We start from the raw sequence: 72,089 nt of genomic DNA, 5'->3' as shown, positions 1-72,089 counted from the left end.
AGTTGAGAGAAGTGAGCTCGAGCCCAGTTGAGACAGGTGAGCGCGAGCCCGAGCGAACCCAGTGGAAAATGGCCATCTATGGTCTAACGAGCTGGTGAGGCTCAGACGGAAGGGACTCCGAGTGTTTCCAACCTACTATTTTGTTACCGAAAAAACCGTAATGTTGAAGTATTGACTTTATTTTATAAAAAATCAAAGATAAAGAAAATATACGGTAGAGAACAGGGTAGGCCCGGCCTCAGAGCCTCATAATACGCTTCGCCACTGTATATAGGATCTTTTGATCCAACAATGTTAGGAGATGCAAACCTTATATGCATGCTTTACATAGTTTCGAAGTTTAGTTAGTTTTCGGAATACATTTGCAATACTCCTCTAGTAATGGAAATTACTAGAGAGAAAATAAAATATATTCAATGCCAACTCAAAATTGTGAACTGTTCGAAACATTTCTGATATATAAATACGATGTTATTAGAAGTGTCATTGCCTCCTTTTCTCCAGTGTATACATTTATGACTGCGTGGATTCAAGGGCAATTGTTCCATTATTGTAGCTGTGACTTAACAACACAACAATTGTGCGTAAAGATAATTCCAGTAACTTTTATCAATACTGGAGACAAGACCAAGACTTTCGAAATTAAGGTTAGTCTCGACTCGGTATCGACTCGAATTACAAATGTTTTTCTCGGTTTATAAACGTTCGTCTCGATCTCGATACCATTTCTATTTCTAATAAATCTCGTTCAAAGAATTTCGTGAATGAAAATATAGGCTACTACTACTTCTATCAAAGTATCGCCCTAACTCCTTGCTCACAAGGGCTATTAGGAGATTATGGCCAGCAGTGGCGGATCCAGGATATGATCAAGGGAGGGGCTAAACCATAATTTGCCGCTTTATCCAGTATAAAGCAGGATTGAAGCCCATTTTATCCAGTGTATACCTGAGCGTCAAGGGGGCTATAGCCCCCCTTTGGATCCGCGCCTGATGGTCAGGTTTACTCAGCTACACCTAACTGGTAAATAACCAGATCGTTAGTGGTCAAGGTCTCGAGGCTTTAATGAAACTCCAAATTGGACTACACTGCTCAATGCGTTCAAATCGTGAGAAAATGAAATGAAATGAAATCTTTGAGTTTTACGTCCCACGGTTATGCCGGTGAGGCTAAAGGAAACGGTGATGATGAGTAATGAATGAAATGGTGGAATGAAGAAAGTGGGAGGAAACGGGAGAACCCCGAGAAAACCCACGCACACGGTGTTTGTCCACCACAAAGTTCACTTGGCGGGGGCTGGGATTCAAATCGTGAGAAAATGAAAGTGTGAAGGCAAGGAAAATCAAGGCATTGTCGTATTGCATTCCATATTTTATTTTCTTATTTTCAGAATAGGCTTATATTAAACATATCTTCATTTTAGGAAGAGTTTATGTGCAATGAAATATACTGAATATGAGAGTTGCATAGACATAATTTTAATATTTACTTATTATAACTGTTATGGCTAAGACCATCATGCAGAATTATGCCTAAAGCTATCTAATGATTGTGTTGCACTCAGTGAATGTGTAATATCGATAATATGCTCTAGTCCATATACTCGTTGATTTGGTAGTTGGTCGTCATTCAAAAAGGAAATGGCATTTTACATTAATGACCAACCCATGCTCCCCATCTTACATCAGTATCCTTCTCACATCAAAGGATTTTTTTACGTCTATTTCCTTACTACATTTTTCAGTTATTATTAATATGAAAATGTTATACTTATTATCAAATTATCTCCTACCTTTTATGAGACAATTAGGTTTTTCATCGTACCCGCCACCCCGAGGATCGAGAAACACCTATGTTTATCTTTTTTCCTTTAATTGGGAACGAAATCCTGATTACAGAAGCCAAAATGTTTGACAGACAGTAAAGACACTCCGCCTTATGCAGGGTCGTTTTGGCGTATGATTAGCGTCCTACTAAAGGCCTGGCTACTGCACAAAACATATGTTAGTCGAACTCTTTAGTATGGCACTAATCATGTCTCAGAACGACTCTGCATAAGGCCTATTTGGTTTAAACCAATGGAAATTATGTATATTTTCCGCACAATTGTGTTATGTTTATATTTTTATTATTTTGTATTATTTTTGGGAACATACTCATATATGCAATGCTTTCCACCATCTCGACTTACTAATCAACAACTAAAGACGGAATGTACTTACAATAATTAAGAAAATTATGAAGGTAACCAAGAACGTTCTGTCGCTTTTTCACCCACCACCTTCGAATATCGATATGCCACCTAAGACGTACCTGGAAGATAAAACATAGTCCCCATCAGCATCGACGATCTTCTGCCAACGTTCTGGAAGGCCATGGATTCCATCGCGGTAGAACTCGGTGGGCCGTGAAGCGAAGAAGGTATCAAGTGCATTTTGCAAATCTACTAGGGATTTGAACTGGCGTCCTCTAAGGTGATTGTCTAAGGAATGGAACAGGTGGTAGCCAGACGGTGCAATGTCCGAATAATATGGCAGATGCAATGGTGTTTCCCATCCAAGACGCAGAATGGTGTCCCAGGTCATCCTAGCCACGTGGGGCTTAGTGTTGACCTGTAACAAAACAACTTTGCGATTCAGAAGTGCTGGCTCCAGAGTTTTGAGTTTTTCTTGAACACGGCTCAGCTGCTGACAGTACCCAGTTGCATTCATTCTCTGACCAGTTGGTAACAGTTCCAGATGCATGATGCCGCGAGCATTCCACCAAACACACAGGAGGACCTTCTTCTGGTGCAGTGCTGGTTTCGGCTGTTTTGGAACCGGTTCATGTTATGCTACCTAATGATGACAGCGCCGTGGAGCTTTATATAGGACCACCTTCTCATCACATATCAACACCCTGTCCAAAAATGTTCCTTTCTTAGACGAGACAGCAAAGAAACACAGGTGTCTGCTCGTGTTGCCTTCTGTCCCGGAGTCAAATCATGTGGGACACATCGACCCAACTTGTAGTGCTTCCCAAGTTGGAGGTGCTGCCGAATGGTTTCTCCACTCACACTGAATTATAGTCCCAGTTCCTCACATGTCTGGCAACTGTACACACGTTCCTCAATTGCTGCCTGAAGATCTTCATTTCGTACATGTGTTGGTCTTACGGAACTTGGCGTGTCTTCGAGATTTTCGTCACCACCCTTAAACTTGTTAAACCACCGCTGCACTGTCTGCGTAGTCACGACATCCCCACCAAAGACCTAGCATATCTTCCGCCTCGCTGCAGCGTTGTTTGACCCTAGTTTGAACTCGTACAGCATACACGCCCTTATAACGCTCTGTGGAGGTCCCATGTTCACTCTGTCCTTACGCAAGTTCACGGTGTAACTGAATTGAAGTAACCAGGTAGTATGTTGATATACCCACAACAACAACTGCCCTTCGCCTTACCTGCATTCGCATATAACTCACAGTGTAAGGGCCAATTGAACAGAGACCTCCACAAAAAGCGATAGAACTTTCTTGGTTACCTTTATATTAAATTACAGTTTATGATCAATTTCTTTTCCAGGGATGCACATTCCATGCAAACACTCTAACTTTTAAGCTGGTCTATATTACTATTTTATTTTTATTATAGATTCCATAATTTTCTCCGTGAGAAAGATCATCAGTGTATCAGAAAAGGAAAAGGGGAGGAATTCCACAAACTGTAGGACAGGAGGAGTTATTCCTGTGATGAATGTTTAAAAAACTTTCGTAGAAAATTAATTTGTTAAATCATACGTTGATTCATATGGATGAGAAACCCCATTCTTGGCAGGTGTGTGCAGAAAAGTTCAGAACAAAATTCGAAATGGAAGCACATGTGTCAACTCATACAGGAACAAACTGTAGTAAGAGCTACACTCGAAAATCATATTTAGCAAAGCAGATGTTACTTCATACAGAGAAGGGACCATTTTGTTGTACGAAGTGTGGAAAAGCATTTGTTCAGAAACCATATTTGTCGGATCACATGTCTTTACATTTAGTAAAAGAACAATATACTTGCGACGTGTGCGCCAAGCTGTTTAACAAAAAAGCTAATTTGAAACTGCATATGCGTATACATACAGGTGAAAAGCCACATAATTGCAAGCTATGTTTAAGAAGATTTGCACAAAAATCAGATTTGAGACGTCATATATTATCACATACAGGAGAAAAGCCGCATGCTTGTCTGGTGTGCTCCAAGGCTTTCAGCCGAATATCAGACGTGAGAAGGCACTCACGAATACATACAGGTGAGAAACCTTATATTTGTTTGCAGTGTGGGAAGACGTATACCAAAAATTCGTATTTGGTCAACCACGAATTAACACACAAATAATGAAATAATCTGTGTGGTGTATGATTATTTACCTTGTTACAGGAAACTTTGGAACCCGTGGTGACAGGAACCCACGCCATCTAGTTTGCAAAGATAGAAAATAATTTTTTCAACCGTGGAATCTCTTTTGTTAATAACTATTGTTTTTTCAGATATTTTATGCAGGGCAGCTTTTTTTTTTATCTTCGTTGTTTCGTTCAACGAGCTTAGCTAATTTACTTATTTGATTCATAAACGAAGTGAGGGGTGCTTCTATTCGGGTTTAACATTTTGCATTTGATGAGAATACTTTTTCGATACGGACACAAATTGTACATACTGCAGCAGGTGAAGATGGAGAAAATCAACTCTAGATGAATAGTCGTTACATGATAGTGATCTGATTATTCCGAAGTCCCTTTCTAAATCATCCTGATTGATTTTTTAAAAAGAAACATGTGTACGAAGCCACAATTTCACAAATAATCGGCAGCTCTAGTATTCTAACTGAGATAGAATAAACAGTTTATACACAATGTATTCTTTGTGGCTATAATAACTGCAGTACATGTTGTAAAATATCATGATAGCACGAATCCCTATCTTATGCTGAGCTTTTTTTTTTTTTTTTTTAAAGTAATGTATTAGTAAGACCATTCAATTTTTCGGATAAGATACTTTATGGCCTGAAAAAATAACAAATTGTTTTTCTCATACTTGAACATGTGGAAAGCTATCAGGCGTTCATTTTTTTTTTTAAATAATTGGTATATGATTAGAATTTATTTTAAAACATGTTTTTATTCCTGTGAATCCAGGAGATGTGTTTGTATGATAATCTTGCCTGTAAAAATGAAAGTTAATTTCCGTGTAATTAAAATAAACAGCAACTTTGTCGTGAAAAATGTTTTTGATTCACTTTGAAACATGCTCTGCATCAGAAAATATCCGAGTTTTCCTCATCTTATCTGTTGGACTTCTCTACCACATAGCCTTATTTGATTGCCTTTCATCGGATATGAATCCTATTGCTGAAATCCCTGCCTGCTACAACTGAATTATCATTTGAATCAAAATTTTAGATAAAGCTTGTAGTAGGGTAATAATAGCTGAAAACTTTAAAAAATGAAATGAAATGAAATATTTATTTTTATGTCCCACGGTTATGCTGGCTAGGCTAAAGGAGATGGTGATGATGTGAAATGAATGAAATGGTGGAATGAAGGAAGTGCGAAGAAACGAGAGAACCCGGAGGAAACCCCCACACACAGTGCTTGTCTACCACAAAGTTCACTTGGCAGGAGCTGGGATCGAACCCGAGACCCCACCCACCAGAGGTGAACGCTCTACCACTGAAAGTATCCCAAACATAACTAAGAAACTGAGAATTAGCCAAAACGCTGTAAGGAAGTGGGTGCGAAAGAATGAAGGAGGTGTTGATACACAAAGAATAGGGCAGCCAACTGAAGTTACACCTAGAACAAAGAGGCAAATACGGGAATGGGTTAAAGACAAACCAGGTGTTGGAACAAGAACTGTAGCTAAAAGACTGAACTTTTCAGAAAGATATCAATCTCAGGGAAGGAAGATTAGTCACATAGCAGTCTCTAAATAGCTTCAGACTACCGACTGGGGAAGAAAATGTTATGTGCAGCCTAGAAAACTACTGCTTTCGCAGAAAAAACATATCCGACTGGTACAACTTTTGTAAGAGACTGCATGAAGGCTTTGCTGATGACTCTTGTGAGGGACGGATTAAAGGACGTGCTACTTACCGATGAGAGTCTGGTGGAGCTCTTTCCTGTACCGAACCGGCAAAATCATCGGGTTCAAACATCGTTTCTTGAAGCGATCCCTCCTATACGGAGGTCCAAGTTCGACCTAAAGGTTGTGGTGGCAGGAGGAATTTCAAGCTATGGCAAAACGGAACTTATTGTTGTTGAGAAAGGAAAGACGATTGACTCCCAATACTTCCGAGATAAAATACTTCCAGTTTACCGAGCGTGTCTTACTAATCCCATCATGTTCCCTGTTCAGCAGTACGCGATTTTGATGCAGGATGAAGGCAACGATGAAGGATGATGGGGACAAAAGTCACACTGCAAAGGCAACGATAAATGTGATCGCCAAGTGTGGAAAAGTCCGGACCTTAATGTTATTGAGCACTTACGGTCTCGACTGCAGGACAGCGTGTTTCAGAAACCAAGGCCTCGGAACAGAGAAACTTTGATTCAACGCCTCAAGGAAGAGTGGTCCGTCAGCATACAAGAAGACTGTCACAACCTAATGGAGAGTTTCCGAACTAGGAATTTACAATGCACAGTGGTCCAGGAACCCAACACACCTGGCCAAAAAATATTTTTTCAAACACACGAATGAAACGTGTGCTATATAGTTTTGAGAAGCCAAATATCTAGGGAGTACAAAATGGCTGTCATGGACATCTTTCATTCTCCCAGTAGACATCAAGAACCATGTAAATTGTACCAATGTATGCTGTGATTAGTCGCATTTTGCATTGAGAAAAGAGCGGCATTGTTTTCGAATTTGTATACCTGCACGTACTGAATACGAACATGATATTTTTTTATTGCTAATATTTATATAGACATTCATCTTTTGAATAACAAAGGCATTTTTGGGATATATACGTGTACCATGTGATAGATGGTAGGTAATTGTACCACTGCGTCCGTTATAAATTAATTATAAACTAAAAACTATGATTTGATGTGCAAAATTTGTCACACCTCATTACACACTCATTTCTTGTTCCGAACCTAGAGTAATATTCCCTTGAGACGGGAAGAAAGAAAGAACTTGCCCGTTTTTGCCGCTTTCATAGAAAAGTAAGGTTATATATGAATGAATGTACCATATACCGAAAAATAGTGAAAGCTGCATTAGTAGAATGTTTGAAAACAAATGTAATTGCAACAAAAAGTATTACGACGAACATCGTTATTCTGTCCTTTCAGGTCCAAAATGGAGCTTTGACGAAAAAGGAGAGGCCTATTCCTGTTGTTGCAGTCCATGAGTGGAGGACGGAAAGAGCAAAGGAGCCAACTTGTATACCACGTTCTGGAAGAAGTGAGGCGAAAGACGGATAAAGAAAGACAAACTCAGCACGGCATTATTGTATTTGTTACTCATGCATTGCGACGATTGGACAGGTGCATCGCATGGCGGAGCGTTTCTTGCAGAAATACACAACATGACTGGACGAAAACGTTGTTATTCTCGTGGAGGAGGAGGAGCGTGAGTCAATACCGAAGGGTAGACCAAGTGTTTGTTTTGATGACAGCAGTGAACGATCACGTAGAAGGAAGACAGAGAACCTAAGAAAGTCCCATACTAGCTGTATCCTGACAGAAGTTAAATCTATGAAATTAAGAAAAGAAGGAAAGGTGGAACAAGCGAAACTACTAAAAGAAAGTTTGAATTCTCCGAGTAAGGCAAAGAAAATAAGAGTAGCATGAACATCTAGGCAACATGAGGTTTCGGAATCACGAACTCTAATATACACGCCTGATGCAGCACTTGCACTATTCCTGGAGGGTGGCATAACTAAACATCAATATCAGCTTATTCGGTCTAGCGCAAAAGGATTTACAGCATATCTACCCAGCCTATAACAAACTGTTAGAGTCAAAAAAGCAATGTTATCCACACGGACTACAAGTGTCTGAATCAGTTGCAGAGGGCCTGCTTCAGGAACTCTTGGATCACACGACTCAGCGCTTAGCTATCGTCCAGGAAGAGGTCCTCATTCAGAACTTCACAACAAAATATGTACTTTTAACAAAGTGGGGTTGTGATGGTAGCAGCGGGCATTCCCAATACAAACAAGTTTCAACCGATAAAACTTTATCCGATACTGATATGTTCCTTACCTCCAAGGTTTCACTTCAGATGCTGGCGATCATGCAAGATCAATCAAGAGTCATTATCTGGAACAATCCACGTGCATCATCTACCCGATTTTCTCGACCAGTACGGATACAGCTGAAACGAAACAGGACGCTACACATGAGGAGATTTTGAGTTTAACGTCCCTTTCAGCAGCGAGGCTATATGAAACGGGACCTACTAATTAACTTGTAATCCGAACCACATGAGCCCCCGCCAGGAATCGAACCACATGAGCCTCTACGATAACTGCTTAGCCACGAATGAGCTCTACAGGCGAGGTTGAATAAATACAACAACAACAAATGCGGCTCAAGCCAACAAGAATTACAATAGCCGGTCAGGCTACAGAAGTTCACCATCAACTTGAACTGACTATGGTAGATGAGAAGATTTGTAATGGACCCACTAACACATCGAGTCAAGAGTGTTATGTATGTGGTGCTACTCCAAAAGACATGAATGACTTAAACAAGAAGACAGAGGAAAATCTTGATACCTTCAAATTTGGACTCTCCACGCTCCACGCTTGGATTCGATTTATGGGATGGCTTCTGCATGTATAATATCGTCTCGATATACAATCATGGCAGGTCAGGGGAGAAGAGAATAAATCTATGGTAGAACAAAGGAAGAAACAAGTTCAATGCCAACTAAAAGAAGCACTCGGCCTCATCGTGGATCAGCCACAGCCCGAAGGTTCGGGGACAACAAATGACGGAAACACGTCGAGAAGATTCTTTGACCATAATGATCAGGTTGCAACCATAACCGACCTGTATGTAGATCTCAAGAGATGTGTGTGCATCTTACAAGCCATGTCAAGCGGTTACAGCATCAACACACAGAAATTTCAAATATACGCATTAGAGACAGCGCAGCTTTACATACGGCAATACCTCTGGTACTTCATGCCTCGTCTGTGCACAAGGCGTTTGTTCATGGTGCGGTCATCTCCTGCGCCCATCTGCCTGTTGGACAGATGTCAGAAGAAGCGAAGGAAGCTCGCAAGAAGCATCTGAAGCAATTTCGGGAGCATCACGCCAGGAAGAGCTCAAGGGAGCTTACCATGCGAGACGTGATGCAACACCTTCTCGTTACCTCTGATCCTATCATTTCGACTTGTGGCATAAAATGATACCCAGACAATAACGAAAGCCACTATCATGTGAAGTACTACGCCTGCTGGACGCTCCACAGTCATTCATGGTCCATGTCACAGATGTCAGTGAATATGACTCAGACTGAGGTTATACTCCATTTTTCTTACATACATATTACACGTCACTTCTATCCATACAGTCATAATATTCTTTCAGACACTTCCTATCATCTTTCCTGTATTTCTAACGATTTCAAACCACACATACAGTCTATGTGGCTTGTCAGAGTTTTGGCCAGGTTCTCGGAGTTTTTTGGACCTCTGTGCAATGCTTGGAACGTCAGGGAAACAGTACTCATTACTGATAAATTGGACATTTTTCTTTTCAAATAAATCAGATGTGCAACGTTTCTTCACATAAAATTGATGCATTTCATAAAATTTCTAGGTGGGTCAGAAATTAAGTTTACACCCTGTATATATATATATATATATATATATATATATGGTGTTTCAAAACAACACCGACAACATTTGGGAGGTGATTCCTGACACCAAGAATAAGGTAAAACTTATAGACCAACCTGGGTGCACAAATGTTTCCTTTCATAGTTATACGCTGCCGAAAATAAACTTTAAAGGTTCATAGCTCCAAAACTAAGGGACCTACCGTAATTGGATCAAGACTTCACTTATGAACTAGTATGTGCCCTATCCAAATATCCAAGTTGATGGAGTCGTCGTAGTTACTTTACACATTTCAGAGAGAGAGGAAAAAAAACATATCTACTTACCATTATATTAAAATAATAATAGACGTTAAGGGTGCCCTACTTTTCGATCAAAGATAAATATCGGCAAATAATATCTTCATGGAGTTCACCCTGCATTTTTGTTGAAACCCTGTGGTTAACCTTGTTCCAAGCTGCTGAAAGAGTCATAACTGAATGGCCAGCAATAATAATCTCAAACGACACCAAAAGTTCGGACTAAACGGTTGGAGTAAATTGATAATGCAGTGTGTAAAAGATTATTCCTTGATAATTTTTGAATGTATTACACGTGATAGCTACTAATTTATATAATTTATGAAGCAGCTTGCACCCTTGTCAAGAGTTTGTTTTTTAAACGTCAAGAGAGTTTTCCAGAGGCTGATCAATTACATCGGAACAAATTGAAATTGTTGCTTACATAGAATATTTCATCGCATCACAATCGATCATGCTCGATTTTAATGGCCATTGGCGTGCACCATTTCACATCGCAGGTTTCACTCTACCAGACTTTGTTACAGCTGTGCTGTGGGTGTATTTTCCTACTCCTGGTTGCAAGCTTCCCAAAGGCCACTTATTGTGCGAACCCAAGTGAAGAAACTTTCGTTCATTGACGCACAATATTAAATCTGTATTTTTCTTGAGAATCTCTGCAGATGTTGGCCCCAACTCTTCTACACTCATTCAGGTAGATTCATGCTTTGCCCATTGTTATAACTAACAAACAACGGTCAGCAGATATGTGGCGCTCGTACAGCCTACTAATCTTGTTCTTATGCTCTGTGATGTACCGTGGTGTTAATGCAGGCACGCTGGCCTTGCGGACAGATTGCAGCCTTCATTTGCGATGGATTCCACGACTCTCTATTGTTTGGGTGACATATCGTCCAGGCATAACACGCTGTGGTATTGGATTTTCACAGGCCGCTATATCCTGGATCTTCTTATAAGCACAGGTCTTCAGAGTCACTGACACTCTCTTTGGATGGGATTTCGTCGTGGTAGGTTTTATATATCTCCCTCCCCCATGTTGCGGGGTACGGCATCGGAAGTGTCATTGTTCATCTCAATGACCCCGAAAACTATGGATTCAACATTGATATTGGTCATTTTCGATCATTTTTATATATCTCGTGCTCCCCAAGTTGCGGGGCTGAATTTGGATGTAAACGGGATCGGAACTGTCATTGTTCATCTGAGCGACCCCGAAAACTATGGATTCGACAATAATCCGATCATTTTTATGTATCTCCCTCCCTCAAAGTTGCGAGGCTGAACTAAAAGTTTAAACTGCATCGAAAGTGTCACTGTTCCTCTCAGCAACCCCGAAAACTAAAGACTCGACACTAACATCGGTCATTTTCGATCATTTTTAAATATCTCTCCCTCCCCTACGTTGCGCCGTCAAAGTGATATGATAAACACCACAGGCCCTAACCTCATCTATATTCAAAGTTCGATCGAGATCGGTCGGGCGGTTCAAGAGTGATGACCGGGGCGGTGATATTTATTTTTGTATATCTCCCCTCTCGAAGTTCTCTAAGAATGATATAAAAACAACCTCATCTATGTTGAAAATTTTGAGATCGGTCGGGTGGTTCAAGAATTATTAAATTTTATATCTCCCCCTCCTCTAAGTTCTACCAACAAACTGAATATATAAAAACACTTCCAGGCCCAAATCACATCTATGTTGAAAATTTGATCGAGATCGTTCGGGTGGTTCACACACATAGTCACTTCCAATTTTATAATATAGACTAGCCTTTGCCTAGCTGGGGGCTCCATATATATAGTTTGGCTACGGGCATATAATTTGAAATACTCACGAACTACCTCCAGGATTATCTCAAACTTCGGCAGATATGATTCAATTAGAGAAATGGTTGTTAAGTTGGAGAGCAACAAAACTATTTATTCAAATAATTTTATACATTTCGAACTTCAGAAATTTTATATGGGATGTTAGGTTTAGTTGGCGACTGTACAATCCCTTCACAACTAAATCAGTGTCTTTCTCTTGCAACGTTGTGTCCTAATCTGAAGGCTAAAAATAGTAAGTGGTTCGTAAAAAAGTACTGCCAACACTGTTCGAAGGCAAATAAACAGATGATCGTGCGAGAGAAGCGACCGGGAATCAGTAGTTCGAACTAGTGTCAATGCGTGGAATGCCAAATATAATCGGTAAAGCAAGTAGTTTTGGTGCTGTGGGTGACAAAAGGACATTGTTGTGTGAGATTTTCTAAAACTGTTTTAGGAAACTTGAAAGCGATTCTTGGATACAAAACCAAGTGGTTTGTGGTAAAAATGCATATCATGAAGAGCAGGGTTGGCTAAAACCATGGTTTTTATTGAAAAAAAAAAAAAACAGGATTTTTGGTTTAAACCCGAATTTTTGGTTTAAACCAGTTTTTTTTTTTTTTTTTTTTTTTTTTAAATAATTTATTCTATGTATTTATATTAGATATGGACAGAAATTAGTTTGTTTCGCCTTGGTGTTATTATGCAACAACAAGGTTATGCTGGAAGGAGTCACATAAGCTTAAAGCGTAATCCAAATCGCTTCTCGGCTTCATCCAAGAAAAATTGTCAATTTCAACACGAAACCGGAACTAATTGGTCACAAATGCGATTGCCGACTCACTCACGAAGGACTCCTGATAAAAACACATTGTACTGATCTTTACATAGGCCTAGTTGTTAATTTAATTGCCAAGAGTCATTTCAGGAGGAGAAAAAGACAAACAGTCACACAAGTAGACATTATACAATTATATATAAATCGGGAAAGTCCTGTTATTACTTTAAATGTATTTGTATGTAAAATTTTAAGGTCAACGTATCATAATCACTACGCTAAAATTGAGGTATTAAATTACAAATTTGGTATGTAGATATTCAATAAAATTAAAACAAACTCAAATCCAAGCTGATGTTGGAAGCTGCGTAGGCAGTTGATAAATTTTGCTAATTTCTATCAATATATTTAAGCAACGTTATAAAACAACAGGCATTCAGGCAAGCAGAAATATATAATTTGGTTTCGTTTCGTATGTTTAGGCTTAACATCCTTATGAAATACCAAGGTTATCACGGAGAAGACTTTCGCTTAAAGGGACACCTCGAATCGCTACTTGGTTTACACTTGAAAGATGGGTTTTGGTTCGACCGAGAATTGAACACGGGACCCCTTGATTAAAAGGTGAAAAGTACATAAACGTAATGCAGATGGTTTCATATGTGGTGACGTCACCATGAAGTTCACACGATTTAAAGCATTTTTCGTTCTTTTTTTGTTTGGTTTAAACCAGTTTTTTTTTTTTTTTTTTTTTTTTTTTTTTTTTTAAACAGCTGGTTTAAACCAGCCAACCCTGATGAAGAGTTCCAGAAAGCGTGAGGCAACCATGAGCTGTCGTATCGGATGGTTGCACGATGGATCAAGGAGTTTCGTTCAGACAGGGAGCAGTCAGCAGATTCAATTCGTAGCAATCGTCTGACTTTTATGAAAAAGCAGGTGGAGTTATTATGAGGTCTCCTTAGAACTGATCGTAAGGAAGGTATCCGTAGAAGTGGGGCTTTATCATCAAATTGTCGCACATCCTGAAGCAAAAACTGCAATGTTCATGGTCACATGACATTGACAGGTCTTGAAGCATCCAGCATTCTCACCAGATGTGAGCCCATGCGATTTTGACCAGTTTTCACGATTGAAAGAAGAACCCTTCCTAGACACTAGGACTTCAGATGTTCCACTCGTCCAGACAGCATAGTTCATCGTAAGCTCATCAACGATATACGACGGCTATCAACAATTTGGGAAACAGTCCAGGAAAAAACATTATATCAAAGGCCTGTAATGCGATACCAATACGCCCTGTTTACTCGCGTAATAGTAGCCCTCACATAATAGTTGCACCGTAAGTTTGAAATAAAAACATTCCCCAAAAATATTTCTCCGCATAAAAGTCGCAGTCTACGGGATTTTTGTCTTTGTGAACGAGACTTTCTTCGAAATTGCTTATCTTGCTCGAGTCCGAACAAAAGAACTTTTGGTGTCTACTGACACGTAACATCAAGACCCATCTGTCAACAGAGATCAGACGATCTACTTCCACCTCCATTCTGCGCGCTTCCCTCCAAGTATGACTCACCCCAGTATGCCACCTATTTACAAACACCTTGTATGCTCTGGCATTTCATCGTATTGCCTCAACGGTTTCAAACATCTTTTTGTGGTTCCAAATATCACTTCCTGGCTGGCAGACAACCTCTGGCGCCAAAAAGATATAAACCACCTTCGTTGCTACGCAACTTTCACTTTCAGTTCATGACGTTCATCATTACAGTAGTTGGAAGAGAGCGTGGTCTGGCCATTATGTGTTTGAGTGCGACTTACGGGAGCGGAGGCTGTATTTTATTTTTTCGCAGTTGGATTTTGGCATTAAAAAATTGGTACAAAAAGTGCGACTATTACGCGAGTAAACATGGTACGTTCAATAACGTAACTATACTTTAATTACAGGCCACGATTATTGTTGCAACATGTAAATAAGAACACTAATTACGTGTAATTGCAGAATTTTTATTCTTAAATTTAACGATTAACAAGCATTCATTGCTAACCACTAGAAGGTTTGAACTATTTTTAAAAATAATACATAACGTTTTTTTGGGTTATTTTACAATCTTTGAAACTGGAACTGATAATAGGACTTTATTTATAAAATGTTACTCAGTAGTATGTGAAATATAAATTCATTTTTTTTTTTTTTTCACATAGTCGTAAATCTTAAAATGATGAAGTCTTAAGTCTTGGAACAAATTGATTTCTATAATAATCATTACTTCTTCAAAAAAAGAAAAGCAATCTTGTCACAATAATGGTAAAGTAATAAATTAGGTCAAATTTTTCAGATACGTTGAAAAAGATATGTTCAATCAAATTAAAGAATATAGTATGAACAGACCACGCCTGTCAACTACAAACCTTACATATTTCTCTTTAAAGCGCCTTTAAAAGACGCTTGTAGTTCATTACATTACAACGTGTCCAATGCATCTTCTACGGACTTTCTCATTAATCCCAGGTTATACGCTTATCTTGTTTCTCACACAAGGCCTCCATAATAACTCATTGGTTTTTACCCCTATTCAGAAGTAAATTTGTATCTCACATAACACCTCTTTCTCTCACACACGCACACAGTGTTTTTATGACAAATATTCACACAGGTGAGTAAAAATAATGTTGGCCAGTAGATGATAAAACATTCACTCTCGCACTCACTTTTTTTTTTTTTTTTTTTTTCAACAGACGAAAAATACAGAATTTGAAACATTTTGGTCTATTTCTTGTACAATCAACTACTAAAGTGCATTCGTTGCTCCCTTACCGCAGGTTCTTATAGCCACAATTTCCAACTGACAAAAGAACTTGTACGAGGGAAGAATACACTTTTGCTACCGACTATACGATATACAATCTTATTCTGCATATACAAAATCAGTCCAGGTTTTAACCAACTGTCGAACTAAATAATTTGTCAAACATTTTTTTTTTTAATTTTCTTTCCAAGTACTAGCTGCTGTAATAATTTACCATGGCAAACCTGTTCGTTCAACATGTAGGGTCCACAGAATAACATTTCTGAGATAATTGTCACGTAACACTGAAGAAGGTACATTATAAGCCCTTTCGCTAAACTCTTCATCAGTTACTCGCATTCAATTTGATTTGATTTGATTTTGAGTTTAAAATTCCGTTCAACAACGAGGCTATATGCAACGTGGACCTACTGATTAACGTGGAATCCGAACCACCTGACTTCCCGCCGGGATTCGAAGCCAGGTTTCCCATGCCAAAGGCGCTTACACTAACCGCTTAGCAACAAAGGAGCTCTATTCGGATTCAATTCCCGGTGCGGGCTTATTTGGTTCTGATCCCAAGTAAAGCTGGACGTCCATGTCACATACAGCCTCGCTGCTGAAAAAGAACGTCCAAATAAAATCAACCCCTTCAACAATTAGGAAGAAACGAAAAATTAAGAAAGAAATAAAAAAGTGTAAAGATTTACCTTGGCCTGCATACTGAATAGTAATTGGTATTGTTCATATTTGATCTGTAAATCTGAACAATGTAGAATATAAATCTTATAACGAAACTTTAAAATAATTTTTAATCCTACAATTTAGAGCATTAATAATATAATCTCTTTCAGAAAAGAAAAATATTAAAATCGTAAGATTTTGTTAAAATACAGTACATAATACGTAAATAATAAAATAAACAAATCTGAGTGAAAATGATGCATAAGCCGAGTAAAAATACACAAATGTTTGCAAGACATTCAAAATTAAAAACAGATCATTCATGAAAGAAGAAGAATCAATCAAACAACAATGCATTCAGTGACGTACAAAATATCAACTAAGTGACAACAGATTCAATGCAGGATTATTTCTTTAAGTTGTACACACAAAAGCGGCCACATATGTTAATCTATTACTCTGTATTTTACACATTAACCTATATATTATAATACACGATACAGATTAATAGATAATAAATATGGCGTTTTTCTACAACTTGAAACGTATAAAACCTGTGCTAAATCTCACGTTATCACTTGGTAGATACGCTGCACATTAAATCTAGTAAATTTAAATGCACTACCACCACGGGAAATAAAATAAAATCTTTAAAACGGTAAAAGGATAACAGGTTTTTACACGGGAGGAATTTCGTCTGCTAGAAAACAAGTTCTGAAAACTCCGTCAAGATCATAAAACTCTAGAATAAACGAATGTTAAACTCACCTCTGTGTCTCTTGCAATATTCTTCATATCACTACATAACGTCGATTATCCGCGTAACCTTCGTCAGCATTTATTCTTCTCAAAAACTTGATTCATTACTAACCGTTGTAGGTACTGTTACTTTGTGAAAATTTTTGGAAAATAGGATCATCTGAACCATGTCATAACATTTCCCCGTTACTGTCACATTTTTGCTGCTGCTATTATTACCGTAGAATTTTTATGAAAGTAGCTTTTCGAAAAGAATAGCTGGTAATTTTTAAGAGATACAGTGGTAAGTTGGAACATTTGTTTACATCTATAGCGTCCATTAGTAAATGATCAAAACTAGTCTCTAAAAGACACATCAAAAGCACGAAGAAAAAAGTGTTTACAAAATTGTCAATTAGAAACAGAAATAATTCATTAAAAATTTGTTGTAATTTAATTTTTTCATAATACATCACTTTCAGATATCGTAGTGCACAGACAAGCTATTATACAAATAGATAAATTAACAATAATAAAACAAATACTCTCAATTTGGGATGAATTTTGCGGGGAGTCGGGGAAAAATTTACCCTCCGCGGGTAAGTTTTGAACATTATAAATTACATAATTTAGAACTTACAGGAAGAGGTTCTCCAACGTTTTCAATTATAAACATGCTTCTTTTAAAATTTCAATTACAAGTTGATATGCTAAAACAGCCTACATAGTGTTTGCGAGCAAATCATTAGGGGAAAATAGCTGGGCACTTCTTTTTAAAATAACACGGCTATACCTCTTAGGCTTGGCTTTTGTGGTGCTTGGAGTACAACTTATAATGCCCAACAAAATACTTAAAAGAAAAGTCTCCAGAAACTATAAACTTGCTACGTGTTTGTATGTGAAACGTCTCAATGTAATCACTTAACAAATATATTGAAAAATCTGAAGATCACAATCTTTGTCATTAAATAAATAAACAAAACTGATAAACACTATTAAAAATATATTGATAAAACATTTCATTAAATAATACTACTGCGTTGCTTGTGTAAAGTAACTGAAAATCTTGATTACCCAAAGTCATTCTACAATATAACAGTAACTGAAACAATACAAGATAACAGCGAACAGAGAAATATTCCAATCGTTAAGATTTCGTCAAGATATAATGTATACATGATAACAAAATAAACCAGCGTTTAAACGAGATGAGAACGCATACAAATTTCGAGAATTGTCACTTAAAACATAATACATAAAAATTTTAAAAGGGCAGTGTAAAGATTTCTACCCTTAGTCATTCAACAATCACAATACTTAAATATAAAATGTCTGGTTGTATTCCGCAAAGAAAGAAAAGAAAAAAAAAAAACGTTAAAAATAATCAAGAATTAAGGTTGGTTTAAAGGGACAAGTTTTGCCGATAGATGGCACTGCAGTCTTCGTATTTCTCCCATGTATTTTTTATCTTTCACGAAAATTCACGATTTCTCTTACAAATTTCAACCTACAGACTTCAAATTTTTAGAAAACGAACTTCATAATCTATCGAAGGCAATAATCCGTGCCGATTTTTTATTTAGAATTTTCTTCATTGTTGAAATGACTTGATTGTTGAAATGGATATCCAAATCTTTAACAATGGAACTGTTTCAACAATGAAAAAAATTCTAAATAAAAAATCGGCACGGATTATTGCCTTCGATAGATTATGAAGTTCGTTTTCTAAAAATTTGAAGTCTGTAGGTTGAAATTTGTAAAAGAAATTGAAAATTTTCGTGAAAGGTAAAAAATACATTGGAAGGATACGAGGACTGTAGTGACACCTATCGACAAAACTTGTCCCTTTACACTAACCTTAAGTTACTCTTGTAAAATAAATACATTTGGTTGTAATCCATCGACTGTATAAATAATTTACCAGAAGAAAAATTCATTCGCAATAGATGTTTTTTAAAAAAATGATTTACAATGATCGAAATAAAAGATTAATTGTTACAATTGCAATCACTCACTCTTACCAGTACACACGAAGTTACCTTGGTCAAATATTATCCTTCGTGAGACACCCGCAAGAATTACACACCAAAACACATTTCCATACACAACTATCAGCGAAATGGTATAACTAATGCTCAAACAGACTAGAAGAAAATAAAGAAAGTGTGGTTCTTTGTGTTAGTACCACCTCACCTGGAGAACCATTCCATTACTGTCATTTGTTATGGTTCCTGGACACATTTTACAAAATATTCTACTGTAACCGAAAGTCCACATCAGTTTTTTTTTTTTTTTTCTGATAAATGATATCAAAAGAGCCAATTTAATGCGGTCTATCATGTGAAGGGGATAAATGAAGAAAACACTCAATCAACAGATATTCTTCTCATTCAGGCCCCTGTGGATATGTAGATGGGTGTCAATGATTCTACTTGTGGATGACAACTGTCTCTAGTCCAACTCTATATAGTGTCTCATGCACAGCCAACCACATGATGTCTGAAAATACCAACCAAACGACGTTCACTCGATGAATTAAAGTAAAAAGACCTTGTTAGGCCAATGCTAACTACTCAACTCTTCTACATCAGAAGGTACATTAACATGAGCATAGTTGACGATTTCTGCATCAAGATGAACATTAACCCAGAAATTAGATTCGCAGAAATTTGTTGAATTGATTCCATATAAGAAGTTGACCGTGTACATGTTTTGACGTGCAAGTGTTTAGTTTTGCTAACCATATTTTTTTTCTTTCTTTTAATTAAATAATTCTTTGGATGAAATTAATCTCTGGGTTTCCGCAAGCGGATTTTTTTTTCTCATTCTCTCTGCACAATATCCAATCACGGAACTGCAGAGATTTCTATACGAGTGTGTATTTTCACATTTTAAAGTAATGTATACATGGAACACTTTGATCGAGAGGTGCGTGCAATTATGTTAAATTGTTCACTATTAGATATTATTCGAATGAAACACTTATTTGAACAAGCTAATACTAATAGCAACCAATCACCTGAACTAACCGAACTCTTTTCGCTACTGCACCATACATTAAGTCCTGGGAATTTGAAACGCATGGTTAACTTTGGTACCCCTCAAGTTTCAATTAGATTCTTTCTTTTAGATGAGCCTTTTTCAACGAGAATCGAGTTCACGGGAGTGCTTCTGCCAGAGATGCCAACACTTCTTTCATTGTAACTGACTATAATATATAATTAAACAGAATATATATAATTAGCCCTTAAAATACATTCAGATAGCCACTATTCCATTAAACACAGCAAGTATTTTAATGTTTTCGCTTATTGCAAACAACTCCGAAAAAAAAGTCAGGATTTCTTGCAGCACTTGATTTTCGAAACGCTCGAGTCAATACCTAACATTAGCTGGATAGGAATTATTGTGGATTGCTTCATCAAATTTCGAGACAATTGCAACACGAACTTATTTGTACATATTTTTGTTTTACAATATACATGAACTATTTGTTATAAAAGGACTTATTGACTTGTCAAGATTTCCGGAATGTTATAAGCAACATTTTTCAAACAACCTGATGTAACCCCCAGTAACTTCCTGGGATATTCCAATCTTATATATGTCAAGCCTGGAGCAGAAACAAGTGTGGATTGTTGAAAACACGGTTGATAGCCTAGTTTCTATTGTAGTTAAAATAATTATTCCTGCTGCGAATGTGCTGTTTCTCGATTCTCAGCTGTCCTATCTGTAATTTCTTCCCATTTGGGTTTAGAAAGCAAAAGCTAGTTAAAAAAAAGTTTTCTTCATTTAGAAAAGGTAATTTTTAACTGATAGGATAAGTACATGTATTTTTGATTTGAACGTGCAAGATATGCTTTTACGGAAGCAGGAAAATGCTTTTACTTACTGGTAGTGTGCTGCTTTGAAGTCCACAGCTACAATTAATGTATATGTTGTACATGAACAGCATCTCATACATAGTGCAAAACGATGCAATCAGACATTGAAATATAAAGTCCGTTTCATCGGAGAAAACAAAATACGTTTGTGTTACACTGAATATTATTCATAGGATATCTATAAGCCTTCTAAATTCGTTAAATGATTTTGTTTGAAGACAAAAGTTTCTTTTCGATAAACTGTTACGATTAAAAGTTGTGATTCGCCTGTCGAAAGAAGCAGATGATCTTGTAACAATTTATACGTTACCGGAAATTACTCTTTACAACTGGGTCACCCAATCTGAATATTTAAACAGTGTGTTCAAAAAATTACAGTTGTTTAAACCGTATGCTAGTTATCCAGTCAAGTTACTAGGCTGTTCAATTTGTTTTGATGCAATTTCGAGCGAACTTGGAATACAAAAATTTTACGTACAACTCATAATGTTCACATTTCGCTACTCAATCACTAACATAAACGAAATCTAATGACATTTCTTGGTTCTTACTTCAAAACACACCACTCAAAAAAGCCTGATCAAAAGAAAGAAATTAAAAAAAAAAAAACAAAAAAAAAAAAAAAAAAAAAAAAAACATTACTTTTGAACTACCTAGTATAGAAGTCTACACGACGACATGTGAACCGATTTCTCGTGATCATTAGCATCAAGCAGTTATTGTTTCGAATTACACGATACGTTTGTATTCAAGTTGAATGTTTGGGAAGTCTACCAAGTGTACAATGAATGAATGGTGTACGTTAACACTCATCCTAAGTCTACATCCTAGGTTTCCGACAAGGACTATCTAAGAAAGTTGGTCCAAACACATTGGTAGGGAGAAAAAACAAAATAACTGTTGCTCACTTCCTATACATGATCTTACTAATTTAGGTTTTTATTTATGGTCAATTAACGTGGAGGTATCCATTTCATCTCTTCAACACCTATCTCCACGAACCCGTTGGTGGTTGAAAATATTTCATTTGTTCATCATCTCTGCTTTGAGCTATGAAAAGCCAGTAAAAAACACAAGCCTTTCGTTATCCCTATAGATAAGGTGACAAATATCGTTCCAAATACTCAAATCACAAACTTAGCGACGCATATGCTAACTCGACACTCATACAAAAACAAATAAAATACTAATTAACTGATTGATTACATTTTTTTACGACACAAAGGAAGAACAACTCATCGTAAGACAAGTGAATATGCGGCGTAGTAGCATCTTTATAACTCAGAAAAGTATTAAACAACATTGGAATAGAACAATTCATCTCCGCCTGCTAAAGAAACCTACAAACTCCCTTGTCTATTGGCATCTCTGGACTCCAGCAAAACTATGGATGAGAAATTCATTGTGTGATCACATTCAATATTTCGATAATGACATGAATAATCAATCTACAAATCAAAGAAGTCGTATTCTGATAAGTCAGAGTCATCTGAATCTGAGAAAAAGGCCACCAAATCCTCAAAATCGTCGTAACCGTATCTCCACTGGCTATCACGGTCTTCCAAGAAATCCCATAAAATAATGTGCTGAAAAGATAAAACGAAATAATTATTACATAAAATACCGAAGTTCACATTTAATTATAAAACATTTACAAAATATTAAAGTTCCTTTATTATTGTTATTTTAATGTGCTGTAATTTAAAAAAAAAAAAAAAAAAAAAAACTATCATTTTCCATACTAAGGCACTTATCAAACCCCATTCTCTCGAGTAATAAAAAATTAGAGAAAATGTTGCTTCTATTTTTAATTTTTCGAGGTTTAACCAAAGGAAATTACGTAGCACGAAGATGCAACCTTTTAACAGCTTGTAATAATAAAAATTTTGTGAACAATCTTTTAATGAGAAAAATGTATATATATATTTATTTATACAGGGTGTTAATGAACTATACCGACAAACTGTAAGAGGTGATTCCTCACATCAAAATAAGAGAAAAAGTTCATATGGACCTATGGCGAAAAGTGCATAGTTTCAGTTAGGGCTGTCCAAAATTGCGAAAAAGCTAAATTTCAATAGGCTCTACTTGGAATTCCAGAAACTGTGGATGGTGGTTCTTATCAGCGTAAAGGAAGTCACGCATACACAATCCAAAAGTGTATATTTCATTAACTGTTAATAGGTGTAAAGGGTATTCCCTACAGGGTGTAATTCTCAAATATGTTTTCAATAGAGTTTTCAGATATATCCTCATTTCAAGAAGGGTCCAAAGTAGGCAGGAAGTAAGCCTTGACAAAAATGGACATCCAATGCTTCGGAGGGAAGGCGGAAGTGTTAGGAACCGGCAGCTCCAAGTTTCTTCGTGTTGGCAATAACGTATGATGATATGTATTTCGTCACGGTATATTTCACGTTTTTTCACTTATAAGCGTGAAAGAAAACATCGTAGCATGAGTTTTCCCGAGTACGAGAGAACGTGCTGCTGACGATCCTTAACACTTCCGACATCGTGCTAAAGGATTCTGTGTTCAGTGCTATCAAGGCTTATCGTTTACCTACTTTGGAGCAATCATAAACTCAGAGCATATCTCAAAATTCGGTTGATGGCATGTCTGGGAATTTCACCCTGCACGGAATACTCTGTACACCCATTGAACATTAATGAAATATGCATTTTTGGATTGCGCTGATAAGGACAACCATCCACAGTCTCTTGAATTCAAAATAGGGCCTATTGAAATTTGGCTTTTTTTTGCGATTTTTGACAACCCTAGCTCTGAAACTATGAACTTTTCGCCATAGGCCCATATGAACTTTTTCTTTTATTTTGATATGAAGTTTGTCGGTATAGTTCATTAACACCCTATATATGCAAGTAAAACAATAAAAGCAGTACAAAAATAAATGTACAGTATTTTTTCCTAGTCTTGATTGCTTCTGATTTTTTCCCCAAACGCTGTCTCTTATTTTGAAATTAGTCCTGACAAGGTAGCGATATCGGTATCAAACTATTTCTACCACTGACGAACTTATTTACTCCAATGTAAGTTTTGTACGATACACAATCAAAAAAGAAAATGAAATGAAATGTTTAAGTTTTACGTCCCACGATTATACCGGTTAGGCTAAAGGAGACGGTGATGATGAGAGATGAGTGAAATCGTGGAATGAAGAAAGTGGGAGGAAACGGGAGAACTCCGAGAAAACCCACGAGCACGGTGTTTGTCCACCACAAAGTCCACACGGCGCGAGCTGGGATCGAACCAGGGACCCAAAGTACCGGAGGTGAACGCTCTACCACTGAGAGACAATCAAGTTGGGTACGTTTGCTCCCCACCTTGAATATTCTTACCAAAATATTTTGACAGGTTTGATTTACAATGCAAAAGAAAATGCAATATAATAATAATATGAAAATCTTCTTTTTCTTTTTTATGCATAATCTCTTACGATACATATATATATCGCTTGAATCTTGAAAGGTTAACCCTTGTATACTACCTTGGGGTACTTTTGGGACCCCAAAGATATTTAATGCTGTATATCTCTTAAATAAACGTGAAGTTCGTTCTTGTATTTTCTTCCCAGTGTATATTTAATATATTGAGCACAAAATATCGTTTGGTGTTCCTTTGCTGTTATATAAAAAGTGATTGTCTACCACTGGGGTCATGAAAGGACCCCAAGGTAATGCCTATGTAAGCATTCTTCTTACCAAACGAGCAAAATAATAGTTTACATAATGCTCAATAGACGGCAGAAATTACTAATACGCTGTTTCCGAGAATTATTTCATTATTATTGACATAATAAAGTAAGTTGGGTGTGTAGTAAGAAAAAAAAGTTTTGCATTACACTGCATTGTTTGTAACCTTGTCTCTTGCTTTCTAATGTTACTGTTTGAAGCAATAAATGGCTTGAAACCTGCTTACTTTTTTTTAACAACTTGTGAATAACAAAGTGGCTAGTTTCAGAGGGCTAAAGTCAGTTACTTCCAGCATCAACCCCAAGAACATGACATGACTAGACTATTCTGTGTTGTAGTTGTGCCTGTTATCTACTGACGACGACGTTAAGTATTTATTTTGTATTTTGTATGACGATGTCGAAGGTGACAATCTGAGTTGGAGTGCAATGGCATAAAGTATTGTTATGACATGTATCTGTATAAAATTTCTGTGCGGAACACCAATAATTACTTATTTTTACTTGGGGTCTTAAAGGGACCTCCGGGGGCGCGGTGGCTTAGTGGTAGAGCGTTCACCTCCGGTACTTTGGGTCCCTGGTTCGATCCTAGCTCGCGCCGTGTGGACTTTGTGGTGGACAAACACCGTGCTCGTGGGTTTTCTCTGGATTATCCCGTTTCCTCCCACTTTCTTCATTCCACCATTTCACTCATCTCTCATCATCACCGTCTCCTTTAGCCTAACCGGCATAACCGTGGGACGTAAAACTTAAAGATTTCATTTCATTTAAAGGGACCTCCACAATATCTCCTAAGGGTTAAGTAGTGGCAAGGCATTATGATCTATAAATAGTCAATGTGTTACGAGAAAATTATCCCTTATTAAATAATATTCTGCAATTCGACTGTGGCACTGCTGTGGTTTATAGCTCAATCTATAACATACTGCCTGTACATGTCAACATTTTTGCAGTACTATTAATTTTTTTTTTTCATTTTTCCCCCCATCTCTCATATCTGCAACTTTTGAAAAATATGAACATCTATGCTGTACATCAACAGACCATATTCTGTCTCAATTACTAGTGCTTATCAAAGGAATACAGTATTGTTGTTTGTCAAAGGAATGCAGAAGTTTAACAAAGTCAAAATATCTTCTACCGAAGGAAAATTAACTGACATCCAGGTGAATATCTGGGTAATGATATCGCTATCCTTTTCCTGTTTTTCAATAGTTCTTATACTGTTCTCATGTGATAAATTTTATATTACCAGCAACCTTGCATCCATTCATTTAGTAACAAATGTTCCCTGAAAAAAAAATCCAGTTTCTGTCCCTTTAGAGTGCATAAGTGGCCTTTTACCTTCATGGCAAAAGTGAGCTCCACCAGTTGCTCACAGGATTTCTAACTGGTGGCCATGTTTTCTTCATGTCAGACACGACACTCTTAACTGCATCTCTGATACTTCACTTGAGACCTTCACTGTCAGATACGTTACTCGTGTACACTTTATCATGTGCGAAATCTCTCGAAAAGAAGTTTACTGGTGTTATGTCGGAGAAGCGAAGGGGAAGAGTACAGGTCTATCAGCTGAAATAAGATGTTTAACCAATCACGAATACTGTAGGTCCAATGACAAAGTGCACCGTGAGGATGGAAAATTTTATTCGCTTATAAATGCTTCAATTGTGGAAGGAAAACAAGTTCAGTTGTCAAGAAAAACGCTTGTACTAAAAGAAACCTCTTGAAAATGGAACGGTTCATCACGCATCTTCGCACACCGCATGTTCTCGTTTGGGCTATTTCTTTTCAGGTCATAAACCACATGCGAACTCTAAGACCCATATCAACACTTGCGTTTATAATTACTTCTAGTTCCCCCTAAGCCTTCGTCTCGTCTGCAAATTGCATCCACGCTAGCGACATCTTTTGACGTCAGATAGTAGACAACACAGCTATCGATAACTATGATCCAGACTGAGGTGTCTTGCGTTTTTAATAAGGAATAAGAGTATTCAAATATTTTCGCCTAATGTTTATGCAATCTTAAGTGTTTTGCAGTTCGCATATCAAAATTACTCTCAGACTGAGATGTTTTGTATTATGATTAGAACTTCTGCAGAAGTGAAAACAGGACTCGCTTGACAAATAATTGTGGTCCCCATTAAATTCTACTCACAAGTAAAGGGCCCAAGTTGCATATTATTACATTATCATTATTATTAGACCCCATTATTATCAAATTTCATTGTTGGATATCAAATTTCACTGTTAGTTTTCTTGGCTCGTAGATATGTTTAACTTACATATGTTTTTGGGATAATCCGAACTTTCAACTAGGGATGGCCAGAACCGGTTCCTGGTGGAACCGGTTTTCGGGTCTGAACGGATCTGGTTCTAGAAGATCCGGTTCCGGAATCGGTTTTTCGGATCCAGGTCTGGAACCGGTTCCGCTGGAACCGAAACTTTGCGACCATCCTTACGCTAAACCCGAGTTGCTGGCAAGCTGTGAACAGTATGCTAGATAAAATGGTGGAAGCAACAGGCAGGCGCCCAGGCGGCGGCAGCTGGTCTCATTTGGCTAAATAAACTGGGTAACTGGCAAACTCATTGGCTAAACAGGCAAACTGGCCAACTCATTTAGCTAAACACCCACTGGTGGACCAAAATTTTTTCTGTGGACACAAGCGGGTCTGGATGGGGAAGGCACAAGCGCATGGTCCTCTTTGCATTATTTTTGAAGGTGAACTTTGTGCTTCCTTTACGGGTCTTTGGGGGCTTTCAGATCCAGGTCTGGAACCGGTTTCTAAGATCCGGTTCTGGAACCGGGTTTTCAGATCCGGTTCTGGAACCGGGTTTTCAGATCCAGATCTGGAACCGGTTCTTAAGATCCGGTTCTGGAACTGGGTTTTCGGATCCAGGTCTGGAACCGGTTCTGGAACCAAGTTTTCGGATCCAGGTCTGGAACCGGTTCTGAAAACCGGATCTCTGAGAACGGTTCTGCCGGAACCGGAACTTTGTGGCCATCCCTACTTTCAACATACGAGTATCAGTCTCCTAGATTTTTGCAAATAACTATAAAGATGATCCTAAATCTTCCAAATACGTACAGATAACAACCACTGAAGTTCATAATTGACTTTTTGAGAACATGCTGGCCCTAACTGATATATCACATGACTACCTTTTCACTTCAAAAATATCACATGCTTCAAAATCGTGGATTTCAAGATGGTGGCGGAGGTTCGTGATCTACTCTACCCATTCTTCTTTTGCTAATATGTGAAACTACCACCGTCTGCATTGTCTATCTTTCACTATTTTTATGATTCAACAGTTCATTTGATGTATTTCAATAACATGACATACCCCTTTTCCAACAAATTTGACCCCTTCTCCTTCCGTTTCTCATGGCGCTAAGCTGCTATAACTTTGCACATATACATGTTTTTACATCCTCTATCAGGTGCACTATGTCTCATCCTGCAACTCGATTCATCCATTTGGACCCTTTACTTGTCAGTGTATATACGGCAAAATTTGTTCGGTTTGTTATCCCGCCTTCCACACTGCAGCAGCTGAAGTTTCTAAGGATAGAATAGAAGCTTATTCTCTATCTCTATTAGCTCTTAGCACTCTGGATACTCTTTAAATCGACTTTCGTAAACTTCGTTCAAATGACTCACGAATTCGCTGAATGTCTTCCACTTATTTTTCTGTTAAGAATACTACCGGTTCTCTATAAACTTTCTATGCATTAATGCGTTGGTATCTTATTGTGAAGTGTATTTCAGACTGGATAACAGATATTGTCTTGATATACCACCACATTACGTATTATGCTTTCTTCTGCTCCTCTATTTAACTTAAGAGCTCCCTCGTAGCTACGTGGTTAGCGTATGTGCCTTTGGCGTAGGACACCCGGGAGCGTATGTGGTCCGGACCCCACGTTAAGCTAGGTCCACGTCTCACATAGTTTCGTTGCTGAAGGGGACGCTAAAATCAAATCAAATCAAATCATTTTTTTTTTAACTAAATAAACATCGCATCACCGCTGTGGAAACTAGACATTTAAAGGCAATAAAGGAAATTTCTTGAACTAACAATTGGAACGCAAACGTCATGTAATAAGTTGCTATTAATAACAGGGTGTCTACTAAAATTCCAAAATGAAATTCTGTGTCTTTTTCGTGACCTTTTCTTTACCAAATCGTAAAATTTCCTAACATTTTCAATAGCAAATTCGGGTGCGAATTAGGACGAATTTTCATCCATGCGATAGAAACGTACTTTGCTTGCGATTTGGTAGCGTCTAAAACCGACCATAGACATTTTAGATGGTGAATTTTGACTTTTTATAGAACAAAATTTTCCAATCTGTACTTACATTTGCACAGCTAAAACAAGACCCAAACGCTAAATTTCGTGACTTTCATGATCGATAGACACCCTGAATAACCATTTTCGAGTCATTGACTGAAATCAACCAGAGAATTTGAAACACTTCGAATTAGTAAATACGATAAAGAATTTGCTAAAAGTAGACTTAGAAACATAAAATTTCCATTGAAAACACTTCACGGGACATAAGATAATGCATTAGAATATCCGCGAAATCTTTTGCTGTACTTCTCTTACTATCTATTATTTTATGTACTAAATTCCTTTATGTATTGACATATCTTACTTAGGCACAATTGAGTGTGTTACTTTTTAGTGTTACTAAGGTCAATAGTGCAACTAAACTCAAAATTACAATGCCTATCTTACACAATAAAAAGTATGGTATAAGGCACTGAGGTCCCTAAAACATTTCTTTTACATGGCTGTTTTATTCGAGTTAGTGAGTTTATAAAAATTAAATTAAATTAATTTTCCGCTCATTTTACTCAAGCAAACTTCGAAACAATTAATATTATGCCCTCATGTAACGAACAAATGTCGGAGTAAACTCTAATGAGAATTCTTGATCATAATTCTGCTTAGAACATCGCTTACAAAACCATACAATTGGAAACAAGTGACCGTTCAATTAGCAATGCCATGATAGCTATAGTCCAGAAGGTATAACGTAGTTGGCATTCCGCCCTTGGACGTGCTGGTCAGTGGGGGTGTGGTAAGAAGATAGCCAATCACCACCAACCGTCTACTGCGCTCAGCGAGCCACGAGTAACCAAGCTGCCAACTCCGCGTAAACGTCACTATAACTTTTCGCGGGAAGCGAACGACGTTACTCCTTTCGTAGTATAGAGTCACATAAGTGGCGCCAGTAAAGACCAGTGAAAACTGTGGGAGGCCTTATAATCCTTTTACTTCAGCTTCCTAACTAACCCTGTATGCTTTTAAACCACGAAGAAAAGAAACTACCATCCTACCCCTACTTAATGAAAGAACCTGTATTAGGTAATGGCTTGGAACCTGTTTTACAGTACTAGAAGATTATCAGAATAATTGTACCAAAATATGTATTATAAAAGTTTGTACAGTTTCGAGTAACTGAAAAAGAAAAAAAAAATCAGAAGTACCTGCAACACTTCCCCATCGGCATTTCTACGTCTCGGACGTTCAGGCGGACCAACGTCTGCTTTGGTACCGTCAGGATATGCATGGAGGTAAAAACACTTATTTCCAAACGGGCACTTTCCTCTACCTTGCTTGAAGTATTTGCAGTCTTTTGTACTGAAAAGTTACAGAGTTTGAAATTAGTGGAACTAATAACAACCATTTAAATCAAATAAATAAATTTAGAAATTGGCTTCACATATGACATCGAAGTCTTCCACTTTATCTTTACCATAAAAAACCGTATTTTGCTGTACTATTTGGAGAAGTGCACAATAACCATGCAGCACAGCGTGTACAATAGCTCCAATAGAAAACAAAACCCAGTCTGGCTGTTTAGTGTAAAAATAGGCACAAATGTGGCAGTATTTAAAGGTTAGTGAACACGGAAATATTTTGTATTACGGACTGAATCTCAAGTAATCTCAAGTCCTTCTCGTTTCTCTGTGGTGTGTAACACGTTAAAAAGAAAGTACGAAAATAATAAATAAACCCGAAATTGGATTGGAATGTGCGGTTTCGCTGTCGCTATGTGAGTCCTGAATAACTTTCATGTGGTATAGAAAATATGGTTGCAACGAGAATTAAAATGAGTAACTCGACTGTCGGTTTGTTAACGTCAGTATTTTGTAATTTGTCATGCACTATAAACTCAGCTGTAAATTATGATTACATAGTGAATTTAATTGAACTCATAAAATTTGACAATTACAAATCCATTTTACAAAAGTCAAATAACTTCTTCATGCATTGCGAAAGTATAGTAAATATTATGTAATAATACTTAATCATTAAAACTTTTATACATAAACTTGGCACAAAATATTTTTTTTTTTTACATATATTAGAAAATTAAATAAAATTAATATAACATTCACAATTTATGGTGTGATGAAAATTAGCTTTTCGGATTTGTAGAATTTTCGTCAATTTCCTGTTGAAAATATTATATTATTTATGTTGTTATTACAAAAATAAATTTATTATTTTTACCTGTATTTAGAGATTTATAAATTACTGATAACTTTAACATAACTTTTTTACATTTATCACAAAATATGGAAACAGTGCCAACTATATCATTTTCAAAGAACACCTTGTATTAACAAAAGTTATTAATCTAATATTAATTTAATTCAATTAATAAGAATAATAAAATAACTATTTACACTGCTTCGAAAATTTCCTAATGTGGGCATGACAGTTGTCGTTGATGGGCAATTCCATATCTGCTGGGAGAATTCTTTACTTCGAAGTTTGACAAGTTGTGTTGCTGGTGGTGCCATTGCAATCACAAAACATTTGAATATATAACTTCTCCATAGCTTGATACCTTCTGAGTTTATTTGCAACACTAATTTTTAAGTGACCTACTAGCCTACATTAATTATGAAGGAATAGTTGTTCAAAATAGAACTTTTTTTTTTTTTTTAATCAAGAAAACAATGGAAGAATGTACGAAATAATAATGTAAGAAATTCTCATACTGTCGGTCATACCAATACTTATGGGGCACCACTTTGAGATGAAAATCACAAAATAATTTGAGCCTAAAAAAAATAGGAGTATTGCTGGTCTGGCGAGACAATACTGAAAATGGTAGAATATTTCGAAGCGGACTATCGTAGTTAACTTCACTGATAGTGCAACGTGAAATTACTCTAAGTGAACAAAAAATACAGGATTAGGAAAGATAACAGAAACATCAAGAGAAGTAAATAAAGCTAACAGTGGTTTCTTATGTTTCATTAACAGCTAGTAAAGTACCATTCTAATCTTACCTCAGGGCATTTTTATAATCCGTTATTAATTTATCTTTGTCTTCTTTAGTGTCCACCCAATACATGCTTGGACAAACGAAATCCGATGTTACTCGACACTCAGGACAAGATCTGCAAATGGAGTAACAAAGTATTAATAAAAACAATAAGCACATTCCTGAAGTTAATTTCCTAATTTATAACTCTAGAAAGAAAACGGAAATGAAATTCCATGTTTTATATTTTTCAAATATGGCTTCCGTTCTTAAACATTCGTCAGAAAAAAATAACTAATTCAACTAGTAAGAACTACTTTTCCTTGTTATACACCATGATGAGACAGGTTTGTTTCCAATAGTGACACTACCTTTCACTGCACTGTGGGAATTGAACTTCAAATTACACGTGCATTTAAAACAAGCATGGAACTACTCAGGAGGCTTGTAAATATTCATAAACATTCAGAAATAGTAAAGCGTCTGCCAATACTAAATTTTAGCTACAGCCAGTACGGTAGGAATGAAAGCAAGCTTAACATTGGTCATGGAGAATTCTTTTGACCATTTATTGCTTTTATTCCTATCTGTAGAGGTTTTATTTTTTGTCATTTGTCTTTTCCTGTGTACCAGAAACAACTTTGTTTTGTAACTTTTATTAAACATAAACAAATAGCTGAAACAAAGAAATCTCGACGTGCGAATGGAAAACAAATTACTTATCAAAAATAACGATAACATAATAACAAAATCATCACATAAAGTGGAGGCCGTGGTGGGCTCACAAGGAGACTTACGGAAGTGTCACTCACCGATTTGATTGAAACTTTACATACTTGTAGAACATCGAAAAATAATCGACCCGTATTTTTTTTGTTTCGGCAATGGTGAAGATTTAAGGGTAGAAACCACCATTTGAACGTTAGAGGCGGTCTCCAAGCATAGACAGAAAACAATCATTTAATATAGAAGAAAACATACTGTCATTGGGTTTTTAGGACAGCTGATTCAGAATTTGACGTCAAAATTACAAAATTCAAAATGGCGGATCCAATATAGTGATTACAATTACAAAATCTCTTCTGGTTTGAAATTCTCTGCAATTAGCCAAGATCAATTATAGTTGGCAGGGGGTATTACGAGAAGGTTGCTGACCGATTTGAAATCCTTTTCTATTGATTTGAAACCCTTTATTTTAACGGAATGCTTGATTAAAGTGAGTCTCTGCACCTCTCCCTATTCGGGGTTCTTATGTATAGTGAGTCCCCGTCAGAACTTCATACATCTTCAATTGTTATAATTATGAATTTATTGAGAAAACGCTTCACAGTAATAATATTTCGTAAAAAAGTGTGTGATGCATAAACATTGTTTACACTAAGCTCACCTTATTACAGCAATAACTGTGACAAATCGCAAAATGCACAGAACAATCTTCTTCCAAATAACTGTTTTTGTATCACGCATATCTAGTCTAATAATATTTGCAAATCTGGGAGAAGAAAACTGATTATAAATGAGTGATTTGGATCTAAATTATATTATTACGGAGATGTAAATTTATGTTATAATTGTAGAGGTCAATATCAGTAAAATGTCTCAAGAAGTTTCTCCACAGTCTAAAGACGAACACATCAAGAGTCTGAATCCTACCAGCTGTTAGTGCAGGATTGTTTCTATTTTGAGGTACTCTTTTGTTCGTAAAATAGGTTGAAAAGTTGACGCATTGTGAACACACCACGAATCTAACAACAAAATGGACTTTGCATTAGACATTCGGAGAAAAACCTCTTGAAACCATGATCTCATAAGATCTGATGTTAATTTTCCCGAATTTGATGCTTTGACAAGGATATTTTCAGATTAAAAGAGGTTGTTTTGGACTATAGGGTCAAATGTTCCATTCTTTTCCTGCAAAATAATTAACAACTGTGATAACAGAACACAATTTTTAGAAATTAAAGGCTGTATGGTGTAGCAGTGTCATAGGTTTATTGACTGTGCCACAATTTCTATTGTTTGTGTCTCTGTAAATGCTATGGTGAGAGGTGCAGAGACTCACTTTAATCAAGCATCCCATTAAAATGAGTAAAGAAAGGGGTTTCAAATTGGTCTGCAACCTTCTCGTAGTAGTTTCTGTCAACTATAATTGTTCTTGGCTAACTGCAGAGAATTTCAAAGCAGAAGACAATTTGTAATTGTAATCACTATATGGGATCTGCCATTTTGAATTTTGTAATTTTGACATCAGATTCTGAATCAGCTATATATATAAACCCTGGCAGAATGTTTTCTTCTAAATTAAATTGTTGTTTTCGGTCTATGTTTAGAGACCACCCCTAACGTTCAAAGGGTGGTTTCTACCCTTAAATCTTCGCCATTGCCGAAAAAAAAAAAAAAAAAAAATACATGTCGATTATTTTTCGATGCTCTACAAGTGTGCAAAGTTTCATTCCAATCGGTGAGTGACACTTCCGTAAGTCTCCTTGTCAGTGGTGAAGTGCTCACCTTTGATGTGTGGGATCCCAACTCTCGCGAAAAAGCTTTTGTGCTGAATAAACATCGTGCGTGTGTGTTTTAGTTGGGGTTCTCCCGTTTGAAAAATGAAATGAAATCTTTGAGTTTTACGTCCCAGGGTTATGCCGGTTAGGCTAAAGGAGACGGTGATGATGAGTAATGAATGATTTGGTGGAATGAAGAAAGTGGGAGGAAACGGGAGAACCCCGAGAAAACCCACGCACACGGTGTTTGTCCACCACAAAGTTCACTTGGCGGGGACTGGGAGCGAACCCGGGACCCCAAGCACCAGAGGTGAACGCTCTACCACTGAGCCACCGCGGCCCCTTCTCCCGTTTGCTCCTCCTCCATTTCACAACTTCATTCATTATCAACAACAGTTTCCCCTAATCTCGGAAAAGAAAGAAAAAGAACTGAAAACAGCTACTTCTCTTATCTTTTTCCTTTCTCCCTAATTCCTCCCCTCCTTATCTCACAAAATGTTTAACAAAAATGTTCACAATATTCCTATATTTTAGGATGTTCCCGTCAATACCTTAGTAGTGGAATACGGATGCTTGTGAGATTAGCGAAGTCACGCAATACCCGGTCTTCTTAGAAGAAATATGGTGACTGTTCGTACTCACCAGATGGTGTTGGCACTGTGGCGTTCACCCAGCGTCGTGAGGACAATTGAGGAGCTACTTGAAAGAAAGAAGTAGCGAACTATGGTCTATAAAGTCAGCATTAACGACGAGGGCAACCGATATGCTCAACACACATCTCTCTAAAAGCATGCATGCCACAAGATGAATGGTAATCTCTCCCCCCAAGGATTGCTGCTTCAGAAGGCGTATGTTCTCACTACTTTCTGATAAATACATCGAAGATTTACTAACCATATACCAAGGAAGAAAATGTAGAAAGTACTCACAAACACACAGACACACACAAAACTAAGATTTTAGGTTCATACGCCATTTTCTATTGTTTTCTTAAATGTAGCACGTTTTGATGTATTGATAACAGGAAAATGTTTCTTAGCTTTGTAATATTTCGTCCTTAAATGAATTTAACAGTTCAACATAAGTTCTTGAATCTAGATTCATGATAAACCAATAATACATTTAAATATGCATTTCCTCCCTCTTTCACCGCTCAAACCTTCCACTTACCTTATTATTTTACTATCAAACTGGCGTGCTTGTCTCCATTTCCGTATGCAGGTTAAACAGAAACAGTGATTACAATTGGGCAATATTCCGAATCTCTGTTCTCTGGGAGACTTCTCCATCACCATTTCAAAGCAAATACCACACGTCTTGTCCTTAGACCGTGCTATCGCAAACGATAACTCCATATCCCGTTCATGCTGCCTTATACATTCCTTTAAAATAATAGAAAAACGACTGTCAATTTTGTCACTCATTTATTAGCTACACACATGAAACTGTTACAAAATGATGCTTCAAGGAAGTGCACTTCTACAATTATTTTAGTCAACATAACATGACACAATGTAATATACGTATCATTTTTCGAACTTTTTTTTTAGGGTAACAAATTTAATAAACTATGAAAAATTTTGAAATGTTTGAAACAAAACATTTTCACATTTATTTAAACAAATAGTTCAGAATAGAACTTTAGTGTAACATTAGCCTTATTCATGTCTCATGAAGCAAACCCTGTGAGATGGACATGAGGACTTGTGAAAATAAAATCACATGAAGTCGAGCATATATTGAGATGAAAAATATGTGTTCATTGAAATTGAAAAGATACAGTGATAACAGTAACAGAAAGACGATGTTAAGCTCGGCATCAGCTCTCCTTGCATCCATACATCTTCACTATCTTCAAACTCGTCGAATACTGAAGCTTTTCACATACTGGATGAGACAAACTCTTGGCAATCTTCATTTATGAGTGACAAAATAGATAAAATGTGTTGTTCTTTCAAGGTGTTGATGGGAACACATTCTATATAAAAGTGAAAAATTCTATATGTTAAGGATTCTGATTCTACTCTTTAAAAGTGCCAATGTATGGTCCCAATAAACTGTATCACCACGGTCACTTGATTTTTAACCATTCTACTTTTTGGCTGTCAGGATCATTCCTTCAAACCATTTAGGTAAAACAAGGTAGAATCAGAAATGTATTCTACCTAAACATTTTTCAAAAGGCACAAAAGTCATTTTTACTCGCAGGGAACACCTGAAACTTGTTTTTTGTGCCTAGCACTATTCAAAACACAAAACTATCATACTCTTCATATTTACAATTATGATTGAAAAACCATGACTTGTACTATGCCAATTGTCGCATCCCTTACAGTAAGATCAAGCACAAAAATCTTCTGATCCATCGGCTTTCTATAGAAGGTGCTAGTTTAAACGTGTAATTAAGCTGACGGTCATGAGCAAATTTATTTATTTAACAACTATAGAGCCTGTGAGACAAATTTCTATTGAAAGCATTAACAATCCACAGTAGTAACAATAATGGAAGAAAGTAAGTCAGAGCCAATATTAAAGGTATCATTTCGGCATATACCTGGTAAAACTGAGAGAAAACCGTAAAAGATCGTAAATACCAAGGATTTAAGCCCAAAATCTGCTAAACAGTAGCGTGGCCTGTTAGTAATCTGAACGTCATCTTTTCTGAAAACGAAGGATCTAAATATAATTAGACACCGTCCTCCGACTCCCTCCCGTCGCATAAAATAATGGATTTTATCACCTTTATCGTCTTGTAAGAAACATTTACTTGGTCAAATGGTACAAGAAATCAAGTGATGCATCTCATGAAAATGAAATGGTATCTTTTAAGTTTTACGTCCCACGTTTATGCCGGCTGATGAGGATTGAATGAAATGGTGGAATGAAGAAAGTGGGAGGAAACGGGAGAACCACGAAGAAACCCACACACACGGTGTTTGTCCACCACAAAGCTCACTTGGCGCGAGCTGGAATCGGACCAAGGACCCCATGCACTGGTGCAGCTCATTTTGCTATAATTATCTACTGTATTGTCACTGACATGCAAATTGCGTCTTTCTCTCTTAAATAGGGTGCCTAAACAAATGTTTCGGCACATTATAAACCTCAAACTTTCAAGAATTTAGAAATTTGAAAAGAGAATATTGGGGGAATAAACTCTCACCAGAGCACTTTCAAAAGACCGAAATACCCATTCGAAAGCAAAGAATCATTAGCGCGCGATGCCCCCGTTCAATTCCTAGTGTGAGCACAGAAATCTAGGTGTTAACTTAAGATCGTGAAAAGAATGGTGCTCTACTTCAGTTAAGATGTAGTGAACTCGGCAGGGTTGGACCCACCTGAAAAAACCCACCTTAAAACCTACCTGGGTTTTTGAGCTTTTTGTTAGTATATTGTTGGTACAACTAAGGTAATTACATTGAAAGTTATTTTTATCATATTTTGGACTTTCCTGGGCGAATTAGATGCTTTCACGTTAAGGTATACAACAATATAATACTTTTATAAACTTCTGAAAGCACTGAATGAATTAAAAAAAAATATTTTAAAAAGACTTAGCTTGAAGTAATTATAGAACAAATTAATGTATAGATTACGCTTATAGCCTGTTTGAAGTAAGATATACAATTTTATATTTTAGAAAATACTTTCCGTGAAAAGTGTGCTCGCTGACTCGGCGACGCCGAGGGACGTTATCCCTCATCGGGTTTAAGGCCATAGGTACCGGTACTACCAATAAATATGTAGTGCATTAGTAAAACTATTAGTATTTAGTACCTTTGATGGTAACACAAGTATTCTTCAGTAAAATTTAGTTTTCCAAAAACAACAGTTTAGTTCGGTTATTTGTAGGTACTCTTCAAATAAGCATTCTGCAGAATCAACACCAGCAATAGCGTAAACATTCTTGTCAAATTTAAAAAGCTTAATGCTCGGAGTTCCGAAGATTATGTAACTCTTACTATTTCAAATGCTGAATCCAAACTTCCTTACTAGTGGAAGTTTCGATATACACTAAGAAAAAGCTGCATTTTCGAAGAAAGAAAAAAAAAAACGTCGCAAAAGAAATGTTCGGGAAATTCCCGCAATTCAACGCACAAAGCGTCGCAACTGAATAATTCAACAATAACACTATTTATTTTACGCTGGAAGATATTGAATTTCATTTAAGACATTTACTTTATAAAATATGAATTTTGTTTGTGTTGTTTGTTTTAAATTAATTTTCTGGAAAGAGCCGTCTTGCAACAAGTGCTCGGGAAATTCCCGTAATTGAACGCACAAAGTATCGGAAGTGAACTCCAACCAGTAGCGGCAGTTGGACGTTAAAAGTGGGGGTAAGACATGATCTGAATATTTGATATCAATGTTAGTTTTCCTGGTTGCTTGTAACTGGCGAAAGGTTTTATAACTATTAGGATACTGTCTTTTTCAATTAAAATACCGTATATCTTGTTTCATATTTTATTAAGTAAATTGACAAGAGCAACGCAAGTAGATACTAGCCCTTTGTACTCGTAAATAACGAAGGTGTAAGAAGAGATTTGATTTCTTGCTCATGAATATCTGTCTGGAAAATTGTGTGATCAGATTAAGGGCCTATTTCATAACAAATTTGCAAAACAAATACACAGAAAGGATAATATTAATCAAATAATCATAGTAATGAATAATGAGGCTTGTTTTGCAAACGTTACATTGAAACTGGAAATTAATGAACAACTTATATTTTTAATTCCACGCATGCTATTATATGTGTTATTACTCTTAGAATGACAGTGAATACTACAAGTATATGCTACGACATTTAAAGAAATGCTTTTGCAGCTTCCTGAAACATGTTCGCTGCCATTAAGTACAGTTTTCGCTTTCTTGGAATATATCAAAACTCAGCAATACTTAATCACTCCACATTTCAGTTATACAAAATAATCCTAAAACCTAGAATTATGCTGAATTTACTAAATTTTATCTGTATATACAAAACTGTATATGTACATCCCTAAATTTGTATATTACACTGCAAAATTCATCTTCCTTCTGAGTTCCTTCGTGGCTAAGCGGTTAGCGTACACGCCTTTGACGTGGGAGACCCGGGCTCGATTCCCGGGGGGAGCTCACGTGGTGCGGACTCCACGTTGATCATTAAGTCCACGTCTCATATAACTTCGCTGCTGAACAGGATGTTAAACTGAAAAAAATCAAATCAAAATACTCATTATTATTAGAAAGAAGAAAATACATTTTAGGAACTGTCGATTTTTGTGCAATTAAAGAATAACTTGCGAAGGACTTCTTTTCTTGCGAAATGTTATCTCAATTAGTTCCAGAGCGGCTGACTAACCTATAGAGCCCTTGTAAGAAGAAATGAAAGTACGCTCGAATTGTGGCGCTCCGATAGGTTAACTTTTGGGCCATTTTTAGTGGTAATTCAAACGCAATTCCTGTAGCTTTCTTAATTCCACAAGAAGACAACCAATACGTACTCATGGAACGACAAATATTTTATGGCACCATTTTTATTCTATGAACCAATAATACATACAAAACTTTATATTTCCAAATGAAACTATATGCATTAATGGGCAATTTCAAAGAAAGGGGGGGGGGGCAACTGCCCCTCCCCCCTAATCGCCGCCCATGACTCCAACAATAAAACTATTTATTTTACACTGGAAAATATTTACGTCGTATAAGGCATTTTCAAACATTTGTTTTATAAAACATGAATTATATCTGATTTAAATTAATATATTTGATGTTCATATTTTGCGAACGTCACTGAGACTCTTGGGATGATTCAATCTACATTTGTTCGTTCGTCTGCCTGTACCACACATACTACAGGGTATCACTTTCGGTCTTTTAAGTTTAAATTTTCAGGGTACAAGCACGAGATACACTAAATTTCCTGTATAGATTTTGGCGGCATACCAACGTAAAATTTCAAAATGGCGGATATTCTTTTTTCAAAATAGCGGATATCCACGCTACAAAGTGCAATGTTTGGTCTTTTAAGTTGACATGTTCAGAGTAGAAGCACGAGACACTCTAAATTAGCTGTATATACTTTGGCAGCGATCCAACGTAAAATTTCAAAATGGTGGCCGTTTTTTCAAAACTGCAGTGAATAGAAAATTGTTGTGACAATTGTGACAATGATAATCTTGAAATATAAATCACATTTTAACACTTTTACCCCAAAAACATTGAAATATTAAAAAAAAAAAAAAACAATTAAACCCGAAAAAAACCGAAAATTCCACATGGGCCCAGGTGGGTTGGGCTTTTTCAAAAAAACCCGGGTTTTTTCAAACCTTGGAACTCGGTCTAGAAAGCCATAAATAAACAACAATGGAAACCGATGTGCTGACCACAGAAAACCAAGCTGAAAGCCAACTGATAGTTCATAGCAATTTTGTGAGTTGTAACACCAGGAAATTTTGTTGTAGGAATGACAATGTTCCTCTAATTTTTCAATCTGTATGGACATAAAAGAAACTTCCATGTTTGCTCACCTTGTATTTGAGAAGAAAATATGAAAACATGAAACCACGATCAACGAAAATCTTTAATATCCAGGTAAATTTTAAACATTCCCCATTTGAAATACTGAAGGAAAGAAAATTTATCACAAACAGTTAACTTCCCAGCTTTACTATGCCAGACTGTTGAACCGAAGAAAGTTTGTTCAACATAGAAATTTAGTTTGTTTTCATTTACTGGTAGATTTTTGAAACTTCAGGAATAATCTTACCTGATATGCTTCCGAAGCAACGCAAACTTTCAATACTAAAATTCTGATATGTGGAATTTTAACAAACAGGCAAGATAAGAGTTAGTGCAAACAATAAATTATGAATAAAATGTACCTAGAACATCACCAGTCAAGAATTCTAATAACGTCACAAGAGGGTTAAACAAGTATAGCTGAAACGCATATTGTCAGGTCACTCGATTTAAAGAATTCAAACTTATGAACGTTGCCTTGGTTTTATCATAAAATTATTATATATTAGGCCTGTTTTCTTTATTTTGACAATCTTGTTATATATATATATATATATATATATATATTGAGAATCGTGCATATACACAAGAGTTGCGCACTTACCGTTATATGTTTTTTACGCTGTTCTTCATCAGAAGGGTGTAAGCACGCGCGTTGGCACAAGTCGCATAGATCGCCGTGAAGGTACGAGCACTGATTTCCGTATTGGCATTCTCCGACTTCCGCGTACGGGCATAACGATTTCTGTTTATTTGCCTCTTGCGCCGCCTTCTTCGCTTCAGGATTAACGACTTCAGCGTAAGATTTGTGGCCTGAAAAAAACATATTTAATATGATCATTTACAACAGAGAAAAATCACATCTACCAAAGTAAAACGCTATTACAGAAAAATAGTATATCAAAACACGAAAATAAATGGGACGTAACCTGACAGTGCCATATTACTAATGAAAGCAATTGACATTTTCGGTGAAATTTTTCTTTTAATGTATCTAATTGCAACTCTTGACCATATAGTTTCATTCTTATTTTCTTGTTTTCTACGCCATGAGGATGGTTGAAAAAAACTTTATTAACTAATACTTGAACTAGTCATTTTATGTAAAAAAACATTTGATTTTTTGAAGGAAAACTGAAATTAGAATGACCATCGTCAAGAATCGAATCCACGACCTTCCGTTTCTTGTTAGAACTACTTCATACAGATCCTTTTCATGTAACTTCCGGACGAGTGCACCGCTTTGAGCAACTTTAGGAGTAACGTTCTCTCATTAATATAACAAGAAATCACCAATCATGTGTAAAACGTAAAGAAATCACATCCTAATTTAGAAATGAAAATGAAATGAAATCTTTGAGTTTAACGTCCCACGGTTATGCCGGTTAGGCTAAAGGAGACGGTGATGATGAGTAATGAGTGAAATGGTGGAATGAAGAAAGTGGAAGGAAATGGGAGAACCCTGAGAAAACCCACGCACACGGTGTTTGTCCACCACAAAGTTCACTTGGCGGGGGCTGGGATCGAACCCGGGACCCCAAGCACCAGAGGTGAACGCTCTACCACTGAGCCACCGCGGCCCTCATCCTAATTTAGAGTAAAAATATCTTGGCATTAGAGTTCACGAAGGGTTTTAATGGGACAGACAAAGGAAACTGTTACTGAAGTTGGCTTAAACTCAAAGGTGAAGGGGGATACAGTGGTTCAATGGTAGAATGCTCAGCTCTGGTGCGAGAGGTATCTGATTCGATCACAGACCATGTGGATTTGTGATGAACATCGTGTCCGTGGGTCTACTCGAGATTCTCCCGTTCCCTCCCACATTCTCATTCCATTAATTGTATTATGGTCATTCATTTCCACTAACTATGCCTTTTCATTAGCCTAATGGGACGTTAAAATTTCATTCAATTTTCGACAATGAATTTAAAATAAAATTATATTACGGTTAATAAGGATGAAATGACTCAAAAGAAACTAACATAATTATTTAATAAGAACAATAGTTGGCAATAAATCATATAGCCAACAGCTTTTTTCTAAAGAACTGAAAAGCCGTTATTAAGTAGCCTAATGTAGTAAAATAAACTTACCAGAGTCTGAATTATGTACTGAACTGTTTTCTCTCCCTGACGGAACAAATTCTGGAGCATTGACCCAATCTTCTGTGGCGTTGGAAGTGGGAATAGTTTCCTCACCAACCCCACTGTCTGCACTTACTCCTTGCTTTTTAAGCAGTGGAACTTTGTAACTGAAAAAGAAAAGAATAAAAATGCGGATAATTTACGAAATTTATAATTCACTTCTGCAGCAACATACGAAACTTCATTTCAACAGATGCTGAATTCACAACTTCCTATAAAACTAAATCTTCCTTCTACAACTGTCTCATAAAATGTATAACCTTGCAGCAATTTCTCGTAATAACTTCAGATTATAAGAATCAATTTTAATGTGAGGTTTGTGAGGTTTTCTGTAATTAAATACGATGACGGACAAGAAAATTGCATTGTAACTGACATGGCATTCAGAAAATATAAACTACAAAATTTGGAAAAAAGGTGGTACTTCCTTAAGTCATCTATACAAGAAAGTGATAACTAAAACAACACACAGTGTCATAATACATAAAGCTACAGAAATTGACTGATTCACTGACATCAAATCACGGATACTTCCGGTAGACACAGAAAGTTGACATTTGGTATGCTTATAGTCTTAGGACAGACAGAAACCAACAGGAAACTTTGCCAAAATGTATATTTTTTACATTCTCAGGAGGTTAAATAATAATAATAATAATAATAATAATAATAATAAAAAGACGACATTTTCTATGTTATTTAAATGGGCGTTTTTGTGTACATTATATATTACGCTTCAAGTAATAAGAATTGCAATAAAAAATTGACGTTCGGAATGCTTGTGGGTTTCTGACAGCGTTATCACTAAAAATAAAAATTTCTAACTTTGGTGAGGTTCTGTAGGGAATTGAATATGACACCTTCGATACCTCATAATTATCACACCATTCCAATAAGACTACAATGATCAAATTTAGCATGTTTGTGGCCTCTCGGAAACTAACCCACAGGGAAAAATTACCAAAAGTGGATATTTTTAATTTGAAGGGGGTCTAAGAGGAACAAGAAAAAATTTTCCTTGTTAAAACCCTTTCCATCCTACAAGCGAATATATCCGCTCTGGAAAGTAAATACATTCTACCCAGTGACGGATATATCCGCACTTACATGTAGCATTTCTTTTCCCCTTGTTTTGAAAGGTGAAGGACTAACTTTTCCCCTCATTCTCGTGTATATCTCTTCTACTTGGTTGGAAATACTGTTCACATGTGTTATCCACAATTTGTTTACAGTTTTACAAGAGCACATGCTATGTGATGCTATGTGTCCTTATATACTAAAGCTTGGCAATGAACAAAGAAGAAATGGAGTCAGCGTGTACTGAGAGAGTGATGACAAGTTATATTTATGACTTCCTTATATTAAATATGATTTAGTCACGTCGCTGAAATCGCTTATTTGACTTTTTTCATGTCACATTAGGTCAGGCGCTCTCTAGGGTTGTCCAAAATAACTAAACTGGCTGTGAGACGAGAGGTATTTTGTTCTCAGTTTTGTTTTTGTGCAGGTGCTTGTTGCTACTTTTTCCTCGCGTTACGAGATTTTTATTTTTCATTTTTCTTTTTTAGTGTAGAGAAAAATATTTTTATTGCCTGTTTTACGTGCGTGTGTGCTAAAAATGAGCAGCAGGAAAAGGAGGAAATTGTTTATCGCTGACGAACAAGTCCAAGACTTAGTATTTATGGACGAAAGTAGTTATGAAGAAATATTAACAGAAGAGAAGGATAGAGGAGATACTGATGAAATAAGAATACTAAATGTTGAGGAAGGTGAAAGTGACAATGCTAGTGATTCAGGGGGTAAGGGAATAAGTGGTTTACAACCTGTGAGGCGTGCAACCTGGGGCCCGCGTGTTCCAGGACATAAACCAGAAGTGCATTCCTTTACAGTTCTTGAAACTGGATTAGACAAAAAATACCGCTGTTAACATCACAACAAATTCCTCAGCACACACTGTTCTTTGACAAACATTTAATAAAGTTATTAGTAACGGAAACAAATCGATATTACGCACAATACAAAGCAAAACGAAGTGTTCAACCCTCCCTTATTGAGGGTGACCTTACAATTTCTGAAATGTACGTTTTTCTGGCATACTATTGAATGGGGCATGATGTTCGGGACACACTGCACGACTACTGGTCAACAAAAGAAGAATATCACACTCCTTTCTTTGGGAAAATAATAACAAGGGACAGGTTTTGGCACATACTAACGTTTTTACATTTCGCAGACAACGAGAAATCTAACAGGGAGGACAAAATTTAGAAAATACGAGATGTTTTTAAGACTAAATTCTAAACTCATCTTTCAAAATAGACTATAAACCAAGAGAAAATCTGGCCACTGACGAAGTAATTGTGTCTTATAAACGGCGAGTTGTATTTGGACAATACATTCCTAAAAACACAAGCGTTTCAGTGTCAAGTTATACAAGATAGTGCGGGCTACACTTTTCATATTTCTATATACACGGGTAAACAGAAAGAATTTGAAACTCCTAACGTTCCGGCAAAAGAAGCATTAGCTAGGTAGATGGTGCATTGTGTGTGAGAAACAAGTAACATAAATTCTTTATGGATAATTACTTTTCATCACCAAATTTGTACAGTGCGCTTCATGACATGAAAATAAATTGCTGCGGAACAGGTAGGCCAAACAGGCGTAACGTGCCACCCAATTTTACTGAAAAGGAACTGAAATTGAAGAAAGGGGACATCAAATGACGGGTCAAAGGTAATTTATGTGCAATTTCTTGGAAGGATGAAAGAGAAGTTTTCCTTCTGAGAAATATGCACGTTGCACCAGTAGAAGGGAATTTTGTAGATGAGCATGGAAATGCAATAAAAACTGAAACAATTTTACTCTACAACACAAACATGCGCCATGCTGATACTGCTAATCAATAGCTAACAGTTACTCCATTGATAGGAAAACCCTAAAATGGACGAAGAATTTTTTTTTTTTTTTTTTTTTTTTTTTGAATTTGGCAGTGTTGAATTCGTTTATACTAGGTGAAGATATTGGCTTTCAAAAATCCCATAAAGACTTTCGGGAAAGTCTCATTGAAGGACTTCTTACAAGGGCATTTGAAGGGGAAACATAGTGTCAAAAAAGCCTGAACGAGCAAGTTCATCTGAAGCACAGATAACATTACTTTGTGCTAGACATTCGAAAGACTAGCCCAAAAAATCAAGAAGTGCACGTTGCCGTGTACGTGCTCCCAAAAAAAGAAGGAAGGAATCATCTTTGCCATGTATCGTTGTGTGCTGATCCTTGCTTTGAAATATATCACAGCAAAACAAACTTTTAGATATTATGGAGTTCGCAACAAGAGATCTCCTTTGAAGAAGTTCAGAAATCTATATTATTTGGTGAGTACATTGAATATTTTTTTCTCTGAAATTAAAACATGTCATTGTATAATACGTATTTAATAAGATGCTTGATACGCATAATTCTCGTGTTATAAGTTAAGTTTTGTTCCATCCAAATTCATTTCCAATTAGCTGAGTTACAGGTATTTAAACAAGACTATGCGTTCTGCGACTGTCAACTCGTTTAGAAAAAATGAAAATGAAATCTTTGAGTTTTACGTCCCATGGTTATGCCGGTTAGACTAAAGGAGACGGTGATGAGTAATGAATGAAATGGTGGAATGAAGAAAGTGGGAGGAAACGGGAGAACCCCGAGGAAACCCACGCACACGGTGCTTGTCCACCACAAGTTTCACTTGGCGGGGGCTGGGATCGAACCCGGGACCCCAAGCACCAGAGGTGAACGCTCTACCACTGAGCCATTGCGGCCCCTTCAACTCGTTTAGAAATCCTCGCAGAAATGTGTTTACCGCCGAATTTAAATGCCGGACAGAAAGGGTTCAAATGGGTCATTTTTCCATGAAAAACCTGAAAGTTCAGGTACTCTGAATTGAAATAGAAACTCAAAACTAGGCATGCTCGTAGACCTTTCAAACTGACAAACGCGAAAATCGCCAAAAATAGATATTTTCTGTTTTTAGGCGGGTATCTAAGTAAATGACGAGAGTAAGAGGCCGCAGACCAAGCAAACGCGAGGGCCTGGAGGTGAAGCCCTCATCCGGACAAAGGCTAGTTTTCTAAATAAATCTGAAATGTATGGTTGTATGTTTGACTGCTAAACAAATCCACACCCTTACTTCCTTGAAACGAATTTTTGAACATAGCACTTGGGTCGAGAAAAGTTTCTATCGTGTTACTTCTATTAAAGTGCGTTATCCTAGAGACTGGAGGGTGTATAAAATGTATGCCAACAATAGAGTACCTCACAAATCCCTCATGTTGCGGATCCCTATTTGTACCAAGTCCTTGTTAAAAATAAGTTCACACGTGTCCCCAGTATTTTCGAAGATTCAGTTTCTAAGGGTATAGAGGAGACAATTTCTATACTTAGTTTTCCATTTTCTGTTCCTCAAATGGAAGAACTGAGAAAATAGTTGGACCGTTTAAAATGAACTTTTGAACCTAGTTACTACTTAGGTTAACCTTCGTTTTTACCTTTACACTTCAATTGAAATGTGTATCCTAAGCAGGGGGAGATGGGTTATAATTTTATCATTTCACTATTGTCAATTACCCACTTCGCTGGGTTAAAATAAAAGGAAAAAAAAATAGTAATATATAATATGTAGTATTAGTTTGACGAATGATGTATGTGTTCTTCCCTCACCATGACAAGACCTTTAAATTTTGAATGAAGTCTTTTACAGATGTGAATTGCAACTCTTTGTAGTTTGTAATAATGTGTCCATTTAGCGTCGAATATCAGAGAAACTGTGTGTCGATTCAACGATTCAGCCATTGTCCTGTTATAAACGATAATTTGCATGTTGGGCGGTAAAGTCCATATATGCAACTCCATCCACTTGTAATTCGAAAGATTACAAAGCTTATCACAGAATGCTCAGAAATTGTAGTTGGTTCTGTTTAAATAAAATTAATTTTGAACGATTAACCCTGCTATGTTGCAATAACTATGGAATTAGAAGTAATACTGACCTAACTTTTGCAATTTCACTATATTTGGAAAGAGACAGATTTTTATTTATTTATTTATAGTAGTATCATAATAGTAAGCACAGAACTATTACTAGCAAATATACAAAGTTTTAGAATTATGTTAGCAACACAAATGCAAAACAAGTGAGAAATTTTGAGCAATAACTTCTCAGCTGTCTATTTCAATTCATCAAAGCTTTCTGGTAACTTGGCGTAAGAGGAAGTCTTTAAAAAACAGATTGTTAGATGTATTCAATTACTTATCCTAAAAATTCTCCTCAATAGGAAACTTCAATAGAAACAGACTCTTCAATAAGGAAACATTCATAAGTGTTGAAAGCTTCCAATAAGCTGAAACTAACACCAAATATGTGCACAAAAAATTTAAGAAAATACTACAATACACATACTATAAAATTTGTTTATACTTAACCATTCTCACTGATCGTTCCTACCTTCAATTTTCATTTCTCAAAACACGGAATAACGCAATAATCACTATTTAAGTGTTGACATCTAATAGACGAAGTAACATTTATACAAATAAATTGTTTTTGCCTAGTGTAGTTCTATAGTTTAATAATAATAATAATAATAATCACTTGTTAGGTTCACTACATTATAAATAAAATTATTTTGTTCCCAACGAGTAACATTTTACAATGAAAGATGGGGTTAAAGTGACTGAAATAAAGACAGCACCTGTCAGTCCGAGGACCGTGCAAGTAATGTTGCCACACTATTTGCTTGATGATGTAACAACGATAAGTCTTGTACCAAGTTTTTAATCAACAAAAATTACTTAACGTATAGTAAAGACATATTTCGAATTTTCAACATACTACAAACTTAACTTTTGTCATTATTCAAACAAGAATTTTAGGAATCATAATTAATTAATTACATAAATAAATAAATAAATAAAAGAAAAAGATCAAAAGATTGCGATCTTGGCAAATAGTTTTTGGATCAGGGGTCACAAATTTTTTTGAACGGTCCCTAAATCGAGTTTTCGTATTTTTTACGGAATAAGCACATCATACTGAGTTAAGTGATAGTTTGGGTTTGGCTACACTATATGTACTTCTCCAGATATAAGGCTTACAAGAAAATTTTTCATTTAAATATATTGGATTTTTGATCCAAAAATAAGTACGAAAATGAATTATTATGCAAGTATTGATATTATGAAGAAGTAAGAACTGCATTCTAGATTCTCACAACGTTAAAAAGTTATTTGAAGATATGTAGGGGTAAACGGTTAGACCATTAAGAATACAAAAAGACATTTATTACAGAAAGTGGGGTTCTTTACCTCATTTCTCTACCATCTGATGACCTTGATGATGACGATGACCCTACTATGGAATTCCTTGAGACGTGTGATGGAGCTGAACTCTGAACGAGTCTATTCCCTGCCGGATTCTGCTGAGACCCTGGGTCATCCACACCAGCAGGATTATTACTATTTGTATCTAAGTGCAAAAACCTGAAACAAACATCATCGATACTTCATTATCATTTTCATCAAAATTGACAAAAACACACATGAATATCACAATTTTTTTTACAAACTTCTCTTATTATGTCCAACAATAAAATATCATGTAACAGATCATGATGATAAAATTTTTGTCACAAACTATTATGGTGGGCCTCATTAACGTAACTTATTTTGATATCACCTCAGACAAAGTCCAGGTATGAGCTTGGTATGTTGGAAGAAATGATTGTAACACAATAGTTTGAACTGTATACAAATGTTAATGCCATTTTATAGATATTCAGGCACTGGCTTCAAATCTGGCCCTGTTCTCATCAACGCTGACAATTTTCGAGTTATCCACATGGATTACTTCAAGCACTATAATTGTGCAATGTCAACAAGACCAAGCAGTGTCTATAATATGTACCCGATGCAGATTCAATCCTAAACTACAAATAATAGGTCCATAACTTCCTGCTGCTATAGAGTATTAAGGTCAGAAATGAAATACTTCTTCGGACTCTGAATTCATTTCTCTGTCTGTCTCAAGGACTTTCGTCTACAGAATTCAGTATTGAAACCGGAAGTGGTAGAGAACTGAAGTCGGAGATGGGACCTATTCTTGGGGTACTGAGGAGGTACGGTGGCTCAGTGTTAGAGCGCTTAGCACTGGTGTATAGGGTCTAAAATGCCGGGATTGTATCTAACATACAGGTCGTAGGCCGCTTCCTTCCTTCCCCAATTCTTTCTCTTTTCCCTTTCCTTGGATAGTGTGACTGCCGAAGGACGTCATTCCTCATATACGTGACGAGCTAACATGGCCATAGAAGCCGAAAGCCCAGAAATCCTAATCCAAACCGCTAGTCACCGCCAACAACGCTTCAGCGCAAAAAGTGCCGAGAACATGCAAAGTGGACACCAATGATTGGAAACGCGTAGCATTGTCCGGTAAATAATCTTTCCGAAAGGGAGTGTTTATATATGGCGGAAGACTTACGAAGCTTATGCTCCGATCACTCTCTTCCCTACCATCAAACATGGAGGCGGCTCAGTGATGTTGTAAAGCGTATTTCCTGGTATTCCAAGGGTCCTGTGATTGTTCTTACAGAACGCATTACTACCAGTGAATATGTGGGTATTTCAGGTGACCACCTGCATCTTATAGTCTAGATATTTCCACCCAATGATGGTATTTTCCAATTCATACTTCTCCAGCTGTTGAGGTATGGTTCCACGAACACCGGGATTAACTACTACACAACCCCCTGAAGCGCCCAACCCCACAACTCAACATTATTGAACATCTGTGATCAGTTCTGGAGCCCAGACACCGCAGTAGTATCCTCCTGCATCCTCGTTGACAAACGTAAATGCTGTAATGCATGAGAAACAGCAGCATATTTCTATAGAAACAATTCACGACTTACAATCCTTTATTCCACAACCAATTACAGCTGTTCTGCAAGCTAACGTGGTCCCGCGCCATATTAATCAGGTAAGTTTCATTTTCCTTTGTCGTTTGCATTATTTTGATAACCATATTTGTGTACACTCATATAGATATTAGGAGCTTGACTTAATTATCGCTTTCGCCAATAGAGGTCAGTAGTTGTGCTATTTCAATATAGCGGAAAGTATAAGTGTATATGTATATGAAATAAATGTACAAGAAGGTACTAACAATAGGATTTAATAACAATGAGTGACAGACTGGGGTGAAAACAACATAAATATTTATTCCCTTGAAAATGTCTGGTTTAGTACAATAAAATAATAATTAAAAAAAGCATTTGAGGGAAGTCGTACTTTCCTGCTTTTCATCTCAAGCATCTGCTGCGTAAAGTCATTGTTTACAACTGAAGGCGTATGAACAGCAGACTCTATTTCAAACAACTTGCAGAGATCGGTTTAGATGCTTCAAAGACAGTGATTTTGACGTGAGTGACAAAAAGCGCAGAAAAAGTTTGAAGATGGAGAATTAGAGGTACTACTAGATGATGATTAATTTCACACGCTTGAAGAGTTATCTGAAACACTAGATGTTTAGGTGTCAAACGTTTAACAATTTGTACATTGCTGCTTTAAAGATGAAAACGGAAGTTGTTTTTGCATCAAATTGTGACTGGGATGAAAGTGGATTTGTTACGACAATCCTAAAGACAGGAAATCATGAGTGCGTCCACGCAAACCACCACCAACAACGCCACAACAAGATATTAATAGAAAGTAGGTCATGCTATGCGTTTGGTGGGATTAGATCAGTGTTGTCTATTGTGAGCTGCTGCAACCGGATCAAATGGTTAATGCTGAACGTTATCCAACACAATTCATCTCGATCGGACACTCAAAGAAAAAAACGCCCGCAATATGCCAAAACATGACAGCCCTGACAATGTCAAACCATATATTGCAAACTTAGTGATGGAAACCATGGAGGCACTTCGACGGGATGTCTTACCCAGATCTTTTGAAGATGTCAAAAAGTGACTCGTTGGGTGGATCGCCTAGAAAGAACCTGTTTTTTTTCTCTACCCTGGAATGCACGTGTTACCAGAAAAGTGGGAAATGGTTGTAGCTTCCGAAGGACAATACTTTCAATAAAATAAAATATACCGTTCGTTTGAAGTAAGCGTATGTTTTTGTTGCAAAATACAGCGAGAATTAATTCAAACAGCTGATGTGTATACATACTATCTTGTTGCGACCCTGTAACAATGGTCGTAGTTTTTGAACGCTTTCATTCACCCGCGAGTGCTTTAAACTTTAAAATGTATCTTTTGGTGAGATAAGTAAAAAAGTAATTGGCAACTTGATACTATCATGTAGATTCTTCGAAGTTGTTAATGAACAGATAGACGTTGAAGTAAGTGTTCAACAACTTATTCCCAAGTTTTTATTGAGTGCCTAAATAAATAAACGCATCCATGCGATAGCTCAAAACACATGAACAAGAACTAAAATCCACGAAATATCACTGAAGTTCCTATGTAAAGAATAAAAAGGACACAGCAGATGAGTATATTCGCGATGGAGAACAAGATTATACGAAAATGTAACGAACACTTTGTTTGCTGTCCTACTACTGATACATTGAGAAACGCGATATTTAACTTCTCCCACTTTACTCCTGCTTCAGTTACTTGTATTTTATTATACCGTCAAAGAGAACAAAACTTCTCGAAATATTGGAAATATTTCTCCCTGTGCGAATAGCAACGGAGCAACTAAGGTATAACAACACTTGTCTCACGAATAAATTGTTTCATTCAGGGAACTGATTAATGTGGCCACCATTTATCACAGTGTATAAATTAAAACGTAAAAATGAAAAAATGAAATCTTTGAGTTCTACGTCTCACGGTTAAGCCGGTTAGGCTAAAGGAGACGGTGATTATGAGAAATGAAGGAAATGGTGGAATGAAGAAAGTGGGAGGAAACGGGAGAACCCCGAGAAAACCCACGAGCACGGTGTTTGTCCACCACAAAGTTCACTTGGCGAAAGCTGGGATCGAACCCGGAACCCCAAGCACCAGAGGTGAACGCTCTACTACTGAGCCACCGCGGCCCCCAAAATTAAAACGTAGTTTAAGGAATTCGAGGATCAAAGAATTATGGAACATTTTTAACAGAAAATTCTTTTCCAGTACTTAATGTAGGTGCTAACGTGCACCTTTATTATGTCACACTTTGCTTCACTTTATCGTGTCACAGAACAAAATGCACCATGGAAGATACGGAGAAACAATGCTATGTAGTCACTAAGAAATCAATTGACTACAAGCATTATTATTTTGACGTAACGTAACCTATTCACTAATCAAGCCCTTGAATTAGTATGTACGTAAATACAAGGTACAGCAGAAAGAATTCCCCTAATGGAAAGCTTATCAACTGAAAACCAAACAAGATACGGCAATTCCTTTTTTAAAAATTATTTCTGAAAAGTATATAAAATGCCGTCTTAAATCAACATGTTTTGAACTTACCTGCATCGTTTCCCAAATATGCACATTCCTCGCTGAAAATAACGACATACGGAAGTAGACAAAACCTGTTCTTGTTCATGTGAATACCTGCAATTTTCTCCTTCACGGCACATTCCATTTGCAAAATACCTACAAAAAATACCCAAATAAACAAGTATTCTTACGTTATTGTCTTTCAATTATAAAGATGGAGCACTTTAACATACTTATGTACATTAGTATATACAAACAGAGGATGTTTTCCATCTATAGTGACAATTTTAATATGCCTCTCTCTCAGGAAATTCCCTGACCCTACCATCGATGATGATTTATTTGGTGGCCACGCAATTCTGTCTATCGCACAGCATCGACGAGTCCACTGGGAGGGGGTAAGGCTGGCAAGCATGTAGTCATGTCCAGTCCCAACCATTCCTCTTCACAGATTTTTCGCTGCGTCAAGGCCAATGGTCTGGGGTTTCCGCTGTGCCAAGGCCATCTTGAGTAGATCAAAGGCGCAATAATGCATCTGGAGATTTTAATACATGTGAATGAAAGGATGCCTTGTCTTGACGTAGTTATACATGACATCTCTCTTTCGCACACACACGAGGAATGCCATGACGATAAATGGGTACCAGAATGTTAGTCTGATAATGATTGGAATTCACATTGGCATACTGGCGACATGGTGCATATTTTACTTTCCACTTTTACAGAAACCATTGCCGAAACATTCTCTAAACTCACGATCTCATTTTCGGAAGTCTTTTAATACCACATTCTTGCAGAAAATTGCACGTGGCTTGCTACAGTCATTGAGATACAGACATGCCCCCCCCCTCCAGTGTAGCAATATATTTCCTCTTATCCGTTAGGTGGTGATGTTCGTAGACGTCAACAATTAGAACAACGTTCTACAATGTGTTTCGGCAAGGTTTCGTAAAAGCTCCTTTCGACGCTTTCTGAACAACAGATTACGACGTATTATGGTGTGAATTATCTTGGGGAGCGTTCCAATATGGTTTCTAATATCTCTCGGTGTACCTGGGAATTCTTTCGTGTGGCGACAGCCTGTACTTCTCGGATGTAGTAGCTGTTGTACGGTTCCCAGCAAGATGAGGGTTTGCTTCTTGACACGGTTAATACATGTTTGATATTGGAAACTGCAGTCACGAAGCCTTCCTAGTAGATTTATTTTCGGTGGCAATCTTCAACACGAACGTTCACCACCCGGATCATGGATAAACTAAATTCCACTATGTCTACACGACCGGTGATGTCACTCATTTCGCACGTGGCGTTACTATCGTTTATGAAAATCATCATTATACATTGGAAACAACCTCTGTATATGCAACACTGGTTCAACGTTCCTTTGTGACACCGCGGCTAAGGAGACGGATCATACAGTTGAACCAGGATGACTTCATCGCTGGCAGAGTTTGAAACTAAATGCACAAGATATTAGCTACAGATTATATATTCTAAATACACTGTTCTGAATAAATATTGACACAACGTCGTGTTAGCTTATAAATTCCACATTTGAAACATCAAGTCACTGTAGATAGTCTGAGGATTCGAACCACGGTTTGGGTACAAAACCTCGCCTCGACAAAACCCTGCCGTCCAAAATCTCGCCGGGCCATTATCTCACATGGCTAAAACATCGCCGAAGAAAATCTCGCCTTGCCGAAACTTCGCCGTCCAAAACCTCGCAGTCTTAAATTTCGCGACACAGAATCTCGCCTGGCCTTAATTACGCGGAACGTAATCTCGCCAAGTGACGACACCATTAAAGTGTATATGTGACTTTGATCGTAAACAAAGATATAGAACTAAATATACAGGGTGGTTCAGTAATGTTGGACAGCCCTGAATAAATCGGAAACCAGAAGAGATATTAGCAAGAGTGTGGTGGATTCAGATACTTGTGGAAGGGGGACGTCTTTTGAGGTATCACACAATGTTACCAGGTCAACAGTGTTGTCAGCTCAGTACAAAGTTGTATTTTTTTAAATGGAACATATAGAAGTTTATGCCATCAAAAGAATTAGTACAGAATGTGAATACCAACAAGTGAAACCGCAGCTGTCAGTGTTGCCAAATAAGGAAGTTATAAAGCTTCAAAGATCAAGAAATTAAAGTGTCCGTAGAGCAAAACTAGCAAAAAGGCAAGAAAAATAATACTACGGAATGAAAAGAAGTAACAAAAAGAGTAAACTAAAGAACGCACAGCATCCAGTGAGTAACAGGGTTGCCACAGCAAAGGGGGAAAAAATTGAAAATTTTGCAGTTGCTATAGGAGGAAAAGTGCCCATATGACATAATGCTGGAAACACCATAGAAAGTCTATGTAAGAGTCAGGAATCCTAATAGCGTTTGTTCGAAAGCGATATCTCTAACCGTTTTCGAGATACACCAAAGGTGTGCGGGGTTTGCAACACTGCATAATTGATTTGACGATTAGACCCGTGTAGTTCTTACATTTTGTTGGGCGTATCATTTTCATTACTCGTTGCTGTAGTTTGGAGGGCGAGGGAATTATTATGCAGTGTTGCAAACCCCGCACACCTTTGGTGTATCTCGAAAACGGTTAGAGATATCGCTTTCGAACAAACGCTATTAGGATTCCTGACTCTTACATAGACTTTCTATGGTGTTTCCAGCATTATGTCATATGGGCACTTTTCCTCCTATAGCAACTGCAAAATTTTCAATTTTTTCCCCCTTTGCTGTGGCAACCCTGTTACTCACTGGATGCTGTGCGTTCTTTAGTTTACTCTTTTTGTTACTTCTTTTCATTCCGTAGTATTATTTTTCTTGCCTTTTTGCTAGTTTTGCTCTACGGACACTTTAATTTCTTGATCTTTGAAGCTTTATAACTTCCTTATTTGGCAACACTGACAGCTGCGGTTTCACTTGTTGGTATTCACATTCTGTACTAATTCTTTTGATGGCATAAACTTCTATATGTTCCATTTAAAAAAATACAACTTTGTACTGAGCTGACAACACTGTTGACCTGGTAACATTGTGTGGTACCTCAAAAGACGTCCCCCTTCCACAAGTATCTGGATCCACCACACTCTTGCTAATATCTCTTCTGGTTTCCGATTTATTCAGAGCTGTCCAACATTACTGAACCACCCTGTATATAATTACAGAAACAACCATTTCCACTAACAACCTTTAATTTGCCCTATATCCGTAGTTAAGAGTTCCCGACTAAAGTCAAAGATAAACGCTTTTCTTGTATTGAAGTACTGAACACGTATATGAAAATGAAATGAAATCTTTGAGTTTTACGTCCCACGGTTATGCCGGTTAGGATAAAGGAGACTGTGATTATGAGAAATGAATGAAATAGTGGAATGAAGAAAGTGGGAGGAAACGGGAGAACCCCGAGAAAACCCACGAGCACGATGTTTGTCCACCACAAAAGTCCACACGGCGCGAGCTGGGAACACGTATATGAAGTTTAACGGTTGTTTTATTCGGTGTAGTAACCTATGACCAACTTTTTACTAATTACATTTAATTAGCTTTATCGCTATAATTAAGCGTTTCCGACCAAAGTCGCAGATAAACGTTTTTACTTCTATTGAGGTCCTAAACACGTATGTGAAGTTTCTAGGTTGTTTTATTGAGTTTAGTCACCAAAGACTTCAAGGATTGGAGATTGTAGGTTTATTTGACACGTGTATGTCCGTTCATTCTAAACTCGTCAATATTTTTACGCTTTTAATCTCTAAACTTGTTATTTATGTCTCATTATTATTATTATTTGCAATATGGAATTGCATATTAAGAAAGTCATTGGATAAATTTTATAGAGAGGTTTCATCTCCCAAGGATTTTGCGGAGCGAGATTTTGGACGGCGAAATTTTGTCTGTATCCTCCGAAACCACTACTTGCATTTTCATCCGAGGGAAATACCTCCACCGGAAATCAAAATAGGACCATGCACAGAGAAGCACACACGAAATAACCATGGAACCACGAGGAAGTAACAGAAAACAGTTACACACTTCATCAAATAGGAAAAGGAAGAAAATATAAGCTATATGGAAGATCAGCAACTGAGAAGCGAACAGAACAATGTAATGTGATTCTGTCGTAGATTAAAGTTGGAGAAGCTCCAATCTAACAACGTATTTCATCACTAACTGCTCTTTGCTCTTCTCAGCTGCTGACTTTTCCGAACGTTTCTCTACCACCTCCATACCTTCCCTGTGTAATCAAGGACTTTGTCAAACATTTCTCAGTTTATTATTGTTATTATGATCAATATCCGTGTGATAACGTTTTGACTTATTCCTGTTTCTTTACACATTAAGTACAAGTACTTCTCGCAGCTACTTACGAAGGCTGAAACCTATATTTTCTTGCAAAGATACCTAATCAAATCAAAAATACCTATTGCACTTTACATAGGAGCGCTTTTGGGTGTATCTCGGAATATGTGTAATGTTTTTCAAGTAGTACTATTCGAAAAATGATTGCTATCGACGAATCTAGCAGTAGTGTTAAATTTTGTACCTTCACACAGCTGCCCTATTCTTAACTGTTACTTGAGTATAATCAAAAATATGTTTAAAAAAAACATTCCTGTGAAACAGCTTTAGTTACTTCTGAATGTGTTTCACGAAAAATACACTGTCAATCGGCTAATGCTAATGACAATTGCTTTATGCTATTTAATGTATTACACAAGTTTTGCTGTTATATAAGTCATCAGCAACAGAAGGTAACTTTTTCTCTGCGCTCAACCTGTTATTAATAACTTCGGAACAAACGTACCAAGTACACCACAATTTTTTTAAACGAAGGATTACGTTGTCTCATTTTCAAGAGGAATTTAGTTCAAATTGGTCATGTTCTCAAACTGATAAAAGATTATGGAGGATCGAGTTGATTTTTAGTTTTGCGTCCCGTTCAGCAGCGAGGCTACATGAGACGTGGACCTACTGATTAACGTGGAATCCGAACCACATGAGCTCCCACCAGGAGTCGAACCCGGGCCTCCCACGCCAAAGGCGCGTACGCTAACCGCTTAGCCACGAAGGAGCTCTTATGAAGGATTGATTTGTATTTAAGTCCCTCGCCAACAGTGAAAGTACCTAAGACAAAACCTATGGTTTGAAGGGGGATCTGAACCACCGTGATGTGAGACTAAAATTTAAACAAAGTCGAGGTGGGTTTGTGGTAGAGAGCTCAGTTATAGTGCATGGAGTCCCTGGTTCCAAGCCAGCTCGTGCTAAGTCAGATATATGGTGGACCGCGTGTATGCGTTTATTCAGGGTTCTCTCATTTTGTCCCACTTTTATCAGTCATTATATCCCTTAGTGTCGGAGTATAATCATGGGACGTTAAATAACTAAATAAATAAATAGAAAAAGTGAATGTTTTCAAAAGTTCAAATACCTCTAAGAACCTACTAAGTTTACTCATTGAGCTGTGCCTCAGACAGCAAGATTCATGTTTTTCTTTCTTTTCTTTTCTTTTCTTTTTGTGCATACAGATGACTTCGAACAAGTTTGAATATAGAAAGGGGCGTCTCTAAAGTTGAACTTTAAAAAATTGAAATGAAATTTTTCAGTTTAACGTCCCACAATTATGCCCTTTAGGCTAAGGGAGACAGATGATTGAAGCAAGTTAATAATGATGGAAGAATTTGCGGAATGAGAAAGTGGAAGTACCCCGAGAAAATACACGGACACGATGTTGTCCACCACAAACTTACTTGACTGGGAATCGAACCAGAAACCCAAAGCATCTGAAGGAAGACCTTTACCATTGAGCCACTGTGGCCCCCCAAGATGAAATGTAAATGAATATCATCCATAAATTTATTTGTGAATCTTACAATTGTCTTCACGCGCAAAAAAAAAAAAAGAAAAAAAAGAAAAAGAAAAAGAGGGGAAAAACCTTCATTCAGTAGTTTCCGGTATATGATTTCCCGCGTCCTACCAAACCGCATAGTTAATTTGTAGTTCAAAGCGTAGAGATAAAATTAACTGATAAACCATTTTATACACTTGAATGAGCTTTTGGTGTGAAACTGTATAAATCAAAGACAATGGACTTCTGGACCGTAGCTCATGGTCAGTTTACCTTTAGCCTTTGCAGTTGAATGTTGGGATGGTTCCTTTACACAAACACCTTGACCTTGTTTTCTCCAAAAGAATCCACACCTTTTGTGGTTAAAATAACGTTATAGATTCTATATAGAACTAGGTTAATAACAAAAATATTGTTCTATTGTATTTAGCTCGCAGAACACATTATGGAAAGAAAATGAACCTATTATTAACTTTCCGCTCCAAAAGAAAACATTACAAGGTGCGAAGATGAGTTTTCAATACGTAAGACAAACACATGTTTCCAAAATGGTGATCAAGGAGCCAGAGTTAGAAGAGAGGAAAGACTTTCTTAACTTTTCAATTACTAACCAAGGAAGATGAGTTCACCGAAACTAACCACAAATAAGCTTTCACTTTGCAGCGGAGAGTTGAATGATTAATTTATACATAATAAACAACAACTTAAGGAACGAAACTGTAAAAATATTCATTTGGAATAATCTTGGTGTAAGTCTGCCATTTAATAATTGACAAACGGGGCGACGGAAATTCAGTGGTACAGCGATCACCTCAGATGCGTAGAGCTCCTCGTTCGATATCATCTCCCGTCAAGTAAGCTTTCTGTTTGACAAATACTACGTGCGTGGATTTTGTCGGGTTCTGTTCTCCTACTTTCTTCATTCCACCATTTCGTTTATCAACACCGTATCCCTTAGCCTCGGAGTTGAGTTGATTTTAGTTTAGCGTCCCTTTCAGCAGCGAGGCTATATGAGACGTGGACCTACTGATTAACGTGGAATTCGAACCACATGAGCTCCCGCCGGGAATCGAACCCGGGTCTTTCACGCCAAAAGCGCGTACGCTAACCGCTTAGCACGAAGGAGCTCTTAGCCTCGGAGTATAACATGGGATGTTAAAATAATTAATATAATATTAATTACAATAAGAACTTCCATCTTCCTTAGCGGCGTTTTCTTTAAACATCGAGTACCGGTACTCACTTCAACTCGGATCTCACAAAATTCTTATGTAAAATACAGATTTAAAAAACTTTAGAGACAAAAAAGGTACACAAATACCTCACTAAGTAACTACAGTTGCATTCTTAAATAACTGAATTTTCGCAGAACCACTCAAACTTATTTTCAGCTCAATGTTTTCCAGATCGGTGCAGATGTACTATACGGTTACAATCATGAAAATATAAACAGTATTAATCTTCTACTTGTGAATAATATGATGCATTCAATCGAGTTCCTACTGCTTTCGCTTGTCATGAGAACCCACAAATTATTACTTCATTATCACATTTTCGTCCTTCGTTTAACTTTCCCTGGAATGCCAAGGACATTCTATATCGTACGACTTGAACCTAGCTTATGCAATCGACACGAAACTTTGCATGGTAGAGGAACTTTGAACTGCATATAAATGTGAAACATTATACTATACAGACCTTTGGTTTCCTAGTTATGAACGGTGAAAGTTTGAATGACATTTTCGAAGAAAGAAAGAAAGAAAAAAAAAAAAAGCCAACACAATTCACCCTATTGCGATCAAACTCAGCATGGTTATATCTTTTCATACCTGTAAAAGCATGGAAAACTTTATGTTATGCAAGTTTTCAGTTCAAGAAATATTGACGGTCAAATTTTGAATCAGATTTTCGAATGCAAAAAACGATCCACCGCATGCACCGAACTTAACTCATCACATCGAAATCAAATTTGGCATGCTGGTAGGCCTTCACCTGTTACATAAAGAGTGTGAAATAATATATTGTGCAGGATTCCAGATTACCACGTTATGAGCGCTCAAAATATAAGTTGTATTTTCGGAAACAAAAACTACACACGCTTAACTCATCCCTACGGGATCAAGCTTGCATGGTGGTATACCCAAGAAATCAATTCATTTGGTATAATAACAACGTTAAGAAATACTGTTTGAATAGTGATTAAGGTGAGTCTTGGGCAAGAAAATAAACTTTAAAAAATAAAGATCCAATAAAGGGCAATTTTTTATGACTATGTGTATGTCAGTTGTTGCTGCGATATAATCAATTTACATACTTTTCTTTGTCGCACCACACTCTCAGGAATTCTTCCGTATATTTCTGTAATTCTGTAAAAACAGTGAATATATGAATTAAGTAGTTTGCCGGTAAATGAACGTCCACAATATATATATAACAAATGAACTATGAATACCTCTCTTCAGTTAGTAGGTTGAATTTTTTTAAAGTTGTTGTCGATTCAAATTTTAGTAAGCTGTTGGATCAGAATTGTATCTGGGTTGGAAACGTGTTGTATTATTCAACCCATAGATTTCGTCTTAGGTGTCAATAATTGTGTCCGATCTCTTCTCTAAACTGCCTTTCTCAAAATATTAAGACCACAAGTTTTGTAAAAATATTTCTCTAAATAAAACAATTCGTTGTGTATAGTTTCTTGACCTTATTAATTTTTTGTTTCGACGCACGGATATGTCGCAACGGACATAATAGTGTCTGTTTATTGTCTTTAACGTCTGTGACACGCTCTGCAAAGTGTTGAGTTCAAGAATTTTAGTGTTTCTGCGAAAGTTCTGATATTTAAAAGTGCAACTTTTGTTACTGATATCAGTAACGTATTTATAAACCAAAAGTCTGATTGATGCTTCTATACTATACCACAGTGGTTCCCAACCTTTTCTGACTGAACGTCCACGAGTGGATTGGATTGAATTTGAGTTTAGCGTCCCGTTCACCACTGAGGCAATATGCGACATGAACCTACATCTTAATGCAGGATCCGAACCGCATTAGTTCCCGTCGGGAATCAAATCCGGGTCTCCCACACCAAAGGCGCGTTCGCTATCCACATAGCCACGAAGGAACTCGGAACGTCCACGACATAGCGACACACTTATTTGGTTTATCATTAATATAAATTATCATAGCATGACCATTTTGTATAAAGTAGTGAACATTGCTGCTACTTGTGGAGATATCGACTGGTACAGTCTGTCTCAAAACTTGATTTCAACTAATTATTAAATATTTTATGATTTATAAATTCTAAAACTTCGTGACACAACTTATGGGACTGCGCGATACACCAGCTGGGAACCATGCTCATAATGATTGGTGCCACAATGTGGGTTGAAACTTGCAGTCGATGTTAGAAGAAAATGCCACTGAGGAAGAAGAAAGTTACTACTGGAAACTTCGGCAATTATTAAATGACAGATATATACCACGGTTGGTTATTTTATTCTCAATAATTGTTAGTATATCATGAAGTTCTTACAATAAGATATTACTACAATATTATATTATTCTCATAATCATCATAATACCACGCTCAAATAAATGAACCGGTAAGAACAGGGCAATTTCGAAATCCTTTTAACTTTGCAACACTACAGGAAAGTTAATTTACAGAAATAAGACACGAAAGCAAATTAAATATACCACCACCACCGAAATAATCTCAGACATACTGATTTGATAGACCTCTTGATCTAGAGCTGTGCAGTTAATTATGTCATACAGGTCTCACTACAATCTCTCATCCTGTATGTCATATATTTTTTTTTAAATACAGCTCTACGATTTACTAATGTTCTCTCTACGAATTCTTGTTCATATGTCAATTCATAAACATATACATATTAAAAGACATTTAAGTAATTTACGATTTACAGCTAATTATTTTTAGGCAACATCACACTAAGTTATAATAAACCACTCTCTCAAGTAGTGTTGAAAATTTAATTTCTATTCTATCACAACTATTATGCTTCAATGCTATTCACGTAAAACATTTATTATAATGTAGAAACTTATTTTAAATGAATAAAAAATTAACTTTTTTCATTTAAAACGTTTATACCAAATACCTCAACAGGACTTTTTCATATGTTCCCTTATTTAAATATATATATATATATATATATATATATATATATATATATATATATATATATATATATATATATATATATATATTCCATTTAATTACCATTATCCCTTATACCAAACTTAACATTATTATAAATACATCACCAATAAATTCTTACGTTTTCCAAGATAGCTATACTTGAGCGAATGTAATTATCCACTAAATCGGTAGAACACTTTGATGTTAAATGATTCACTACAGCCATTCATAATTCATATGAATCTGAAAATACCTGCATGTGCTAACATTTGCTGTATACCACAGTAACTAAGTAGTCTTCCTGGTACTACGTGAATATGTTCACGATAAAGGAAGAGCGGTAACGTCACATTTCCTCAGATCGTTAACATGCAATGACACAAACGATGGGTTTCTCACTTTACGTGACGGGGATACACGCTCACTACTCACGTCCCTAATTGATGGGATCCCGACATTCCAGTGGCAGAGCAAAGAAATTTAAACATGAGCAACAACCACTCATTTAAAAGTACATTCCTTGGACTATTAAGCTACATAGACAACTACGACAATGAGACATTCAACCTATCGGGACAAGTGCATGTCCTCGTCATATACTTTCTGACGCAGATGAAAAATGCAGTTACCATTTTCTGGAGCTCTTTGTTGTCAGCAAAACACTCCCTCCCTCCAAAATTCCCTTAATTTGTGTAAAGATCTTAATCACTGGGAGATCAAAGAAAGTTATAGACTAGATTCTCCCAAACTTCCTACAGAAGTCATGCCAAAAAGCTATTTCTTTTCTGTTTTTATTTTTATTTTTTTTAGTGAGATGTGTGAAAATTGTATCTTTTCTTCAGACGCATAATAGATTAAAAAAAAAAAACTGCTTGACTTTTTATATTATCGTATGGCAATCAACGTTGAAACCGGAAATAGTCAAATTCTACCACATATGGTTTAATCTAGGGTTAACGAAGGAAATGGAACCTATAATTGGGATGCTGAATCTGTTCCAGAAAACTACATGTCACTATCTCTTCAAGTTTTTTTCTCTATCGAGGTCAACGTTGATACCGGAAATGGGTAATTCCAACAACTTTTGGTATGGATAGAGGGTTAACTTATAAGATGAAACCTATTCATGAAGTAATGAATCTATTGCAGAAACCGCTTCTCGATATCTATTACCGTTGTTGAAAGAGTGAAATAAAAATGAAATGAGATCTTTCAGTTTAACATCCCACGATTATGCCTGTTACGCTAAGGAAGACAGATAATTCAGGAAATGAACGATGAAAGAATTTGGGGAATGAGAATGTGGGAGGAAACCGTAACCGCCGAGAAAATCAACGGACATGATGTCCACCACAAATTTATTTCGACGGGAATCGAACTAAAGACTCTAACACCAGAGGTAAACGCTTTATAACTGAGCCACCGTGGCCTCCTCCCGCTGAAAGAAGGATTGAAGAGAGAGAACACGGAAGGACTCCAAGAAAATCAACAAACAAACGATGTTATTCACCTAGTTTTTACTGTCTGGGATCTTAATATATATCTTACATCACTTTATGATGGGGCAGGAATAAATCTTACCCACGGGTGTTTCAAGCTATGGAGCAATACAAAAACAATATTGGCCAATCTTACTTCTGATTTGTAAGGTTCTAGACCATAACAAGAAAACATACAACTGAATATGTGTTGAACATTACAATGGCCGCTCCAGCTGGTAAATTACATAGACACAAGAAATTACACTCGATTAATTTTAACAAAATGGGTCCATACTTCCCAAACCGTAAGCTAACCCGATCTTACTGTTATATTCTTTCAAAGCAGTCCTACTTATCGATGCGCATCTGGAGCGTGTATTGTAAAGTTTACCCCTGAATATTACACTATATTAATCCGACGTTTTTTAATCTTGAACCAAAGAATTTCAATATAAAACTCCGTAAATATGTACGGCTACATTCTCCGTAGTCTAACGCTGCTTAGCAGTGTCGAGGCTCTAAACATGAGATCCAACCCAGATATACTCCTATTCGTACCCGCACGTAAGGCAACGACACTTCACAACTATCCAAGAGAGCTCACTTCTATATACAGTTCACATTTTTATTTTATTTTATTTATTTATTTATTTATTTATTTTTTTTTTTTGGTTATATTTATGCAAACGTATGATGGGATGCGAAAGTTTTCTACGTATGGAAAACACAACACACACCTGACCTCGTAAGCACATTATGCATGTATATTTTGAATTTTTATTCTAGTTTTAAACTCGCACCAAACTGAAAAATAAGTTTAATCTGCAATAGTCTAAACACAAACATTCACAGAGCTACCGTTCATAAACTTTCGTCGTGAAAGAAGGACCAAAAGTTTCCAGACCAGACCTAAATCAAAATTTGAATGTTTCAATTTGTTACGTAATCTACTAATGAAAGAAACAGAACACATTGCTGCCAACAATCTATGGACTTTTGAAATGTCATGTTCAAGGAAACAGAACGACTATTAAACATCCAGAAGCTCTTTGAGATGATGTGACACCAATATGAAGAAATTGTCATAAACGCTCCAGAAGGAATTCAACATTCTCAGTACAAGGGGGAAACAATGACATCAAAACATACTCAAATATATGAATGACGAGTGAATCTTTACAAATTTGAGAGTGAAATGACCACCGTAAGTACTTAGAAAGATCAGATGATTTGATATTATCACCCTTAAAAATATTATCCCGAAATTGCGTAAATGGTGCAATTACTTTTGTCCACGTAACAATCCAAAGATTCAACTAAGCAAAAGCAAATTTTCACATTTCGGTAAAATGAAATTTACATGTCACCACTTTCACTTCAAATATTACTGTACACGGTTCTTTTGTTAATAAAATACATTGTTAAGCAACGCAAGCAACTATCTGTACTTCGTAAGAACTCTGACCTAGAAGACATTTTCACCCAATTGTATCGCAATAATCACCAGTTTCACTACTTTAGTGCACTTCCAGAATGTTCCCACATTTCTTTTCTAAACATATCATTTATGTTCACTATCAAGAACACACGGGAAATAAGTCCTTTTTGCAATTCTTACCGGCAGGGAACATTTTGCGTCCATCCTTCAGCCATTTTTACAATTTTATTCTACCACACTGTTGCCAACGACATAATAATAAGGTACGGTAGGTGTAACATCACAGAGGTAGTATCATTTACACGATTATTTATTACGAAGTTAATGTTATCTGAAAATACAGTTCGGAAAGTTTTATTGGATTTCCCAAGCTAGCCAATGTATAGAAAGTAAAAGATACTGTATGATTAGTTAGATCACAGGCACACATACAGACACAAACATGAATAATTCTAATAATGAAATTTACATATACTACGTTGCATATATATATTGAATTTCTGTAGTAACTCCATATAACACGTCTTTTCGAATAGAAATTGCATTAAATTCTATTTTGTACTGGTAAAGAACATTATGAAATAAAAAGTACAAGTTTAATTCACTATTTGTCTTTATTTTATTTATTTATTTATTTTTGAAATTGCCATTACAGGATAAGGTAAATTTACAGGAGCCCTAAAAAGCTCTCAGTTTTCAGTTTCATTTCACTAGAGATTAGAAACTCCAGAATATCTAGGAAGGTGTTCAGTTTTATAAAGGTACCGGTATTAAAGAAACATGTTCAGGTTTCCATTTTTTTTTCTTATTCCCATGCAGCTTAGTTCAGTTTCTACACTCACCACTAATTGGTTAATAACACCACTTTGCATTTTGCTTATCTTAAGCAAGAGCATTATTTCAGATTTTTTCGCGATTGGAGGGAGGGATAAAATCCTCTATAAGCGCAGATTCATGTGTTTCCTGGCGCGTACTCACTATTTTTTGTTGGAGGGGGTCCAATATCACCTAGGATTGCCAGACATCCCGTTTTTCAGGAACAGTCCCGGTTTTCAATGAAAGAATTAACTGTCCCGAGGAAGGCTTTCGGGACGCCCGTTTGTCCCGGTTTTCGTTCTTTAGATTGAAAAAAAAAAACAACCTGCAACCCTTTTCCTCTTAGAAGAAAAAGAACCAGAAGTTTTAAGAACCCTCTTTGAAAACCCGCTAAGTAAGCCATATCTTTGGTTTGTTCACAGCCAAATGAGAGTGTTCAACAGACAAATACTTAAAATAGAAAAGGCAGATATTAGTGTAATTTTAAAGGGCACTCTTACATTGATAAAGCAAAGTAAAGAAGAAAGAATTCCACCTCAGAAAGTCAAATCTTTGGCTTAGGCCCTATTGACTTTAACAGCTTCAGACATGAAAAAAAAAATATGTTGAAGTGGAAGAGGGAGCACGGTGGCTTAGTCGGAGAGCGTGAGCCCCTGGTTCGATTCCAGCTCGCACCAAGTGGGCTTTGTCGTGGAGAAACACCGTGTTCGTGGGTTTTCTCGGTGTTCTCCCACTTTCTTCACTCCACCATTTCATTCATTTCTCATCATCATCGTCTCCTAGCTTAGTCGGCATAACTGTAAGACATAAAACTCGAAGATTTCATTTTCAGTGGAAGAGTTCTATGAAACATGTTGTTATTTAAGGATGGGATAACGTCACTCAAGGACTTTTCTATCTTTAAATGGATGCTGCTACGTTCCATACAAGCGTGGATTGAAGCACAAGAGAGAGTTAAGTTTCTACAGAATAAGGTCAAACAACTGATGATTCAGTATTGTTTGATCAATTCTCATATTTAAAACAACAAATAGAAGCAATAGTTGTGAAGGAGAAGGACATTTGGAGTACTAAATCATGTCAGGAGAAGTAGACCTATTTTTTTGCACAGTGCGAGTGTTTCGAGCAGTAGGCCTACTAAAGCTGTGAATTTATCTTCAGTATTCCTGCGCATAATGCTAACGTGGAAAGGGTATTCTCTCTCATGAATGTGCAATGGACAGAGGAAAAACAGTGTCCTTGTCAAATGGATATTTTGAGCTTTTGCTCACTATATTACTTTCGCAAATTAATCTACGAGTCCGAAAGATCTTTCACATGTTTTATACATTTGATATGAAGCATTTGCTTTATTTTTCGAACAATTCACTGCTAGTGTTGTAAGAATAATATACTGTAGAAGATTGCCTTAGTATCTGTCACATTTAGATCCGTATTTTTACATCCAAGTTTCATTTCAAATCCCACTTCAACGAAGAACTGAGTTATCTTTAATATACAGGATCAGAGCCGTAGCTAAGGGGAGGCGAGCGGGGCGGTTGCCCCGGGCGCTGATAGCAAGGGGCGCCGAACGAGCAAGAAGAAAAAATAGTCTCGGAAAAGAGTAAACGACGCGGCACCCCATAAAAGAATTGGCGCCCTATTAAATCAATATTGTTGTCAGTTTCCGAAAAAATACGTTTGTTAAAAATTTTCTTGCTCGCTTCGCTCGCAACCCAAGATTTCTAATATTAGTCACAACAAGCTCTTACTTATTACTTAAAGTTATTATATACGATTTGCTAATGACGATATGACATACAAGGTGTCGAGTAATGACTTATAGTGTACGGAGGAGCATTTTCAAAATCGGAAATTGTTTAAGTCTGAAATACGCGTTGAGCGTTGTGATGGCGATGAGTTTAGTTAGTTAATCACGCTTTTCTACCCAATCGGATTAATCACGATGATGAAAATGAAGGTATGAAAATGAGAGGAATGAAGAGACACACGCGAGCTGCTGTTTGCGCGGGAATGTTAAAAATGAAGGCAAAGAAGGGGGATTCGAAATCGTAGAGTAGTGCCTAAAGGATCAGACCTTAACCCAACGAATTTCATCTTTTTCAAAGACTAATTACTACCTGTGATTTTTTTTAGTCTATTGACATATGAAATGCTTTCAATTTGAAGGAATTTATTGGGATCATATCTCCATCAACTAGTTGTATCGCCAGGACATGTTTTCTGTGCAAACGTATCAGTTGTGCTCGGATTTATCTATCTACATACAGACAAAACATAAACCTTCTGAATTTCCGTTATATTTCACAATTTTTTTTTTTTTTTTTTTTACCGTAAAAGAATTAACTAACTAACTCTAAGGCCTATAGAACCCGGAGGTTCAATGTCTCGTCCATAAAACCTCTCGATTGACTTCTGTCCTTACCCAACTGAATCCAGTTTCTACTTTGTATTAATATTTCTGCCAGATTCATCTTAATATTGTCCTTCTATCCGCGTCTAGATCTTCTTGATGGACGTTCTCCGATTGGATTTCCAGTCAAAATTTTGAAAGCGTTCCTGATTTCTTTCATTTTGGCAACATGACCTACCCACCTGACCTTCCTAGATTTGATGCTCCTAACAACGTTTTTAAAGGGTTTAAATTATACAGTTCCTTGTTATGAAGTTTACGCCGTTTCCGATTGCCGTTCCTCTTGGGTCCGAATATTCGTCTCAGGATTTTATTCTTCAATACTTTCAGTTTGCGTTTGTCCCTTAAAATAAGCGACTATGTTTCGCAACCATACAGAACAACAGGCGTGATCATCGTTCTATATATTTTGAGCTTCAAATTCCTCGACAGAATTCGCGACGATAAAAGATTTTGAATTGCATAATAACAGGAATTCCCTGCTCTCATTCGATATTTAATTTCTTCTTGGTTATGATTTTCGTCTGTTAATATTGATCCTAGATATTTGAAACTATCCACTTTATCAAAAGTATTATTTAATATTTTAACGCATCCATAATTTGCCGTATTACGGTCTCGACGCATTTCCATGTATTTAGTTTTCTTTGCATTTACTTCTAAACCCATGTTCCTGCAAGCGTTTAATAAGATCTCTGCATTTCTTTCTATTGTTCTCCTGTCATCCCCTATTAAATTTACATCATCAGCACATGCCATAACCTGGTGAATACCGTTCAACTCTAGGCCCTGATTGCTATCTTTGATTTTCCTTATAGCGTATTCCAGCACAAAGTTAAATAATAATGGCGACAACGCATCTCCTTGTTTCAGGCCGTTTTCGACGTGAAAGCTCGTGGACAAAAATTTTCCTACCCGGACTTTACTTTGGGATTCATTTAAACATATCTTAATTAATCTAATTAGCTTTTTCGTATTGAAAATATTGCAAGAATGTTGTATAGTAGCTATTTATACTCTAATAGAATCATAATTCTTTCTAAAATCAATAAATAATTTATGTACCGGGCAGAGTTGGCGTGGGCCAATGAAAACTTGACCCATTGACCCACGATCCATCGTGATCCACGACCCACTGACCCACCACCCAGTGTGACCCGCTGTGACCCACCATGACCCACCACCCACCATGAATCACTCTCATCCACTGTGACCTACTCTGACCCACCAAAATTCATCGTCATCAACTGTGACACATGACCCACGGCCTATTCTCTACTGACTAAAAAGTTTACACTTGTAATAAAACAAGACTGTGAAATTGTCACTAATCGGAGTTTGAATTTCTACGGTCAATCGCTCAAGAACCACTCTGTTACAATAACGGTGGATCTGAACTTTACGATATAAAATGGTATAGTGAGGAAATTGAAGCACTTCGAGGTGGGGGGAAATTAGTGTGTGCCTAAAATATACTTGTACTAAGAGAGTATTCTTGCAAGTGTTAATTTCTAAACGCATTCCACAAGAAACTTCTATTCGCAGGAAAATACCCCTGTACAATATGGAAAAGGTTATGGTTTCTCAGTTCACAGTATTTTTCTCACAAAAGACTTGAAAAATCAGTTGTTCATAGTGTATAAAGGTGCTCGGGTACCCTATGTGAGAGCATCTCCACAAAGTATGCTCATAATTGTAATTTGTGTAATCACTAAAACACCACATTAAATTTAAGTTATAAATATGCATAATTGCAATTATTATGAATATTTATTCAAAGTAGTTTAACTTCTAGTTCATAAAAAGCAAAGAAGACACTTATTAAAAATTAGAAGAGACTTATTGTGTTAGAGTTGAATAACACAAATAAGCCATTACTAATACAGGAATACACAGTGGCGTATTTACGATTTTGATTCGGAGGGGGGTGGCTTTAAAATGGGAAAATTCTGCAAGATATTTCATATACTTTACTATAGTATGTAAAATTTAGGGGGGGGATTAAGCCCGGAAGTCCCCCTAAATACGCCACTGGGTATACATTTTTCCTTACTCGTAATTTGCCACCTTAAAACAAATCTGAAATCGGGATAATTTCCTGTTGGTCTACAGAACTTTTTCGTGGTAAATCATCCGCAGCGGAATGATGTCCATCTTTCAGCCAAGAAATAACTCGCTCGTCTACTTTAAGCTTGTCTAGTGGTGGGCCATTAACATTGATGAACAACAAATTAGACAAAGTTTGAGCACTTAGTCTATTTCTAATATCAGTCATTTGTAAATTCATAAGGGGAAATCCCCATTCGCAATCTGTCGTGGAAATTGATAATACTTCTCCCGATTTCTGCAACTCCTCATCGACGATCTGCTTGTTAAACTTACGTCTGATAACGATTTTTCTCTGTCAATCTTGAAATACTAACAATAAGTAAGAAGTAAAATGAAATGAAGTGAAATCTTTAAGTTTTACGTCCCACGGTTATGCCA

The 72,089-nt window shown here is 36.8% G+C and overlaps 1 protein-coding gene across 3 annotated transcripts; it reads right to left on the bottom strand.

Moving 5' to 3' along the window:
• Positions 1-16,102: 16,102 nt before the first annotated feature.
• Positions 16,103-66,704, bottom strand: LOC145687867 (putative E3 ubiquitin-protein ligase makorin-1). Of its 3 annotated transcripts, none has more exons than XM_081761369.1 (9): positions 66,554-66,704; positions 53,463-53,591; positions 49,306-49,479; positions 42,907-43,064; positions 41,418-41,626; positions 35,474-35,685; positions 31,828-31,938; positions 30,010-30,163; positions 16,103-22,381 (listed from the first exon to the last, which is right to left on the bottom strand). In XM_081761369.1, the coding sequence occupies exons 1-9, from the start codon at positions 66,586-66,588 to the stop codon at positions 22,244-22,246; spliced, it is 1,320 nt and encodes a 439-aa protein (XP_081617495.1). In that variant the 5' UTR covers positions 66,589-66,704; the 3' UTR covers positions 16,103-22,243. The 3 variants fall into 3 exon arrangements, with proteins under 3 accessions (XP_081617495.1, XP_081617496.1, XP_081617497.1); XM_081761370.1 differs by lacking the exon at positions 66,554-66,704 and adding an exon at positions 66,401-66,534; XM_081761371.1 differs by lacking the exon at positions 66,554-66,704 and adding an exon at positions 66,440-66,458.
• Between the last annotated feature and the right edge of the window lie 5,385 nt (positions 66,705-72,089).

The sequence above is a fragment of the Thermobia domestica genome, chromosome 6 (assembly GCF_964235325.1).
Source record: "Thermobia domestica chromosome 6, izTheDome1.hap1.1, whole genome shotgun sequence".
Classification (NCBI taxonomy): domain Eukaryota; kingdom Metazoa; phylum Arthropoda; class Insecta; order Zygentoma; family Lepismatidae; genus Thermobia; species Thermobia domestica.
The sequence above is the reverse complement of the archived record's forward strand: the minus strand, read 5'-3'. Positions and strand labels throughout refer to the sequence as shown.

Coding starts and splice junctions, on each gene's coding strand:
- LOC145687867 (XM_081761369.1), bottom strand. CDS start 66,588: ATGGCTGAAGGATGGACGCAAAATGTTCCCTGCCG. Junction 43,065..49,305: donor TCAGATGGTAGAGAAATGAG/GTAAAGAACCCC, acceptor TTTCTTTTTCAG/TTACAAAGTTCCACTGCTTA. Junction 35,686..41,417: donor AGCGTAAAAAACATATAACG/GTAAGTGCGCAA, acceptor ATTATTTTAAAG/GAATGTATAAGGCAGCATGA.